The sequence below is a fragment of the Triticum urartu genome, chromosome 3 (assembly GCF_003073215.2).
Source record: "Triticum urartu cultivar G1812 chromosome 3, Tu2.1, whole genome shotgun sequence".
Lineage (NCBI taxonomy): Eukaryota > Viridiplantae > Streptophyta > Magnoliopsida > Poales > Poaceae > Triticum > Triticum urartu.
Genome location: NC_053024.1, coordinates 272,921,333 through 272,993,421, shown reverse-complemented (window position 1 = coordinate 272,993,421; position 72,089 = coordinate 272,921,333). Strand labels below are relative to the sequence as shown.

Below are 72,089 nucleotides of genomic sequence, written 5' to 3'. Positions count from 1 at the left end.
GTGTCCGGATGGGACTCCCCTTGGCGTGGAAGGCAAGCTAGGCAATACGGATATGTAGATCTCCTCCCTTGTAACAGACTCTGTGTAACCCTAGCACCCTCCGGTGTCTATATAAACCGGAGGGTTTAGTCCGTAGGAGGACATACAATCATACCATAGGCTAGATTCTAGGGTTTAGCCTCTACGATCTCGTGGTAGATCAACTCTTGTAATACTCATATCATCAAGAACAATCAAGCAGGACATAGGGTATTACCTCCTTCCAAAGGGCCCGAACCTGGGTAAACTTCGTGTCCCCTACCTCCTGTTACCATCCTCCTTAGACGCACAGTTCGGGACCCCCTACCCGAGATCCGCCGGTTTTGACACCGACATAGGCCCTCTACCGGGGTGGCCTCCACAACCCTTCCCCCGGCAGAGGACCCGTGGTCGCCGTGGGAATCGCTGGCGTCCCCTTTCCCTCCTTTGTGTCGTCCTGGTGACCGGTCGGCTCAAAGGAGGTCGAGGGTGGCGCAAGGCGGGGCCCTCGACTGGCGATATGAAGCAAGGCCAGTACCTATGAAGAAGGCCCGGTGCCTGTGAAGCTCGCCGCCCGTGACACTCTCACGTAATAATGAATTGGGGTTGTACACGCCCCGGAATCTCAGGAGCGCCAGCCTCAGGCCCTGGGGCTCCCTCCCACGCCTAGTGGCAGCACTTAGCTCCGCGCTGGTGAGAAGACTTGAAGACCCGAAGACTAGACTAGGTGTCGGACGCGGCCTTCCAGAGGACCCGAAGACTAGACTCAAGAGCCTACTCACAAGAACACCTCAACCTCAGGAGGCTCTTCTTCCCTTGTACTGTTCATCATCAGCCCTAGAGGCAATCCACCACCACCACACTGGAGTAGGGTATTACACCACAACGGTGGCCCAAACCAGTATAAATCTTGTGTCTTTCTTTGTTGCGAGTTCGTCGAGTTCGTCCGCGAGATCTTAGTGAGCTAGGGCGTTGATTGGTGGGAACAAAAGACTTCACGCGCACCCCAGTGTTCGAACCTTAAGGATTTGCCGGAACCCCACATCCGACAGTGAACTGTCAAGGGGTTCCCATACCACCCAACCACGTAAGGAACGCAAAATCAAGGAACATAACACCGGTATGACGGAAACTAGGGCGGCAAGAGTGGAACAAAACACCAGGCATAAGGCCGAGCCTTCCACCCTTTACCAAGTATATAGATGCATTAAAGTAAACAAGATATAATAATGATATCCCAACAATATCCATGTTCTAACATGGAACAAACTCCATCTTCACCTGCAACTAGCAACGCTATAAGAGGGGCTGAGCAAAGCGGTAACATAGCCAAACAACGGTTTGCTAGGTAAGGTGGGTTAGAGGCTTGACATGGCAATATGGGAGGCATGATAAAGCAAGTGGTAGGTATCGTGGCATAGCAATAGAGTGAACAACTAGCAAGCAAAGATAGAAGTGATTTCGAGGGTATGGTCATCTTGCCTGCAAAGTTCTCAGAGTTGACGAAAGCTTGGTCCTCGTTAGCGTACTCAACAGGTTCCTCGATCACGTACTCGTCTCCTGGCTCTACCCAAGGCAAGAACACAAGCAAAGGAACCAACAATCAATCACGGTGCAATGCACAAGCAACATGATGCAAAACATGCATGACATGCGGGATGTGATATGCAATGCATATGCGTGCTTCGAAAGGAAAAGATTGATCAAGGCATCAACTTGTCAAACCAAGTGTGCCACTGGAAAGATGAGATGATTTCGGTCGAAATCTATATAAAGATCACCGGAATCGGATGCACAGTTTGCAAATGGCAAGCAGAACAAGAATGCACGATTCTGCGATTAACAGCACAATGCCATCTAAAATGCAACAAGAAACTAAGCTACTGCACTCCAACATAGCAACAAAGCACATGGCAGTGATCTACTCAAGATGCTTGATAAAATATGAACACTGATCTGCGGCTAAATCACACAAGAGCAGGTTCAAACAAGCATGGCAAAAGTGCAAAAGATATCAGCATCACAGACTTAGTGAAAATACTAACATGCAAGAAATTAACATTAGGAAGCCATGTTTAGAGCAAGCTAACAACATACTACAGGAACATATCATAGCGGGGCACGGATGTTGAGGTACGCCGGATCTTCACCGGATTTGACAGGGGAGACGAAGGAGACGTCGCCGGCGGTCGGGGGAGCGCGAATTCGGCGGGTCGGCGCCGGATCTCGCTGGAGAGGAGGACACGCGGGGCGGCGCGTGTCCGAGAGTGGAGGTGGCGGCTCGCGGCGATCTCGGGCGGCCAGGTGACGGTGGCCTCGACAGCGGCCCGCGAAGGCGGTTGCAGCGGTGTGGTGAGGCTGACGTGGCGTCGGGCAGCGAGGAGGAGACACGGGCGCGCGGCGAGCGAGCGACCGGGCGGCGCGGGACGAACGGGCTGGGAGGGCCCCGCCTGGGCCCCGGTGGGCCGGCGCGGGCGGCGACACGGGGAAGTGTGCACGGCTGCCTTGGTGAATCGGGAGACAACACATGGCGGCGGAGAGGGAGCGGACACGTCCGGCCGGTGGGGAGAAACATCCTGCGGAGGCGGAGGGCGATCTTTAGGGTTTCATCTGCGCGAGGAAATATAGGGGAGCACCTATTTATAGGTAGGAGGAGGTAGGAGTGTCCAAATGAGGTGTAGTTTTAGGCCACGTGGTCGTGATCCGACGACGGAGGACATGGGAATGGTTTGGATGGGTTATTGGGCCGTTTTGGAGGGGTGTTGGGCTGCAACACACACGAGGCCTTTACGATTCCCCGGTTAACCGTTGGAGTATCAAACGGACTCTAAATGGCACGAAATTTGACAGGCGGTCTACCGGTGGTGTACCAAGGCCGCTTGGCAAATCTCGGTCCATTCCGAGAATGTTTAACACCCGCACATGAAAAGAGACAAAAGGGGGACGCCGATGCACGTAGGAGTGTCGGATTGTAAAACGGACAACGGGGAAAAAGCTCGGATGCATGAGATGAACACGTATGCAAATGAGATGCACATGATGACATGATATGAAATGCATGACATGGACAAAATGCAAAAGAAGACAAAACCCAACCACGAAGGGTAGCTCATAACTTAGAGCCGAAATGACAAGAGTCGGAGTACAAATATGGCAGGTTACATCCGGGGTGTTACAAGAAACCCCCAGAACATAACCTAGATCGGGAGTTCCGCCGCCGCAAGCCTCTGTAGCCACCGAAAACCAATCTAGACCCATTGCGGCACCCTCCCGGAGGGGGGAATCCCTCTCCAGTGGCCATCTTCATCATCCCGGCGCTCTCCATGATGAGGAGGGAGTAGTTCACCCTCGGGGCTGAGGGTATGTACCAGTAGCTATGTGTTTGATTTCTCTCTCTCTCTTGTGTTCTTGATTCGGCACGATCTGGATGTATCGCGAGCTTTGCTATTATAGTTGGATCTTATGATGTTTCTCCCCCTCTACTCTCTTGTGATGAATTGAGTTTTCCCTTTGAAGTTATCTTATCGGATTGAGTCTTTAAGGATTTGAGAACACTTGATGTATGTCTTGCACGTGCTTATTTGTGGTGACAATGGAATATCACGTGATCCACTTGATGTATGCTTTGGTGATCAACTTGCGAGTTCCATAACCTTGTGAACTTATGCATAGGGGTTGGCACACGTTTTCGCCTTGACTCTCCGGTAGAAACTTTGGGGCACTCTTTGAAGTTCTTTGTGTTGGTTGAATAGATGAATCTGAGATTGTGTGGTGCATATCATATAATCATACCCACGGATACTTGAGGTGACATTGGAGTATCTAGGTGACATTAGGGTTTTGGTTGATTTGCGTCTTAAGGTGTTATTCTAGTATGAACTCTAGGATAGATTGAACAGAAAGAATAGCTTCGTGTTATTTTACTACGGACTCTTGAATAGATCGATCAGAAAGGATAACTTTGAGGTGGTTTCATACCCTACAATAATCTCTTCGTTTGTTCTCCGCAATTAGTGACTTTGGAGTAACTCTTTGTTGCATGTTGAGGGATAGTTATATGATCCAATTATGTTATTATTGTTGAGATAACTTGCACTAGTGAAAGTATGAACCCTAGGCCTTGTTACCTAGCATTGCAATACCGTTTACGCTCACTTTTACCACTTGCTACCTTGCTGTTTTTATATATTCATATTACAAAAACCTATATCTACCATCCATATAGCACTTGTATTACCATCTCTTCACTGAACTAGTGCATCTATACAATTTGCCATTGTATTGGGTGTGTTGGGGACACAAGAGACTCTTTGTTATTTGGTTGCAGGGTTGTTTGAGAGAGACCATCTTCGTCCTACAAACCTCTGCACTTGGAGGCCCAACAATGTCTACAAGAAGAAGGTTGTGTAGTAGACATCAAGCTCTTTTCTTGCGCCGTTGCCGGGGAGGTTACCGCTTGAAGGTATATCTTTAGATCTTGCAATCGAATCTTTTTGTTTCTTATTTTATCACTAGTTTAGTTTATAAAAGAAAAATAAAAAAAAAAAAGGAATTGAGGTTACCTCATATGCTTCATCTTTTTAATACCTTTCATGGAAATAACGATTCCGATAATTGTGCTCAAGTGCTAGAAGAAGAATGCATTCGAATTTTTGGAACTAAATATTTGATTGGTGAGCATGATTGCAATGTTGTTAGTATGAATTCCTTGAGTATCCATGGTACTAATGATGATTGCACTAGTCATGATAAAAATGTCTCTCATAAGCATGTCAATTTTTGTGGAGTGCATAGAGCTTGCATGTACACATCAAATAGGGGAGATAGATTTTGCAAGAGGCATAAGTATTTAGAAACTAAATGGTTGCAAGAAAGGCTAGATGCTTGTGCTGAAGATTTAAAATTTCTTTGCCATCCTTGAGAACTTTGCAATGAACATGATCATTTAAATATCCAATGCAAATTGTTTCATGATCGCGTCGTATCCAAAAATTGTGATGACTTGATTTCCCTTGCACATCATAATGAACTTAGTTTGCTTCCGGGTTATGAAGAAATGAAACGTATAACTAAGGATATTCCAGAATTTTCCCTTGATAAAGTTCTTGATTTTGATCTAGAGGAAATTTATATTTATTTTGCAGTGAAATGCATTGAGAATCCTTATATTGCCAATTACACAAAGTCAAGAAAACAATTAGAAGATGAAGAGAATACTAATGAAAGGGAAGAGATTTCCCAATATCCTCCTATTTTTTCTTATGATGAATAAGGTAACTAGGAGGAGCCTTCTATCCAACCAATCTCATTAATAAGGAGCTCCAAAAGGAGGGTTAAACCCACACATGATGTGAAGAAAAAAAGAAAAGATGGAGGAGCAAAGGTGAAAAGGTATCCCTCCCGAATGATGTTGCTCCTATTACTCATTGTGATGATGATAATTGCTATACTATTGGTGATATCCATACTATTAATGATGAGAGTTATTATGCTTATGATATGAAAAGTCCCAAGCTTGGGGATGATGTGTTTGATGAGAATGACATGTTTGAGAATTTATTTGCTGCAATTAATGTTTGTCCCAAGCTTGGGGATGCTATGTTTAATGAACATGATATGTTTAACCTCCCAAGTTTTGATATGCAGATTTATTATGATGATAGCATGCCTCTTATTTATGATGCTTATATTGATGAAAGTGGGTTTGGAAGAGTGTCAACTTTAGGAAATAATGATTCCACTATCTTGGAAGAGGTTTCAATTGATTATGATGAGAACAAAGTTGCTACTTATGATGATTATTGTGATGCCACTTATGCTATAAACAGTAGTGATGATTATATTTATAAAACTTGTCATGATTATGATTACCCTTTTTCTGAACATTACTCTTTTAATGTGGAAACAATTTATAGTATTCGAGTTTCTTATGATACTCCCACTATTCCGAATGAGAAGAATTTTGCTTATGTAGAGAGTAGTAAATTTTCTATGCTTGTAGATCATGAAAAGAATGCTCTATGTGATGGTTATATTGTTGAATTCATTCATGATGCTACTGAAAATTATTATGAGGGGGGAATATATGCTTGTAGGAGTTGCAATAATATCAAGTTTCCTCTCTATGTGCTGAAAATCTTGAAGGTATCCTTGTTTTGCCTTCCTATGCTAGTTGATTATTGTTCCCATAAGTTGCTTGTTCACAAAATCCCTATGCATAGGAAGTGGGTTAGACTTAAATGTGCTAGTCATATTCTTCATGATTCTCTATTTATGTTTCAATTCTTATCTTTTATGTGAGCATCATTGAAATCATCATGCCTAGCTAGGGGCGTTAAACGATGGCGCTTGTTGGGAGGCAACCCAATTTTATTATTGTTCTTTGCTTTTTGCTCCTGTTTAGTAATAAATAATTCATATAGATTCTGTTTAGATTTGGTTTTATGTTTTTAATTAGTGTTTGTACCAAGTAGAACCTTTGTGAAGACTTGGGGGAAGTCTTTGCGATCTTGCTGTAAAAAACAGAAACTTTTGCGCTCACGAGATTTGCTGCCATTTTTTATTGGAGAGTTCTATTAAGTTGATTCTTTTTGAAGATGATTAATATACAAATTCCTCACGTCGACAAATTTATTTCAGAATTTTATGAGTTTCATAAGTATATGTTTGATACATATTACTACAGTCTGTTCTGTTTTTGACAGATTCTGTTTTCTATGTGTTGTTTTCTTATTTTGATGAATCTATGAGTAGTATCAGAGGGTATGAACCATAGAGAAGTTGGAACAAAGTATATATTAAACCAATATGAATTTATAATGAGTTCACAACAGTATCTAAGTGGTGATTTATTTTCTTATACTAACGGAGCTTACAAGTTTTCTGTTAAGTTTTGTGTTGTGAAGTTTTCAAGTTTTGGGTAAAGATTCGATGGGCTATGGAATAAGGAGTGGCAAGAGCCTAAGCTTGGGTATTCCCAAGGCACCCCAAGGTAATATTCGAGGACAACCATGAGCCTAAGCTTGGGGATGCCCCGGATGGCATCCCCTCTTTCGTCTTCATTCATCGGTAATTTTACTTGGAGCTATATTTTTATTCACCACATGGTATGTGTTTTGCTTGGAGCGTCCTTTTATTTTCTTTTGTTTTGCTTGATGTTTGAATAAAATACCAAGATCTGAAATTCTTAAATGTTAGAGAGCCTTCACATAGTTGCATAATTATTCAACTACTCATTGATCTTCACTTATATCTTTCGGAGTAGTTTGTCATTTGCTCTAGTGCTTCACTTATATCCTTTTAGAGCATGGCGATAGTTTTATTTTGAAGAAATAGATGAACTCTCATGATTCACTTATATTATTTTGAGAGTCTTTAGAACAGCATGGTAGTTTGCTTTGGTTATGAAATTAGTCCTAATATGATAGGCATCCCAGAGGGATATAACAAAAACTTTCATATAGAGTGCATTGAATACTATGAGAAGTTTGGTACTTGATGATTGTTTTGAGATATGAAGATGGTGATATTAGAGTCGTGCTAGTTGAGTAATTGTGAATTTGAGAAATACTTGTGTTGAGGTTTGCAAGTCCCGTAGCATGCACGTATGGTAACCGTTGTGTGACAAATTTGAAGCATGAGGTGTTTCTTTGATTGCCTTCCTTATGAGTGGCGGTCAGGGATGAGGGATGGTCTTTTCCTACCAATCTATCCCCCTAGGAGCATGTGCGTTATGCTTGGTTTTTGATGACTTGTAGATTTTTGCAATAAGTATGTGAGTTCTTTATGACTAATGTTGAGTCCATGGATTATACGCACTCTCACCCTTCCATCATTACTAGCCTCTTTGGTACCGTGCATTGCCCTTTCTCACCTCGAGAGTTGGTGCAAACTTCGCCGGTGCATCCAAATCCCATGATATGATATGCTCTGTCACACATAAACCTCCTTATATCTTCCTCAAAACAGCCACCATACCTACCTATTATGGCATTTCCATAGCCATTCCGAGATATATTGACATGCAACTTTCCACCGTTCCGTTTATTATGACACGCTTCATCATTGTCATATTGCCATGCATGATCATGTAGTTGACATCGTATTTGTGGCAAATCCACCATGCATAATTTATCATACATGTCACTCTTGATTCATTACCCATCCCGGTACACCGCCGGAGCCATGCATATAGAGTCATACTTTGTCCTAGTATCGAGTTGTAATCATTGAGTTGTAAATAAATAGAAGTGTGATGATCATCATTAATAGAGCATTGTCCAAAAAAAGGCCAAATAAAAAAGAAAATAAAGAAAATAAAAAGGGACAATCTACTATCCTTTTTCCACACTTGTTCTTCAAAGTAGCACCATGATCTTTATGATAGAGAGTCCCTTGTTTTGTCACTTTCATATACTAGTGGGAATTTTTCATTATAGGACTTGGCTTGTATATTCCAACAATGGGATTCCTCAAATGCCCTAGGTCTTCATGAGCAAGCAAGTTGGATGCACACCTACTTAGTTTCTTTTGTTGAGCTTTCATACATTTATAGCTCTAGTGCATCCGTTGCATGGCAATCCCTACTCCTTGCATTGACATCAATTGATGGGCATCTCCCTAGCCCGTTGATTAGCCGCGTCAATGTGAGACTTTCTCCTTTTTTGTCTTCTCCACACAACCCCCATCATTATATTCTATTCCACCCATAGTGCTATGTCCATGGCTCACGCTCATGTATTGCGTGAAAGTTGAAAAAAATTTGAGATTACTGAAGTATGAAACAATTGCTTGGCCTGTCATCGGGTTTGTACATGATGAGAGCATTTTTGTGTGACGAAAATGAAGCATAGCCAAACTATATGATTTTGTAGGGATAAGCTTTCTTTGGCCATGTTATTTTGAGAAGACATAATTGCTTAGTTAGTATGCTTGAAGTATTATTATTTTTATGTCAATATTAAACTTTTGTCTTGAATCTTTCGGAACTGAACATTCATGCCACAATAAAGAGAATTACATTGATAAATATGTTAGGTAGAATTTCACATCAAAAATTTTGTTTTTATCATTTACCTACTCGAGGACGAGCAGGAATTAAGCTTGGGGATGCTTGATACGTCTCCAACATATCTATAACTTTTGATTGTTCCATGCTACTATATTATCCATCTAGGATGCTTTATATGCATTTATATGCTATTTTATATGATTTTTGGGACTAATCTATTAACCTAGAGCCCAGTGCCATTTTCTGTTTTTCGTTGTTTTTGAGTATCGCAAAAAAGGAAAATCAAACGAAGTCCAATTGACCTAAAACTTCACGGAACTTACTTTTGGACCAAAAGAAGGCCATGGAGTAAAAGAGTTGGGCCAGAAGAGTCCCGGGCTGCCCACGAGGGTGGGGGCGCGCCCACCCCCCTGGGCGCGCCTCCCTACCTCGTGGATAGCCCGGAGCCCCCCCTGACGTGTTCTCGACGCCAAAACTTCTTATATATACAGAAACCCCTAGAACATAACCTAGACTGGGAGTTCCGCTGTCGCAAGCCTCTGTAGCCACCGAAAACCAATCTAGACCCGTTCCGGCACCCTGTCGGAGGGGGGAATCCCTCTCTGGTGGCCATCTTCATCATCTCGGCGCTCTCCATGACGAGGAGGGAGTAGTTCACCCTCGGGGCTGAGGGTATGTTGTCGGTGTCAAAACTGGCGGATCTCGGGTAGGGGGTCCCGAACTGTGCGTCTAAGGTTGATGGTAACAGGAGACAGGGGACACGATGTTTACCCAGGTTCGGGCCCTCTCTATGGAGGTAATACCCTACTTCATGCTTGATTGATCTTGATGAATATGAGTGTTACAAGAGTTGATCTACCACGAGATCGTAATAGCTAAACCCTAGAAGTCTAGCCTGTATGACTACGGTATTGAGTATCCCCTATCCGGACTAAGTCCTCCGGTTTATATAGACAACGGGAGGATCTAGGGTTACATATAGTCGGTTACATAATATGGAATCTTCATAGTTGTTCGCTAAGCTTGCCTTCCACGCCAAGGAGAGTCCCATCCGGACATGGGTATAGTCTTCGGTCTTCATATCTTCACAGCCGATCAGTCCGGCCCATAGATAACAGGACGGATGCCCGAGGACCCCTTAGTCCAGGACTCCCTCAGTAGCCCCCGAACCGGTCTTCAATAGCGAGGTGTTCGGCACACGGATTATCTTGGGTATTGCAAGGCGGGTTCCTCCCTTAAGTAGTGTATTCGTCCGTAGATTCGATGTCTCCCCTCAGCTTCTGTGCGCTTAATGTCCTCGTTTTCCATGTGTCGAGCGAATGCGGACAGTGAGGGTATTTTTTGCAAATAACACCACAGCCCTGTAAGGAAGAGTATCTATTTAAAGAGATTGGATCTTAGATCCTTTCGGCACCAAGCGGAGAAAATCCTCAGAGACCGTCAGGCAGGACCATTCCAACATGGCCAACAAACCCAGCTCCTCTTCCCATTCCAACCTAGAGAGAGGCGAGTGGGAAAGGTGCTCTGTGTCCCATAGCCGATTGGCAAAGCTGCAAACGCAGGGATTCCTCCCTCCAGCAGATTTGGTCCCCGTTCGAGCAGGGTTGGCCTCCTTCAACAGCAAAACCCAGGCAGAGGATTCTCCCAATCCGTTTATGGGAGAATGGGTATGCTTCGTCCCCTATCTGCTGAGGGGGGTGGGGTTTCCAATTCACCCATTCCTCCAAGGGCTGCTGGAGTACTACGGCCTCCAGCTGCACAATTTTACCCCCGGCACCATCCTCCACATTGCGGGTTATGTCGCCCTATGCGAACTATTCCTGGGTTGCGAGGCCCATTTTGATTTATGGAGAAGACTATTCTGCCTCGCCCCTCGCAGTCAAGGTGGATCAATCTTTGAAGTGGGAGGAGCCAAAGTGTGGCGCATTGTCGGGACCGGATATCTGTCCGGCACGCCGAAGAAAGCTCCCGAAGAGTGGTCTTCCGAATGGTTCTACATTGATGACGTCACTCTACCCGACCCCGTCCGCATAGGCCTCCCCGAGTTTTCAAATGCTCCGCTAAAGAAGCGCCACAGCTGGCGTCCTCGGAGCCTCGAGGAAGAGGATAGCGCGGAAATCAGCTTGTTACTGGGCAAGATTAAAACGCTTGCCCAGTCCAGATTGTCAATAGTCGAAGTGATGGCAATTTCCATAACGCGGGGGGTCCAGCCACTCCAATACCGAGGACTGCCCATGTGGCATTATAACGGAGAAGACGACGCCTCACGTTATGGCCGAAAAGGCCCGAAGACCCCCACCGCTCTAGTCAAGATCCTGGTCGAGTTGTATAAAGGGGAGAAGGAGGAGTTCAGCCGTCTCCAACATCGAGACGGACTTTCCATGTACAATCCTCCCAGCTGGGTAAGGTTCGGCTTCACTTAATTTATCTTGTCCTTGGATCATTCGTTGACAGCCAGCATCTTATCTGCTCATAATAGGAATGGCGAAAGGCTATCGAGGGGATCCATGACCCTGCCCCTCAGCCGGAGAATCGCAACCGGGATCTTGACCCCGGATATGAAGAAGACCCGGACACATTCGTGGAGCTTGAGGAGGGAACGTTCTATCAGATGAGCTACGACGGTACATATATACCTATTATCGTCGATTATCCCGGCCTCCTTCTAGATTCACACGTAAGTGATCCGAAGACACCCTATTCAAAATAAATCTCTCCTTCCTTCTTACCCACCGCACTATCATGTGCTCAAAAGGGGAAGGGTTCGGCACGCCGTACCGCTCCAAGGGTACCTCCGAAGAGGGAGTCCCCTACTCCAGGCGAGTCTTCCAAGAGGAAAGCAAATGAAGACACGATCGTACCTTCATCAAAGAGGTATGAATTCGCCAACATGCACCTGAGAAGTCACGTCCAACCGTGACCTTCCCGTTTTCCATGTGTCAGGAGAAAGGTGTGTAGGACTATATCCGGAGGTTCGAGCGGCCGTACTTCCCGCAACCAGGATTCAAATCCTGCCGGGAAGACGGGGGCTGATGCGGGGGCGACGCCGGACTGTCCTCCAGCCGAGGACTCGGACGACGTATCCGTCACCAACTCGGAAGTGGAGAGTGCCATGAATCATCGGCGTTGTCGAGCCATTTTACAAGACCCTGGCTTTTCAGAAGAGTCGTTTAACGCATTCAGCTCGGCTGATGCATACAGCTGAGCTGCTCGAGATGGAATTAACAGGGCCACAAAGAAACATTTGAAAGATGTGCACGTAAATTTGTTTTGTCTGACTATGATAACCATATGCCAGTAGCCCCCGAGACTTAAAGGAGTTGAAACAACCGATTTAAGGATCAATGTACAACCAGGTGCTTACGGAGAAGAACACCCAGCTAGCTCAGGAACTAGAAAAGTGTCAGCCCCAGCTGCTTGCTGACAATGTCGAACTAGAGAAATACAAGGCATCTCCTGGTAATATTTCCCTCTATCAAAAAATCATAATGATACGCCGATAGTGTGAATCTGGGTACTTATCTTTGTGTTGGGTCGTTAGACCAAGTACGGGAGCAGCTGGATGCCGCTCTAAGCGAAGAACACGAAGCCAAAAAGCTACTAGTAGCGAGCGAGCATGTATTGACAAAAGTCGTTCAGGAGAAAAAGGAACTCCAGGATTCGAACGCCAAACTGGGCGAAGAACTGAAAGATGTGCGAGCTCAGCTAGCGGACTCTGTGAAGGAGAACAAGAAGCTGCGAGGTGGCATATTCAATACGTGGCCGCTTTTATCTTATAACAGTTTGGTGGTAACGGTAGCTGATGTAGCTGTAATTGCAGGTGTATTGATGAACCGCCCCGAAGAGGAGGTGTCCGGATCATCAAGTGATCTTCTGCAAGGGTTGTCGCAGTTGCACGATCAAGATCGGCAGGCGATGCGGAGTGTAGCCAAGGCCTTATGGTCATCCGACTCCCCTCCAGGAAGCATGGAGAAGCTGGTAGAGCTGTTCAAGGGAGTGCGGCGGTGTGTCCGGCTGTGGAAGATATCGGCCAGCCGAGAGGGTGCGCGAGAGGCCTGGGCCATGGTGAAGACGCGATATACCAAGCTAGATCCTAATCACATGGCTTGTGTCGGACTGCTAGGGCCGAATGGGGAATAAATTCCCGTTAGTTTAGTATATGACCAAGTAGAGGTGGCCGCAAAATATTCCCAACAGGATTGTAAATTAGACCACCTTTTGGACGGTATAGAGGAGGAAGTGTTTGAGTCGTGAGCGACTATGTACTTTCCTTCTAGCTGGATAATAAAGACAATTGCCATCGCCGACCTTTTCGCTTCAACCTCTTGACCCGAAGGTTCGGAGTGTTTCCGAATACCGTAGCGGTAGAATATACCGGGGTATGCGTGGAAACCAGGCGTAGGGGTCATAATTGCTCAAACAGACAATGTGTATCCGGCTAGTTATGTTATATTACATTATATAAGAAACATCTTCCAGAGAGAATAGTCCTGTTAAGGGTTCCTTTCCCTGGGTGTGCATGCATGTTAATGTGCATGTCCGAACTGTGATTGATAAAATCGTACAGTAAGTAACATCTGGGGTTCACAATGGAGTGAATGCGGAAACACCTTTAATTCGCCGGCCGGATATTCCCTTAAGAACGCTAGCTTTCGGCTTCACCCAGTCTGAGGTACACATCTGGATGACCCGGCAGTAACAATCATAGAGGTGCTCCCTTTATGCCCTAGCCGAACTAACGGGAACGTAGGGCATAAGCACAGGAGCCAGGCAACCCAGCTTGGCCAAAACTTAAGTCATATCGATGCATATAGTGGCGAAGAGAAGGTACATATGGAAAAAAGGAACGCATATGTGCTGAGCTTGATGCTCGAAGAATAGTCGCAAGCTTCCGTACGAGAAGCCCCCAGGTATAATGAACATACATATTTAGAGATGTACGCGTCAGGTAGGGATGGTCTAGCCGCACTAAAGCCGTAAGGCTAAAGAGAAAACAAAAAAGGTAAAAGACGAAAAGAGAGAAAATAAATAATGGTAATAACAGGAGGGAGGAAACAAACACAGAGTTCGGCGTTAGGCATAAAATCGTCATAGTCTGGCCGCATTCTAGGGGTTCGGCTCCAGGTGATTATCTGACGCATCACATAGGCGGTACGGTCCTCCAGTGAGAACTTTGTCAATGATGAAGGGACCCTCCCACTTGGGCTTGAGTTTGTCCTTTTTCTTCTCCGACAAGCGTAGAACGAGTTCACCAACGTTATACGTCTTGGCCCGCACTTCTCTGCTTTGATACCTGCGAGCCTGCTGTTGATAAAATGCGGAACGGGCTTCGGCGACGTCGCCCTCCTCCTCCAAGGCATCTAAGTTGTCTTGCCGATCAAGCTCGGCTTCTCTCTCTTCATACATACGCACTCGAGGTGAGTCATGAATAATATCGCAGGGTAACACTACTTCCGCACCGTACGCCATGAAGAAGGGTGTATATCCAGTAGAGCGGTTGGGCGTGGTCCGCAGCCCCCAGAGTACGGAGTCAAGTTCCTCCACCCAGTGCTTGTCTGATTCCTTCAAAGACCGCACTAGTCTGGGTTTGATGCCACTCATGATAAGACCATTAGCCCGTTCGACTTGACCGTTTGTTTGCGGGTGATAGACAGAGGCGTAATCGAGCTTAATGCCTAGATTAGCGTGTTGGGGAATGTAGCGGAAATTCAAAATTTTCTACGCATCACCAAGATCAATCTATGGAGTAATCTAGCAATGAGGGGAAGGAGAGTGCATCTACACACCCTTGTAGATCGCTAAGCGGAAGCGTTCAAGAGAACCGAGTTGAAGGAGTCGTACTCGTCGTGATCCAAATCACGGGAGATCCTAGTGCCGAACGGACGGCACCTCCGTGTTCAACACACGTACAGCCCGGTGACGTCTCCTACGCCTTGATCCAGCAAGGGGAGAAGGAGAGGTTGGGGAAGACTCCATCCAGCAGCAGCACGACGGCGTGGTGGTGGTGGAGGAGCGTGGTACTCCAGCAGGGCTTCGCCAAGCACCGCAAGAGACGAGGAGGGAGAGGGATAGGGTTGCGCCAAGAAGGAGATTGAATCATGTCTCTGGCAGCCCAAAACCTCAAGTATATATAGGGGGAGGGGAGGGGCTGCGCCCCCACCTAGGTTTCCACCCCTAGGGGTGGCGGCCAGCCCTAGATCCCATCTAGGGGGGGCGGCCAAGGGGGGAGAGAGGGGGGCGCACCAGTAGGTGGGCCTTAGGCCCATCTGAGCCTAGGGTTTGCCCCCTTCCAGTCTCCCTTGCGCCTTGGGCCTTGGTGGGGGGCGCACCAGCCCACCTGGGGCTGGTCCCCTCCCACACTTGGCCCATGCAGCCCTCCGGGGCTGGTTGCCCCACTTGGTGGACCACTGGGACCCTCCCGGTGGTCCCGGTACATTACCGATAAAACCCGAAACTTTTCCGGCGACCAAAACAGGACTTCCCATATATAAATCTTTACCTCCGGACCATCCCGGAACTCCTCGTGGCGTCCGGGATCTCATCCGGGACTCCAAACAACATTCGGTAACCACGTATATCTATTCCCTATAACCCTACGTCATCGAACCTTAAGTGTGTAGACCCTACGGGTTCGGGAACCATGCAGACATGACCGAGATAACTCTCCGGTCAATAACCAACAGCGGGATCTGGATACCCATGTTGGCTCCCACATGTTCCACGATGATCTCATCGGATGAACCACGATGTCGAGGATTCGATCAATCCCGTATACAATTCCCTTTGTCTAGCGGTATTGTACTTGCCCTAGATTCGATCGTCGGTATCCCGATACCTTGTTCAATCTCATTACTGGCAAGTCTCTTTACTCGTTCCGTAACACATCATCCCGTGATCAACTCCTTGATCACATTGTGCACATTATGATGATGTCCTACCGAGTGGGCCCAGAGATACCTCTCCGTCACACGGAGTGACAAATCCCAGTCTCGATTCGTGCCAACCCAACAGACACTTTCGGAGATACCCGTAGTGCACCTTTATAGCCACCCAGTTACATTGTGACGTTTGGCACACCCAAAGTATTCCTACGGTATCCGGGAGTTGCACAATCTCATGGTCTAAGGAAATGATACTTGACATTAGAAAAGCTTTAGCATGCGAACTACACGATCTTGTGCTATGCTTAGGATTGGGTCTTGTCCATCACATCATTCTTCTAATGATGTGATCCCGTTATCAATGACATCCAATGTCCATGGTCAGGAAACCGTAACCATCTATTGATCAACGAGCTAGTCAACTAGAGGCTTACTAGGGACATGGTGTTGTCTATGTATCCACACATGTATCTGAGTTTCCTATCAATACAATTCTAGCATGGATAATAAACGATTATCATGAACAAGGAAATATAATAATAACTAATTTATTATTGCCTCTAGGGCATATTTCCAACAGTCTCCCACTTGCACTAGAGTCAATAATCCAGTTCACATGGATATGTGATTAACACTCAAGGTCACATCCCCATGTGACTAACACCCAAAGAGTTCTGGGTTTGATCATGTTATGCTTGTGAGAGAGGTTATAGTCAACGGGTCTAAACCTTTCAGATCTGTGTGTGCTTTACAAATCTCTATGTCATCTCCTAGATGCAGCTACCACGTTCTATTTGGAGCTATTCCAAATAACTGTTCTACTATACGAATCCAGTTTACTACTCAGAATAATCTGGATTAGTGTCAAAGTTTGCATCGGCGTAACCCTTGACGACGAACTCTTTTACCACCTCCATAATCGAGAAAATTCCTTAGTCCACTAGTTACTAAGGATAACTTTGACCGCTGTCCTGTGATCCATTCTTGGATCACTCTTGTACCCCTTGACTGACTCATGGCAAGGCACACTTCAGGTGCGGTACACAGCATAGCATACTGTAGAGCCTACGTCTAAAGCATAGGGGACGACCTTCGTCCTTTCTCTCTATTCTGCCGCGGTCAGGTTTCGAGTCTTACTCAATGTTCACACCTTATAACACAGCCAAGAACTCCTTCTTTGCCGATCCATTTTGAACTCCTTCAAAATCTTGTGACGGTATGTATTCATTTGAAAGTACTATTAAGCGTTTTGATCTATCCTTATAGATCTTAATGCTCAATACTCAAGTAGCCTAATCCAGGTTTTCAATTGAAAAACACTTTTCAAATAACTCTGCATGCTTTCCAGAAATTCTACATCATTTCCGATCAACAATATGTTAACAAAATATACTCATCGGAAATTCTATAGTGCTCCCACTCACTTCTTTGGAAATACAAGTTTCTCATAAACTTTGTATAAACCCAAAATCTTTGATCATCATCAAAGCGTATATTCCAACTCCGAGATGCTTACTCCAGTCCTTAGAAGGATTGCTAGAGCTTTGCATACTTGTTAGCATCTTTCAGGATTGTTAAAACCTTCTGGTTGTATCACATACAACCTTTCCTCAAAAAAAATCGTGAGGAAACAATGTTTTTGACATCCTATCTGCAAGATTTCATAAATAATGCAGTGACTGCTAATATAATTCCAACGGACTCTTAGCATCGCTAGGAGTGAGAAAGTCTCACCGTAGTCAACTCCTTGAACTTGTCGGGAAACATCTTAACGACAAGTTGAGCTTTCTTAATGGTGACATTTACCATCATTGTCCGTCTTCCTTTTAAAATCCATCTGTACTCAACAGCCTTACAACCATCGAGCCGTTCTGCCAAAGTCTACACTTTGTTTTCATACATGGATCCTCTCTCGGATTTTATGGCCTCGAGCCATTTATCGGAATCCGGGCCCACCATCGCTTCTCCATAGCTCGTAGGTTCATTGTTGTCTAGCAACATGACTTCCAAGACAGGATTACGTACCACTCTAAAGTAGTACGCATCCTTGTCATCCCACGAGGTTTGGTAGTGACTTGATCTAAAGTTTCATGATCACTATCATAAGCTTCCACTTCAATTGGTGTAGGTGCCACAGGAACAACTCCCTGTGCCCTGCCACACACTAGTTGAAGAGACGGTTCAATAACCTCATCAAGTCTCCACCATCCTCCCACTCAATTCTTTCGAGAGAAACTTTTCCTCGAGGAAGGACTCGATTCTAGAAACAATCCCTTATTGCTTTCGGATCTGAGACAGGAGGTATACCCAACTGTTTTGGGTGTCCTATGAAGATGCATTTATCCGCTTTGGGTTCAATCTTATCAGCCTGAAACTTTTTCACATAAGCGTCGCAGCCCCAAACTTTTAAGAAATGACAGCTTAGGTTTCTCTAAACCATAGTTCATACAGTGTCATCTCATCGGAATTACGTGTTGCCCTATTTAAAGTGAATGTGGTTGTCTCTAATGCCTAACCCATAAACTATCGTGGTAATTCGATAAGAGAGATCATGGTATGCATCATATCCAATAGGGTGCAGTTATGATGTTCGGACACACCATCACACTATGGTGTTCCAGGCTGTATTAGTTGTGAAACAATTTCCACAATGTCTTAATTCTGTGCCAAACTCGTAATTCAGATATTCATCTCTATGATCATATCATAGATCTTTTATCCTCTTGTCACGACGATCTTTCAACTTCACCCTGAAGTTACTTGAACCTTTCAATAATTCAGACTCGTGATTCATCAAGTAAATATACTCAACATCTACTCAAATCATCTGTGAAGTAAGAACATAACGATATCCACTACACGCCTCAGCACTCATTGGACTGCACACATCAAAATGTATTACTTCCAACAAGTTGCTTTCTAGTTCCATTTTACTGAAAATGAGGCTTTCAGTCATCTTGCCCATGTGGTATGATTTGCATGTCTCAAGTGATCCAAAATCAAGTGAGTCCAAACGGTCCATTTGCATGGAGTTTCTTCATGCATATACACCAATAGACATGGTTCGCATGTCTCAAACTTTTCAAAACGAGTGAGCCCAAAGATCCATCAACATGGAGCTTCTTCATGCGTTTTATACCGATATGACTTATGTGGCAGTGCCACAAGTAGGTGGTACTATCATTACTATCTTATATCTTTTGGCATGAACATGTGTATCACTACGATCGAGATTCAATAAACCATTCATTTTAGGTGCAAGACCATTGAAGGTATTATTCAAATAAACAGAGTAACCATTATTCTCCTTAAATGAATAACCATATTGCGATAGACATAATCCAATCATGTCTATGCTCAACACAAACACCAATCTCGATGGTAGAGGGAGTGTGCGATGCTTGATCACATCAAGCTTGGAAAAACTTCCAACACATATTGCCAGCTCACCTCTAGCTAGTCTCCGTTTACTCCGTAGCCTTTTATTTCGAGTTTACTAACATTTAGCAACCGAACCGGTATCTAATACCATGGTGCTACTAGGAGTACTAGTAAAGTACACATTAACACAATGTATATCCAATATACTTCTATCGACCTTGCCAGCCTTCTCATCTACCAAGTATCTAGGGTAATTCTGCTCCAGTGGCTGTTCCCCTTATTACAGAAGCACTTAGTCTCGGGTTTGGGTTCAACCTTGGGTTTCTTCACTAGAGCAGCAGCTGATTTGTCGTTTCATGAAGTATCCCGTTTTGCCCTTGCCCTTCTCGAAACTAGTGGTTTCACCAACCATCAACAATTGATGCTCCTTCTTGATTTCTACTTTTGTGGTGTCAAACATCGCGAATATCTCAAGGATCATCATATATGTCCCTGATATATTATAGTTCATCACGAAGCTCTAGCAGCTTGGTGGTAATGACTTCGGAGAAACATCACTATCTCATCTGGAAGATCAACTCCCACTCGATTCAAATGATTGTTGTACTCAGACAATCTGAGCACAAGCTCAACAATTGAGCTTTTCTCCCTTAGTTTGCGGGCTAAGAAAATCGTCGGAGGTCTTATACCTCTTGACGTGGGCACGAGCCTGAAATCCCAATTTCAGTCCTTGGAACATCTCATATGTTCTGCGATGTTTCAAAAACGTCTTTGGTGCCTCAATTCTAAACCATTTAGCATTACACACTGAACTATCATGTAGTCATCAAAACGTGTATGTCAGATGTTCGCAACATCCACAGATGACGTTCGAGGTTCAGCACACTGAGCGGTGCATTAAGGACATAAGCCTTCTACTGTCTGCATAATTGCTACTATCAACTTTCAACTAATTTTTCTCTAGGAACATATCTAAGCAGTAGAACTGAAGCGCGAGCTACGACATAATTTGCGAAGACCTTTTGACTATGTTCAGGATAATTAAGTTCATCTTATGAACTCCCACTCAGATAGACATCCCTCTAGTCATCTAAGTGATACATGATCCGAATCAACTAGGCCGTGTCCGATCATCACGTGAGACGGACTAGTCATCATCAGTGAACATCTCATGTTGATCGCATCTTCTATACGACTCATGTTCGACCTTTCGGTCCTCCGTGTTCCGAGGCCATGTCTGTACATGCTAGGCTCGTCAAGTTAACCTAAGTGTTTCGCATGTGTTCCGAGGCCATGTCTGTACATGCTAGGCTCGTCAACACCCGTTGTATTCGAACGTAAGAATCTATCACACCCGATCATCACGTGGTGCTTCGAAACGACGAACTTTCGCAATGGTGCACAGTTAGGGAGAACACTTCTCTTGAAATTTTAGTGAGGGATCATCTTATTTAAGCTACCGTCGTTCTAAGCAAATAAGATGTATAAACATGATAAACATCACATGCAATCAAATAGTGACATGATATGGCCAATATCATATTGCTCCTTTTGATCTCCATCTTCGGGGCGCCATGATCATCATCATCACCGGCATGACACCATGATCTCCATCATTGTGTCTCCATGAAGTTGTCTCGCCAACTTATTACTTCTACTACTATGGCTACCGGTTAGCAATAAAGTAAAGTAATTACATGGCGTTGTTCAATGACACGCAGGTCATACAATAAATAAAGACAACTCCTATGGCTCCTGCCGGTTGTCATACTCATCGACATGCAAGTCGTGATTCCTATTACAAGAACATGATCAATCTCATACATCACATATCATTCATCACATTCTTCTTGGCCATATCACATCACATAGCATACCCTACAAAAACAAGTTAGACGTCCTCTAATTGTTGTTTGCATGTTTTACGTGGCTGCTATGGGTTTCTAGCAAGAACGTTTATTACCTACGCAAAAACCACAACGTGATATGCCAATTTCTATTTACCCTTCATAAGGACCCTTTTCATCGAATCCGATCCGACTAAAGTGGGAGAGATAGACACCCGCTAGCCACCTTATGCAACTAGTGCATGTCAGTCGGTGGAACCAGTCTCACGTAAGAGTACGTGTAAGGTCGGTCCGGGCCGCTTCATCCCACAATGCCGCCGAATCAAGATTGGACTAGTAACAGTAAGCATATTGAACAAAATCAACGCCCACAACTACTTTGTGTTCTACTCGTGCATAGAAACTAAGCATAGACCTAGCTCATGATGCCACTGTTGGGGAACGTAGCAGAAATTCAAAATTTTCTACGCATCACCAAGATCAATCTATGGAGTAATCTAGCAATGAGGGGAAGGAGAGTGCATCTACATACCCTTGTAGATCGCTAAGCGGAAGCGTTCAAGAGAACCGGGTTGAAGGAGTCGTACTCGTCGTGATCCAAATCACCGGAGATCCTAGTGCCGAACGGACGGCACCTCGGTGTTCAACACACGTACAGCCCGGTGACGTCTCCTACGCCTTGATCCAGCAAGGGGAGAAGGAGAGGTTGGGGAAGACTCCATCCAGCAGCAGCACGACGGCGTGGTGGTGGTGGAGGAGCATGGTACTCCAGCAGGGCTTCGCCAAGCACCGCAAGAGACGAGGAGGGAGAGGGGTAGGGCTGCGCCAAGAAGGAGATTGAATCGTGTCTCTGGCAGCCCAAAACCTCAAGTATATATAGGGGGAGGGGAGGGGCTGCGCCCCCACCTAGGTTTCCACCCCTAGGGGTGGCAGCCAGCCCTAGATCCCATCTAGGGGGGCGGCCAAGGGGGGAGAGAGGGGGGCGCACCACTAGGTGGGCCTTAGGCCCATATGAGCCTAGGGTTTGCCCCCTTCCACTCTCCCTTGCTCCTTGGGCCTTGGTGGGGGGACGCACCAGCCCACCTGGGGCTGGTCCCCTCCCACACTTGGCCCATGCAGCCCTCCGGGGCTGGTTGCCCCACTTGGTGGACCACTGGGACCCTCCCGGTGGTCCCGGTACATTACCGATAAAACCCGAAACTTTTCCGGCGACCAAAACAGGACTTCCCATATATAAATCTTTACCTCCGGACCATTCTGGAACTCCTCGTGATGTCCAGGATCTCATCCGGGACTCCGAACAACATTTGGTAACCACGTATATCCATTCCCTATAACCCTAGCGTCATCGAACCTTAAGTGTGTAGACCCTACGGGTTCGGGAACCATGCAGACATGACCGAGATAACTCTCCGGTCAATAACCAACAGCGGGATCTGGATACCCATGTTGGCTCCCACATGTTCCATGATGATCTCATCGGATGAACCACGATGTCGAGGATTCGATCAATCCCGTATACAATTCCCTTTGTCTAGTGGTATTGTACTTGCCCTAGATTCGATCGTCGGTATCCCGATACCTTGTTCAATATCGTTACCGGCAGGTCTCTTTACTCATTCCGTAACACATCATCCCGTGATCAACTCCTTGATCACATTGTGCACATTATGATGATGTCCTACCGAGTGGGCCCAGAGATACCTCTCCGTCACACGGAGTGACAAATCCCAGTCTCGATTCGTGCCAACCCAACACACTTTCGGAGATACCCGTAGTGCACCTTTATAGCCACCCAGTTACGTTGTGACGTTTGGCACACCCAAAGTATTCCTACGGTATCCGGGAGTTGCACAATCTCATGGTCTAAGGAAATGATACTTGACATTAGAAAAGCTTTAGCATGCGAACTACACGATCTTGTGCTATGCTTAGGATTGGGTCTTGTCCATCACATCATTCTTCTAATGATGTGATCCTGTTATCAATGACATACAATGTCCATGTTCAGGAAACCGTAACCATCTATTGATCAACGAGCTAGTCAACTAGAGGCTTACTAGGGACATGGTGTTGTCTATGTATCCACACATGTATCTGAGTTTCCTATCAATACAATTCTAGCATGGATAATAAACGATTATCATGAACAAGGAAATATAATAATAACTAATTTATTATTGCCTCTAGGGCATATTTCCAACATAGCGCACCAGGTTTGACCTCATCGGTTGTAAAATTGGAGCCATTATCGGTGATTATACTGTGCGGGACACCGTAATGGTGTACCACGCCGGATATGAAATCTATTACTAGCCCCTCTTCGGCCATTTTAACTGGTTTGGCCTCTATCCACTTAGTGAATTTATCCACCATGACCAATAGATACTTTCTCTTATGGCTTCCTCCTTTAAGGGTCCAACCATATCGAGTCCCCAGACCGCAAAAGGCCAAGTGATGGGGATTATTTGTAAGGCAGTGGGGGCATATGACTTTGATTGGCAAAGAGTTGGCATCCGACGCAACGTTGGACAAGGTCATGTGCCTCTGCTCGGGTCGTCGGCCAATAAAACCCTGTACGGAAGGCCTTGCTAACAAGGGCCCCAGCTGCGGCGTGGTGACCGCCGAGTCCGGCATGAATTTCAGCCAAGAGCTGTTGCCCCTCTTCCTCGGATATACATTGTTGAAGGACTCCGGTGGCGCTTTTCTTATAGAGCTATCCATCATGGACCGTGTACACCGTTGAACGCCGGACAATGCAGTCTGGTCCTCTGGAAGCTCTTTCCTATTAAGGTAGGCCAGGAAGGGTTCGGTCCATGGGGCAATGACTGCCATGATGAGATGCGTCGACGGTGTTATTTCGGTGGCTGAGCCCCCAACGACGTCGGTGTTTTTGGGATCTGGGGTTATGTTTGGATCCGGACTAGTATTGTCGTTTTCCCCTGCCTCACCACAGATGGCTTAAAGAGCCTTTCCAGGAAAATATTAGATGGGACAGGGTCGCGCTTAGCGCCGATACGAGCAAGAACATCCGCCGCTTGATTACTTTCTCGAGCCACATGATGGAACTCGAGCCCTTCGAACCGATCCGACATTTTTATGACTGCGTTACGATACGCTGCCATCTTCGGATCTTTGGTGTCGAAATCTCCATTTATTTGAGATATTGCAAGGTTTGAGTCCCCGCGTACTTCTAGGCTTTGTATGCCCATGGAGACAGCCATCCGGAGACCATGCAATAAGGCCTCATATTCGGCTGCGTTATTGGGGTCTGTGTATAGTATTTGGAGAACGTACTGGACGGCGTCTCCAATAGGGGATGTTAAAACGACGCCCGCTCCTAACCCTGCATTTTGGAGCCATCGAAATACATGACCCAATTGGAGTACGTGTCGTACTCTTTAGGGAGTTCGGCCTCTGTCCATTCGGCGACAAAGTCGGCCAGTACTTGGGATTTGATAGCTCGACATGGCTTGTATGTAATGTCAAATGGGAGGAGCTCGATGGCCCATTTGGCAATCCGGACTATAGCATTGCGGTTGTTTATAATGTCATTGAGTGGTACTTCGGAGGCCACCGTGATCGAACACTCCTAGAAGTAGTGACAGAGCTTTCGGGATGCCATGAAGACCGCGTATGCTATCTTTTGATAATGAGGTACCGGGATTTGCATGGTGTAAGGACGGTAGATACGTAGTATACTGGCTTCTGAAGCGGAAGTTTATGTCCGTCCCGTTCTCGTTCAACGACAAGTACGGCGCTCACCACCTGATGTGTTGCCGATATGTATAATAACATCGGTTCATCGGCGTTTGGTGCGGCCAGGATTGGATTGCTCCCAAGAAGGGTTTTTATTTCCTCCAGTCCGGTTGTTGCCACGTCCGTCCACTCGAAGTGGTCCGTTCGTCGTAGAAGGCGATAGAGTGGCAGTGCCTTTTCTCCCAATCTAGAGATAAAGCGACTTAGAGCTGCTACGCAACCCGCGAGCTTTTGAACTTGTTTAAGGTCTGTTGGCTTAGCCAATTGTGACAAAGCTCGGATTTTGGCTGGGTTTGCTTCAATTCCTCTATTGGAAACGATGAAGCCCAGCAGTTTTCCAGCAGGGACGCGGAAAACGCACTTCTCTGGATTGAGCTTAATGTCATACACACGGAGGTTGTCGAATGTGAGACGTAAATCGTCTATTAGTGTTTCGACGTGCCTAGTTTTGATGACGACGTCGTCCGCATAAGCTTCAACTGTCTTGCCGGCCTGTTTCTCCAGGCATGTTTGAATCATGCATTGGTATGTGGCGCCGGCGTTCTTGAGCCCGAAGGGCATAGTGTTGAAGAAGAATGGCCCATATGGGGTGATGAATGTCGTTGCAGCTTGATCGGATTCCTTCATTTTGATTTGATGGTATCCGGAATATGCGTCAAGAAAACACAGTGAGTCGTGTCCTCCGGTGGCGTCAATGATTTGATCGATGCAGGGGAGGGGGAAGGGATCCTTGGGGCATGCCTTGTTGAGGTCTTTAAAATCGACACACAGGTGCCAGGATTTGTCCTTCTTTGATACCATCACCAAATTTGCCAGCCAGTCCGGATGTTTTATTTCTATAATGAATCCGGCCTCGATTAGCTTGGCTAGATCTTCCCCCATAGCTTGGCGTTTGGGTTCGGAGAAGCGCCGCAGTGTTTGCTTGACCGGTTTGTGTCCCTTCAATATATTGAGGCTGTGTTTGGCCAACTCGCGTGGGATTCCTGGCATATCAGAAGGGTGCCAGGCGAATATATCCCAATTCTCGCGCAGGAACTCTCGTAGAGCGGCGTCAACCGTTGGGTCTAGTTGTGCTCCTATGGATGCTGTCTTCTTGGGGTCCGTTGGGTGGACTTGGAATTTGACTACTTCTTTTGTCGACTTGAATGAGGTGGATTTGGGTCGTTTGTCTAGGACCACATCATCTCTTTCCACCGTGGAGCGCAGTGCGGTTAATTCTCCGGTCGTGAGGGCTTCAGATAATGCCTCAAGGGCCAGGGATGCGGTTTTATTCTCGACGCGGAGTGCTATGTCCGGATCACTAACTAGAGTGATTATGTCGTTGGGCCCGGGCATCTTAAGCTTCATGTACCCGTAATGGGGTATTGCGTGAAAGCGCGTGAATGCATCTCGCCCAAGAGGGCGTGATATCCGACGTTGAAGGGGGCCACCTGGAAGGTTATTTCTTCGGACCGATAATTCTCTGACGTGCCTAATACCACGTCGAGTGTGATTTTTCCCGCACACCGTGCCTCCCGACCGGGAATGATTCCTCGGAAGGTCGTGTTGCTTTGCTCAATGCGGCTCCTGTCTATTTCCATCTTTCGTATTGTATCCTCATAGATGAGGTTTAGTCTGCTGCCGTCATCCATGATAACCTTGGTGAGCCGAAAGCCGTCCACAATTGGCTGAGGACCAAGGCGGCTGGTGCTCGGGTTGTCATGTGTTTTGGTTCGTCGCCAGCGTTAAAGGTTATCGTTGTGTCGTTCCAGGGGTTTATTGTTGCGATCTGGCAGACTTCGGCGAGTTCACGGAGTGCCCTTTTTCTCCTATTGTTTGAACTGAATGTCTCAAAGACTGTCAGTACTTTGGGTTCGTCATCTTCTGGAGGGTGTTGCTCCGGGATGTCCTTGGTGAGGATGTCCTCGCCGTTTTTGGCTACCTGTCGAAGTATCCAATATGCTCTAAGGCTGTGGGTTGGTATAGTATCTGGTGTGGTGTGTATTTTGCAGGGGCCATCAAGCCATCCCTCCAGAACGGTTCCGCGCCGCGTAATGGGTTTGTATTTCTTGGCTATTGGTCTGGGCGCGTTACAGGGTGTACCCTTTTTGCCTGGACCGGTGGTTGAGTTGGGGCCGATAGCTCCCAAACCGTGTGATCTCTCCAGGCGCTCTCTGTTGCGCTGTACTTCTGTACAATAGTTGCCAAGTCAGTGAAGTGTAGTATGTGGCGGCGATTAATGGCGTTGAGGAGTCCTTTGTTCGTGCAGTTATTGCAGAACGCCGATAACGCGTCCTCGTCGCGGCAACCCTTGACCTTGTCCTTGACAAGGAGAAATCTGGCCCAGAAGTGGTGGACCATTTCTCGGGACTGCTGTTTTGTGCTCGTGAGAGCACTTATGTCTAGGTGGGTGGGTGGAATTGGATCTGAACCCTGACCCGATCGATGATCCGGAGTCTGAGGTTTTTCCAGACTGAACAGTCCGGGCTCCGGAGTGTCTTCTGATTTTTGAAGCCTACCGTCCGACTCTAAGTTCGGAGGGCAAGGCGTGTCCTTCTTCCGGTAGGTGTCCGGCTTCTCGAGGTCGGAGATCCGAACATAATTCGTCCTTGATATAGAGGAAGGGTTATCTTTCTCCTCGACTACCGCTATCTGGTGGGTGATCGGTGGAGAATTAATCTCTCTCTGGTCGGGTTTAAGCCCAATCCGATCGTAGTGTGTAGCGACTCCCAAGGTGGTAATGCGATCTAGGAGTTTGTTCAAAGACGATAACTCCATAGGATCCATTCGTTTGGCGTATTCAGAATCAACGCAGATGCGTTTTTCGATGACTCGAGAGGTCATCCTCGCTGGCTCAGAGGCCGAGCGGGCGATCATGGTAAAATCGCCCAGCCAGAGTGTTTGGCCCGAGGCCAGAGCTCCTCCGGAGGTAATATTTTCCTTGACGATAAGTCGAGCCATCAACCTCTACGACGACGGCACAGTGGAACTCTCAATGAAAGCACCAATGTCGGTGTCAAAACCGGCGGATCTCGGGTAGGGGGTCCCGAACTGTGCGTCTAAGGTTGATGGTAACAGGAGACAGGGGACACGATGTTTACCCAGGTTCGGGCCCTCTCTATGGAGGTAGTACCCTACTTCCTGCTTGATTGATCTTGATGAATATGAGTGTTACAAGAGTTGATCTACCATGAGATCGTAATAGCTAAACCCTAGAAGTCTAGCCTGTATGATTACGGTATTGAGTATCCCCTATCCGGACTAAGTCCTCCGGTTTATATAGACACCGGGGGGATCTAGGGTTACATAGAGTCGGTTACATAATATGGAATCTTCATAGTTGTTCACCAAGCTTGCCTTCCACGCCAAGGAGAGTCCCGTCCGAACACGGGTACAGTCTTCGGTCTTCATATCTTCACAGCCCATCAGTCCGGCCCATTTATAACAGGCCAGACGCCTGAGGACCCCTTAGTCTAGGACTCCCTCATATGTACCAGTAGCTATGTGTTTGATCTCTCTCTCTCTCTCTTGTGTTCTTGATTCGACACGATCTGGATGTATCGCGAACTTTGCTATTATAGTTGGATATTATGATGTTTCTCCCCCTCTACTCTCTTGTGATGAATTGAGTTTTCCCTTTGAAATTATCTTATCAGATTGAGTCTTTAAGGATTTGAGAACACTTGATGTATGTCTTGCACGTGCTTATCTGTGGTGACAATGGGATATCACGTGATCCACTTGATGTATGTTTTGGTGATCAACTTGCGACTTATGTAACCTTGTGAACTTATGCATAGGGGTTGGCACACATTTTCGTCTTGACTCTCCGGTAGAAACTTTGGGGCACTCTTTGAAGTTCTTTGTGTTGGTTGAATAGATGAATCTGAGATTGTGTGATGCATATCATATAATCATACCCACGGATACTTGATGTGACATTGGAGTATCTAAGTAACATTAGGGTTTTGGTTGATTTGCGTCTTAAGGTGTTATTCTAGTACGAACTCTAGGATAGATTGAACGGAAAGAATATCTTCATGTTATTTCACTACGGACTCTTGAATAGATCGATCAGAAAGGATAACTTTGAGGTGGTTTCGTACCCTACAATAATCTCTTCGTTTGTTCTCCGCAATTAGTGACTTTGGAGTAACTCTTTGTTGCATGTTGAGGGATAGTTATATGATCCAATTATGTTATTATTGTTGAGAGAACTTGCACTGGTGAAAGTATGAACCCTAGGCCTTGTTTCCTAGCATTGCAATACCGTTTACGCTCATTTTTACCACTTGCTACCTTGTTGTTTTTATATTTTCAGATTACAAAAACCTATATCTACCATCCATATTGCACTTGTATTACCATCTCTTCGCCGAACTAGTGCACCTATACAATTTACCATTGTGTTGGGTGTGTTGGAGACACAAGAGACTCTTTGTTATTTGGTTGCAGGGTTGTTTGATAGAGACCATCTTCATCCTACGCCTTCCACGGATTGATAAACCTTAGGTCATCCACTTGAGGGAAATTTGGTTGCATGGTTTTTATATTCCCAACTACCGATTCCTACTATACCCTATACTTATCCTAAGCAATTGTCTTATATACGTACACAACTCCCATGACTGAGTTAGGGTACGCTTTCCTCCTTTTGTTCTCGACCATGGCGGGCCCAAACGACCTTGTCACCGGCGGCCAGTCAGACTGCTCGACCACGGCAGCAGTTGGACTGCTCGACCACGGCGGCCGCACACCATGTTGCTGGCCGCGCAGACACCTCTTCGATGTTGGACGTGCGCCATGACATCAACGCGGGCGGCAGGACCAACTCCTCGTCTCGATGGCGGTGGGACGCCAAGACGCTTCGGACTGCTCCATTTCGTTGCATTCGCTAACATCAATGCCGGCGAACTCCATGAATATATGTGCATAGTCTAGTTTGGTCGATCGATTCCATTAGTCCCATGCTAATGCTAGCTCTTGATTAGAGTAGTCTGATACTTGGCCAAACTGTTATAGGATTAAAGTTATAGAATTAAACTTGAAGCAGTTTCAAGTTTCAACACATGAATTTCATACACACGGATAACTTGGCTACATCCCAGCGAACTCACGTATGCACGCAAGCAAGCAGTACTTGTACACCTGTACATGCCTACTACAGCGGTCCGTGGGCACTCATTAGGTTCTGAGATGGACAAGCAAAAGCACTCAAATCAAAGCCAAGGAGGCTCAGGTGCCCACAGCTATCCGGTGCCCGCACCGGTTGCAGCAGGGACACGAACATGTTCATGATGTTGAGGTAGAGCAGCAAGGAGCATTCGAAGTGTCTTGGGGCGCGGCCGCTGTCGACGAGCAGTTGGTCCCGCCCCCCGCAACAATGTCTACAATCGCCGTCAAAGAGGAGTCCGCCCGGCCGCCATGGTCGAGTAGTCCGACTGGCCGCCGGCGACGAGGTGGTACGGCGGGACCATGGACGAAAAACCATGGTAGCATGGTGCCGCGTAGCTGCCGGCGACGAGGTCGTTTGGCGCCGCCATGATAAAAAACAAAAGAAGGACAAGTTGCGTACGTATATAATACAACAGCTTAGGATACGTACATGGTACAGCAGGAATGCGTAGTTGGGAATTGAAACTGACGGGAGATGGGGTTCGTGCTTTAAGATTATGAAGGCAATATCACAGCCATCGAAATGGGTCTAACCGGCTGGTGAGAGACCTGGTCTCGTAGAATTTTTTCTGTGCGGACGGTTTTGCTTGCAGCGAGCGACCTAACCACCCAAGAGGCCAAGAGAGCGTCAGCCGCAGACGCTATTCGCCGGGGAATCCACGGTGCCGCTCGCCTCTTATCCCTCCAAAGTCCAAATCCAAACTCATGAGAGAGAGCGGGGGAGAGAGTCGAACGCGAGGAATATTTTCTCAATCGAATAAGTATATCTCGAGAAAGAAAATAAAAATATCACACCACTAGTATGGCGCTGCTGAGCCCGCGTGTTCCGCGGCTGCCGCTCGCCGCCCACTCCGCCGGCGCCGGCGTCGGATCCCTCCTGTGCTGCGGCCGGGTTGCTGCCTCCGCTGCGCGATGCCAAGTGACGGCGTCGGGAAGCGTGGCGGCGGGCTCCTCGTCGTCGTCGGAGCTGGAGGCCATCCGGTGGGGCAGCGCCAAGCTGCAGGGAGCTCGCGAGGAGATGGAGGACGAGGTCGTCCTCCGCCCCGACTCCCTCCTCCACGGCTTCTCCTTCGCCGCCGTCCTCGACGGCCACGCCGGTTTTTCCACCGTCCAGTTCCTGAGGCACGCACGCACCGATCATCTCTTTCTTGAGCTGCAGTGTCGCACGTTTCACGGTCACTTGACCCGATTTTTTTTTTGTGTGTTGCAGGGACGAGTTGTTCAAGGAATGCGCGGCCGCGTTGGACGGGGGCGCGGTGCTTAACACCAAGAATCTCGAGGCCATCACGGACTCGATCAGGCGTGCCTTTGCCACCATGGACGCCAACCTCTCCACCTGGTCAGGCTCTGTAGGATCATTTACCCATTTTAATGGATACAGTCCCCGCATGCCACTGACAGGAAGATCAGTTCACTATGTTTTTTTTTTCGGTAAAGAAAACATGCCACTGGATAATAGTTTTATGAGTAAAAGGTGCTTGAGTTTCCTACTTCCCTTCATGCCATTCCATAAACTGCCTGTTAGTACAGGCTCCATTATGTGTGAAAAGACCATTTTGCTCCTGCATTGCAGATTTGATGCAGTTCCCTCCATGATATGCTAAGCATACAATAGTTCTCTCTATACCACTTTTATCGTGCTATGCCATATTCATAGTGGACGTTTTCTTTTTTTCATTTCTTCGAGCAACGACTTCTCATCAAAGGTTTTTTTAATTATATGTTTTTGGGAAAACAGCAACTTTTATGTGACTTAACAGAGCTCTTCTAAATGGAGGATAACACAACAGCATGAAGGGGATTCAAAACTGTTATCCATTGGCATGTCTTTGTATGTGGTCTAGAGGGAATTGATCTACTTACAAGTGGCATGTAGGGAATTCTCTCATTTCCTTGCATAGCTGTGTTTCGGAGGCTTCCTTGTCCAGTTTCTTACATAGCTATGGAAGTTTTCAGTTCTGACATTTTACAAGCTTCGTTGTTCCTTCTTCATAGGCTTCAGCAAATGGATAAGGAAGACGACTCTGGTGCCACGGCCACGGCCTTGTTTCTGAGGAACGATGTCCTCGTTGTCTCGCACATTGGCGACTCCTGCTTGGTAGTAGCATTTTTAGCAATGTGACATTCAAACTTTATTCTAGATTGACGTTTAATTGTCTGAAAACTTTTTGTTGGTTGGTGATAATAAGATGGCCGACGATTTTGATTAGCAGGTCATATCGCGTGGTGGAAGACCTCAGTCTCTGACAAATTTTCATCGACCATACGGGAACAACAAAACATCCCTTGAAGAGGTCAAGCGGATTAGGGCAGCAGGTGGATGGGTGTGTTTCCTCTTCCATAGTTCTGCTGAATTGCCTTACCTGAACTACCTGGTTCTAATTTTACATAATGGAAGGGCAAGTCTCGTGGCCTCTGATGAACTACTGTAGTTGTACCCTTAAAAGTATCAGGATGCTCTGTGAATATGGGCCGCTTACCATGACATTATCTTAATTCTTTACTCCCACACACAAATAAACATGCTCCTTTTGTCATATAAATCGTTATCTGTTTACCGTATATGGGCAACAATCACACAAAAGTCCTGCTGAAAATCTAGCACATCTAGGAAACTCCTACATTTTGTTGGCAGCCGCATGTTTGTGGTTTAGGGGTACACTGCAAGTTTGAGAGATTTTTTCAAGAAGTTGTTTTTTTAGAGTAGCCTTTATCGAGAAGTTACGTCTACAATACATAGACCACATGGCTAACGAATGCTAGTTGCCACAGGCTTGGTCTCCGACAAATCATCCATTATTTTGCAGCATGATTTCTTCTACAACATTCTACTTTTTCCATTGGATAATACTTGCATATGCATGTCCTTGATATTCCAACGAAAATAGTCAATATTGCTATAGTTTTGCCCCTCTTGTAAATATTTGTGTATTGTTTGATTCATTTGGGGTCCTTGCATCTGTTTCCTGGTTGTGCCGCTGAGTGCCTTCGCATTCTAAGTTAATGATCATAGATTAAGTCATCCTGCTTCCGTAAGAACTAAATATTGCAATAACTGCCATGTTCTCTTTCACTTGGGTGTCATCTTTATGTTGCTTTACAGATAATCATTTTTTTAGTATTAAGCAGCCATACTGTGGTTAGTTTCATATGCTGAGCTCTCTCTAATCAGTGCCTAAAACCTTCAACATGCTAGTCTCACACTTGTGGTGAGTCTTGTTTTAACAAACTCGAACATTGTTTCGTAGATTCGTGATGGACGCGTATGTGGAGACATTTCTGTATCTCGTGCTTTTGGAGACATAAGATTTAAAACACGGAAGAATGAGTTCGTCTCTTCTACTCCCTGCTCTTTTTACACACAATTAAGCACTCCATTTGTCACATTATTCCCAAATAACATTCCTGCTATTTTTAACATCTCGTGGTGTTATGCAGGATGCTAGTAAAAGGAGTTAAAGAAGGAAGATGGACTGAAAAATTCGTTTCACGGTATAGCGCTGAATAAAGTTATGTTCTATGTTATTTTCTTAACTGCCCGTGTTTTCATTTCCTTGTTTTTGTATCAATAAATTAAATTCTCTCAAACAAACCAAGTCAGGCTTTTCTGAAACAATAAGGCTATTTGTTTTAGGAGTGTTTTTGCTTTCAATTATGTGCCAAAACTTTTTTGGGTGGAATATGTCCAAAAACACGCTCTTTAAGTAGTTTCTACTTTCATGCAAAACTGAAACCTTTGTATACTGGTTTCATCTCTAATGGGGGGGGGGGGGGGGGGGGGGGCTAGCAGTTGAATCCGTATCTATTAAGTGCACCTACTTTCAAACGACCTTCCATTTTTCTCCACTGTTGACAAATATAACTGTGCTCCCTTTTCGGCCTCCTTTGGTTCATAGGGTAGAACAATCATAGGAATAGGAAAGTCGTAGAAAATGAGATGGCATGCATCTCAAATCCTAGGAGTAGGAATATGAAAGGAGATGTCCTTTGATTCACATCATAGGATTTATTCCATTGAGTCTAGGCTAATGTTTATTTTCCTATGAAATGTGAAGGATAGGAAGAATTCCTTCATAGGAATAGGATTCTATTCCTACAAACCAAAGGGCTCTAAAGGAATTTTTCCTATAAGAATCATATCCTATGGAATTCCTACAAAAATCCTCTAAACCAAAGAAGACCTTCATTTTTTCCTGGTGGATGAATCTAGTGTTTCCATAATTGGGCAGATTTGCTTGGAATTTTTTTTGGCTTCTATCTTGAACATGTAATTGCTCATTATTCAAAACCTCTCTCTACCATGCTTGATAGTAGTTGCTAATTAGCAGTTGAATCCGTATCTATTAAGTGCAGCTACTTTCCAACGACCTTCCATTTTTCTCCACTGTTGACAAATATAACTGTGCTCTCTTTTCTTTTCCTGGTGGATGAAATGTAGTGTTTCCAAAATTTGGCAGGTTTGCTTGGGTTTTTTTGGCTTCTATACGGCTCATTGTTCACAACCTCTTTCTTAAAGTTTCAATAAAAAAACTCTTGCTTGAAGGTTTGCACGAGATTTTATAGTAGCTCATTGTTTGTTAGACCACAAATGATTTGCTTATCTGAGGAGAGTAAGCTTTCTGTTGAAACATTCTTTTTTCGATTTGATAAAATATTTTATCTGCACCTTGAGTTCTTGTTATAACTGGAATGATCATTTTATGATCAGGGATTTGATGAAAAATTTCCATTATTATGGTTAAAAACTATCCTGAATTATATAGTCTCAATAATTATCTGCTTATTCCCACACATTTAATGTTTATCCAACTTCTGTACATGCTTTTGGTTGCTGCTGCACAGCATGAGATGACTGGTATAATAAGAAACGACATGTCCAATTGTGTACCTTAATATCCTAGAACAAATTACACAGATGACATTACCATGTTAGATGATGAATATTATAGTTTCAACCATAACTCTTGTCATGAAATATCATGTTGCCAAAGTTGAGCCTACTGTGGTGTTGCGGGAAACCACGGCCACCTATGGGGCCAGAGGGCCCCTTGCTGGTTCGGCAGGGGGGACGTCGCGTTGCACAAAGAGCAGACGAGCGTGGGGCAGCGCGGCAGGGATCACACGAGCAATTTACCCAGGTTCGGGCCGCCGTGAGGCGTAAAACCCTACTCCTACTTTGATGGATTGATGGTGGAAGAGTGGTGGTGGAGCGTAGTACACTTGCCCGGCAGGGGCGACAGTGGCTAGGCGAGTATGGGGGTGTGATTTATCCAACCTTCTAACCTCCTCTATGGTTGCTATGGGCCTTTTATAGATTAAGGGGTTACCACAATGGCAAAGTAGTCATTATGCACTGATAAGATAGCAAACAGTGCTATCATACCTAATTCTGCAGGCTGACAGGGCGCATTAAATGCATCTCTCAATCGAATCGTCACGTCATTGGGAGCCCAGCAAGCCTTGCCGGGCTATCTCGCCAGCTCCATGCCTGCTTGATTGACACGTCGAAGGACGGGTGTTATCTGTAGGCATCCCCTGTAGAAAGAGGCTGCCATGTGGCGAATGGCTGTCACTTAGTCACTTTGCAGCTTGACACCGCACTGATTGATGACGTGGGTCGTGGCGGAGTAGTTGGTGAGGTGGTTCTGCCTTCGCAAGTCCGGGCAGGCCCTGCCGGGATGCCTTGGATGTCTTCTTCCGGGGGTGGCCCCGTCCTTGTCGAGCTCGCCTGCCCGGCAAGGGAGGCCTTTCTCCTGGTGGTATCTTGCTTCTCTGGCTTGATCTTGGTCCTTTTGATGTGCATGTTGGTCCTTCTAAGTTCTTGGTTCCTTGTACTCTGGTTTGGGTTGGAGCCTCGATCTTATTCCCGTGCCTGTGCACAGGGTTTGTTACACCGACAGAAGCCTCCGGGCCTGCCCATGCCGAGCGTCGTCAGGGTAGGGCCTAATAAGTGCACATGCGGGGGTGTTGAAGAGGCTGGTCTCTTGAGGTCTTCTTTACTTCTTTATTAATCTTGGGTCCAGGCCAGTTTCCGGTTTTCATGCGCGTCGTGTAAAGGCAATAGTGGTGGGGTCGCCTTGGTAATGGCCCGTGAATGACTTTAACGCATGGGGTAGAAACTGCCAATTCATTCTTCCTACCATGCCCTTATTCTTAGCCACGTATGCGGCATGCATCGCGCGGGGTAGGTAACGGAGACGCGTGGCGCGGAAGATCATCAAGGCGAGGACCCGACCTCTTTGAATTGGCGGAGGAGCACGACGGTCGCCCGTTGAGGGAGCGGCTCCCCTTCCTGACCTGCCTATAAAAGAAGGGGCGAAGGGAGGGCGGAGTCATCCATCCTTGTGCTCCCCTTCCTTTGCTTCCTGCTTCTTGTTGGTCATGCTGAAGAGAAGAGCCTGGGGCCAGCCTTCGGGCTCTTGGTCGAGGCTGGTGTTGCCAAATGCTGGTGCTGGTGCTCAGGGAGTGAGCCTGGTCCTTGCTGAGGAGGATCTCTTGGCTTCTTCGGGGCTCGCCCGGGAGGTAGGGCTGGAGATCATTGTTAATCCAGCACTGCCCCTCCCGGAGGTCTTGGAGCTAATGTTGACGAGAGGCGCGCCTTCCTGCCTGTCAAGGTGGGAAGCGGCGCACCTCGAGCCTCTGGCCGTCTCGGTCGCTCGTCGTCTCCCCGGAGAAGGTGCCGGACCGTTAGGTCGGCACTCCCCAGGGGTGGTGTTGACGAATACAAAGCCAGGGGAGAAGTAGAAGACTGGAGGCAGGCCGTCCAGTCGGAGTACGATAGCACCGACGCGTTCATTTCGTATTGGCGACCTGCTGCCCGTCTGTCTGACTCTTCCCCTCTTTTCCCGGCGCCGTCATCATTGTTTTCCCGGCTGCCGGGGAAAGGCTTGCCCCTCTGGCGCTTCCGCTTCCTCCAGCGGTCTTCAACTGGGCTCCGACATCTTCGTCCGCCGGAGCTTGTGCTGGAGTCTTTCGACCGGTCCCGGACGTGGTGACCAGGGGGTTGCTGTGGCTCCTTCCGTCCTCCTCCTTCGTAGCCTCGCCACTCCCGATCTTGTCAGGCTGCAATCGCAGGCCTTGACAGGATTGGGGTGGCGTTGTGCTTGCGCGCGTCCGACCTCTTTCTCTTCCCACCGCACTACCTGGGACAAGAGGGATAGGGAGAGGAGTTTACAGAGCACTTATCTTTTTTAATCTTAAACTTGTAAGCATTTGCTAAATTTTAATTCAAATAATGTAATCCTTCGAGTCCATGTTTGTGTTCTGTAATGCTTGTACTTGTACTCCGCATGTTAATGAAAAAGATAAACCTTGCCGGGAACTCGTGCATGTATACGTCCATGCAGAGGTGAGATTCCTCTTTAATATAAATAAATGAGTTTCCCCGGTAGGTTTATCCTGCCGGTACCCTTTTGTCTGCCGGAGAACTGTGCCTACCGGGCAAAATACAAAGGGACCAGCCCCTCCTCAGCTTCCTTTGACCAGATGCCATTGCGACCATTTCGACTATCTATATGCATATGCAGGATGCGATCCTATCTATATGCATATGCAAATGAGAATGAATGCAGGATGCGATCCTATCTATATGCATATGCAAATGCTCATGAAATGTTTATGCAGTGCTTTTGAAATGCTCATGCATGCATGCAACTTGGTCGGAGGTCCCACAACGCTTTGTTTATTTTCTCTTGTACAGGGTCATCGCCCTGTACATGGTGTTACATGCAGCTGAGGCAAGACCTGTACAAAAGGGTGGCTGTCGGGCAGGTCCCGACAGCCGCGCCTTACAGGTAGAACTTGCGGAGATGCTCAACATTTCATGAGTTTTGCAACTAAGTGCCATTTCCGGTCTCCAGACGGACTGCGTCAGGTCTGGTGACTCGTATTACCCGGTAAGGGCCTTCCCACTTCGGCGATAACTTGTTTGTACCCTTGGCGGACTGAACGCGCATAAGGACAAGGTCACCTTCCTCAAAACACCGGGCATGAACCCTGCGGCTGTGATAGCGACGCAGAGCTTGCTGGTAGCGTGCAACACACGTAGCAGCCCGGAGACGGTTCTCCTCGAGTAGCACAACGTCGTCACGCCGGTTCTGATCTTGCGCTACTTCATTGTAGGCAAGCACTTGGGCGACCCGTAAATGAGTTTCCTGGGGATAACTGCTTCTGCCCCGTAGACCAGGGAGAAGGGAGTCTGCTCGGTAGTTTGGTTTGGTGTCGTTCTGAGGGGCCAGAGAACTACCGGCAGCTCCTTGATCCACCGCCTGTCGTGCTTCTGCAGCGTATCAAAGGTTCTTGTCTTGAGTCCCCGCAGCACTTCAGCGTTCGCCTTCTCAGCTTGTCCATTGCTTCGGGGGTGTGCCACAGAGGCAAATGAGATCTTGCATCCGAGGGCATGAACATATTGCATGAAGACGCGACTCGTGAATTGGGTACCGTTGTCGGTAATGATCCTTGCCGGAATTCCAGAACGACACATTAATTCTTTTAAGAACTTAATAGCTGACTGGGCAGTCACCTTTCTCACGCCAGTCATTTCTGCCTACTTTGTAAACTTGTCGATAGCAATGAACAAGAATTCAAAGCCTTCGATTGCTCAGGGAAAGGGGCCAAGGATATCGAGCCCCAGACCGAAAATGGTCATGATAGAGGGATTGTCTGAAGAGCTTGGGTCGGCAGGTGGGTTTTCTTGAAATGGAACTGGCAGGCTTCACACTTGGTGACTAGCTCGACCGCATCTTGGAGGGCTGTGGGCCAATAGAATCCTTGCCGGAATGGTTTCCCAACTAATGCCCTTGATTCAATCTGGGAGTCGCACATGCCTTTGTGTATCCCAGCCAGCAATTTCTTTCCTTCTTCTCGGCAAACGCACTTCAATTTCACATCGTTGGGCCTCATTCTGTACAGTGTTATCGACAAACTGGTACATACTGGCCTTTCGGGCTACTCTTTCAGCTTCATCTTGGTCGCCAGGAAGCTCTCCGGTTTGGAGGAAGTGGATAATGTGCCTTCTCCAAGTTGGAGCCTGGGGCTCGACAACAAGGACTAGCGGCACCTCCTCTGCTGCGGGAGCTCATGCCTCATTCGCGGGGTCCATGGGCCCAGCTGAGGGTGCGGTCCGGCAGGCTACGAGGAGTTGTTTCCGGCAGGGTCTCTGCTAGAAGCGAACGGCTCTACCGAGAGAAGCTTATCGGTGTCCAACTTTCTCCTTTTCCGGGCCATTATTGCTGCGGATACGAAGGGCTGAGTGAGATGGAGAACAAAATTCCCTGGTTTCACAGGAAGCTTATGCGTAGCACACTTTGATAGATGATCAGCTATGCTATTTTCCGCACGGGGTACGTGCTCTGTTTGCCATCCGTCAAAGTGCTCCCCCAATCTCCTCACTTCCTCGATGTATGCCTCCATCAAAGAACTTTGGCAATCCTTGTTGACTTGTGTCACCACAAGCTGTGAATCTCCTTGAATGATCAGCTTCTCAATTCTCTATTCTGCGGCAATCCTAAGCCTGGCAAGGAGCTCTTCATACTCTGCTGTATTGTTGGTTGCCTCTTTCGGGCAAAATGCATCTGGACGATGTACTTCAAGTGCTCTTCGGAGGGGGCGACAAGAAGCACGCCAGCCCTTGTCGGTGTACAAAAGTAAGGGTCCCTTTTATACCCCTTTACTTCTGCGCGGACAGTTGCAGCCACGCGCCTGCGGCCACGCTTGGCGAAGAAGAGGAAGTAAAGGCCCAAGACTACCAGAGCAGCGCCAAGCCGAAGGCACGAGAAGCAGAGGGGCGAGGTGAAACTCCCCCGGCAAGGCCCTTGCCGGGGTGGCCTTCACGGCCCCGACAAGTCTTGCCAAGGTGACTTGCCCCACACGAACAAGGCCGCCACCCTCGAGTCTAAGAGTCCCGACGCCATCAACCACATCGGAACCAAGGCTTGGGAGACGTCTCCATGGTGGCATGCAGATCTTTGTGAAGACAAAGGGCCTACAAGGCCTAGATAGGAACCAAGAAACAAGACAACAACAAGACTCCTTGCCGAGGATGCCCACGAGACCCCGGCAAGGCTCCTGCCAAAGATACCCACGAGACCCCCCGGAAAGACCCTTGTCGGGGACGCCCACGACGCCGCGGCAAGACCCTTGCCGGGGCCCCGGCAAGACTCGCGCCAAAGACATCCGCGGGGCCACAGCCAGGCCCCACCTGCCAAGGCTCCACCGCTGTTCCTACACAGCTGCCAGCCCACCAACTAGGCAGGCACCTGTGTGGCGACGTGTGGCTTCCAGGCCAACTCAGCAAGCACCTGCGTGGTGGCATGCATATCTTCGTGAAGACTCTGCCACCGCACCAACTCAGCAGCCAGCCAGTCAGCGTGGCACTACACGCCTCGTCGGCTCGGACGCGCGTTGAAGCCAGGCGAGGCGACGACAGCTGGGACGAGCTTCCTTGTCGTCCCCGATAAAGCAAGAAGGGCACTCGGCAGCGCATTAAATGCGTTTGTCCTACGGTGCAAGGAGATAGACTCGACTACTGTACAACTTCCCACCTCCTGTGTGCCACTGTGGCAGCCCCTTTTGACTATAAAAGGCCCGTGGCGTACTGAGGAGGGATTTGGACTTTTTGGACCCTATGCGCTTTGTAGCTAGTCCAAGAACACCAGATAAACATAAACCAGCAGGAGTAGGGTATTACGCATCACTTGCGGCCCGGACCTGGATAATCCTCCCGTGTTGATCCCTCAAACCCGCTCTTTCCACAACCCCGCACCCGCCAACCGTAGCAAAAGGGATTCTTCGTGATCCCGTAGGTGTCATTTCCTCCGACATTTTTGACGTGCTAGGTAGGGAGAGTAAGCTGTGAAAATCCGGTTTGAAGGTTAGCACACTGACTTCATCATCACCATGGCCCCCAAGAGAAAGGGGATCACAACGATCGGCTTGTCCGGGGCCGGTCCGTCCGCGCCAGCGCGGGCAGGCGGTCGGGTGGCCACGGATGGGCCAGAGGCGTGGCCCGCGAGCATCCACGACATTCTAGCGATCGGAGCCAGGCGAGCGGCGTCGTCCGAATCCGGGACGACGAGCCACACGCCGCTGGGTCCGGGGGTGGGGCCGTGCTGCCCATGGGAGGCGTGGCAGCCTGTACGGCACCCCAGCTGGCACCCGCGCCACGCCCTTCCCAGGCCGCGCGCGATGAGCAACACCGCGATGCCGGATCCCTCGGGCATCACCGCGGAAAGAGCCCTGTGCGCCATTCGCAGGACGAACCAGGCCGGCGTGCGCGCTCAGACGTCGGTGCAGGCGGCGTGCGACCGCGAGACCGCGACAGAGCCCCTTCTAACCCGGTTAGAAGTCGGAGCACGTCACGGTCTACGCAGATCTCGCCGCCGCCTACGCCAGCAGAAGCGCTGGCGCGCGTGCAACTGCTCCTCAACTTCCCCCCTACCGTGGAGAAGCTCGACGAGTGGAGGGCCACCATACGAAGCCTTGTCAGCTTCGCCAACAAAGACAAGCCGCTCCCAACGGGACCCTCACACCGGCGTCCAGACGAACCGGTGCATGCCGACGGTGGGGGACCAGAGACGCTGCGACCATGGTGCACTCTACCCTCCCCCACCCCCACCCCCCCGTGGCCGCAGCAATAGCCACTAGCCCATCGAGCCGACGTCTGTGACAACGTTTCCACAACGTCGTCCGACCCACGAACCCGCCGTGACCAACGTCAAGTCCTTCGGGAATGGGCCCAGGAAGACGCTCGAACTACCATCGAACGACGACGGGAGACGCGCCATCAGTTAGATCGGCGTGCGGGGCCTACTATGGACCACCCGGCGCCGGGGGGCCCTGGCGACCTGCCTTACGAGGTGGGTTGTCCAGCCTTTACCCGAGAGCTGCGGCAGTTTCAGTGGCCCTCCCACCGCACGTTCAAGCCCGATGTTGGCAAGAAGTACAACGGCAAAACCCACCCGTCAGAGTTCCTCAGCATCTACACCATCGCGATGCAAGCTGCTGGAGCTTGCGACGACAAGGTGCTTGCCAATTACTTCCCGTTGGCACTCGAACCCAACGTCATGTCGTGGTTGATGCACTTGCCGGTGGATTTCATTTCTTCTTGGTCGGATTTGTGTCATGAGTTTGTTGGCGCCTTCACTGGAGGCCACCAAGCTCATGGCCAGGCAAGCGATTTGCATATCATCCCCCAGAAGAAAGGTGAAAACCTGCGCAAGTACATACAGAGGTTCAGCCAGGTGCAGTACAACATCCCAGATGTTCATCCCGCCGCTGTCATCAGCGCATTCCATCAGAATGTGCGCAACCGCAAGATGCGTGAAGAGTTGGCGATGAACAAGGTCAAGGATATGGCCGAACTTTATGTTCTGACCGATAGATGTGCTCGAGCTGAAGAGGGGAGGAAGTACCCCGGCGAAGACGCCGGTGGGGAAACCGACTCCACAGATGAAGACACCGCCGCCCCGACAAAGAAGGGCCGGCGCCGCAACAGGAACTGTGCTTGCCGTTGAGGGATCCGGCGAGCCCGGCGCCGCCAAAAAGGCCAAGGCTGACGACCCCGACAAGGAGGTTGCCGGGTGTGCCGCCTGTTTGGCCCTGGCGGCCGCCGGCAAGCCAGGAGGCTCCGACAAGCAGTACTGCAAGATCCACCGCACCAAGGGCCATGACCTCCAGAACTGCCGACAGGTTGAGCTGCTGGTAGGAAAGCAGAAGGCTGAATATGAAAGGCGAGACAAGGAGAAAGGTCAGGATGGTGACGAGGGGTCCGGCAAGAAGCGTGGCGGCCAAGGGGGTCGCCGCGACAAAGATAACCAACAAGAGAGGCCCGCTCGGGGCCGCGACAAGAAAGAGGAAGATGATGATCACGATGAGGACGACGAGTCCGGCGAGCACAAGTTCCAGAAGGCTACAGAGGCCATGTGCGTCGACGGTGGCGCCTCGTTGCACACCTCACATCGCCAGCTGAAGCAGTGGGCGCGTGAGGTCACTGCGGCGGAGCCGTCGTTCGATGCCCAGAAGCCATTGAAGTGGTCCCACATGCCCATCGTTTTTTACACCGAGGATCACCCTGATCGCACAACTGTGGTTGGGTGTTTGTTGTTGTTGGTTTTACCAACAATACGCAACCTCAAGGTGACCAAAGTGCTGGTTGACGGTGGGGCTGGTCTGAATTTGATCTCGCTCGCTGTGATGAAGAAGCTGCAGATTCCTGATGGAGATTTCGAGGAGACGGGCACGTTCCAAGGGGTCAACCCGGGACAACCAAAAGGTAAAATCACGTTGCCCGTTATGTTCGGGGGCGAGCTGAACTACAGGACGGAGAAGATCATTTTTTATGTTGCCGAGATCCCCCTGCCGTACAACGGGATCTTTGGCCGCCTGGCGCTGACCAAGTTCGTGGCGGCGTCACACTACGCCTACAACACATTGAAGATGCTGGGGCCGCTGACCATCATCACCGTCACCTCTGACAAGAAAGACGCGTTCATCTACGCCGACCAACTCTACCGAGAGGCAGTTGCAGCAACTGCCGCCAGGGCACTCGCTCCTGCCGCTGAAGCCCCGGGAAGGAAGAAGGCCGGCAAGACCTCTTGCACCCACTCCGGCAAGCGCACCTCTTCGGAGTGCTTTGCTTCGGTTGAGGACGTGCCGGAGAGCTCCACCGGCAAGAGCAAGAAGTCCAAGGCTGCACCACCAGAAACCAAGAAGGTGTCCGTCAAGGAGGACGGCACGGGCGAGGCTTTCACTATAAGCTCCACCCTCGACAGCAAATAGGAAAACGCGCTCGTCGTCTTCCTGCGGGCGAATGTCGATGTATTTGCATGGCAAGCATCTGACATCCCCGACGTTCCCAGGGAGGTGATTGAGCACCATCTTGCTGTCTGTCCTCACGCGCGGCCCGTCAAGCAGAAGGTCAGGAAGCAAGCTTTGGAGCGACAAGAGTCCATTATTGAAGAAATCAGCAAGTTGGAGGCGGCAGGCCTGGTAAGAGGAGTACTCCATCCCACGTGGTTGGCCAATCCGGTAGTGGTGCGTAAGGCGAATGGGAAGTGGAGGATGTGTATTGACTATACAGACATCAATAAGGCCTGTCCAAAGGATCCTTTCCCTCTGCCACGCATCGACCAGAAGACTCCACTGCCGGGTGTGACCTGCTGTCATTCCTCGATGCCTATTCAGAATACCACCAGATCTTCCTGATGAAGGAAGACGAAGAGAAGACCGCGTTCATCACCCCATGTGGTACGTACTGTTTTGTACGAATGCCTTTCGGGTTGAAGAGCGCTGGTTTAACATTTGCCCGAGCGGTCCAGATTGATTTTGAGCCCCAGCTACATAGAAATATGGAAGCTTATATGGATGACATAGTGGTCAAAACCAAGGATAGGGCCACGCTCGTGCAAGATTTAGAAGAAACATTTGTAAATCTGCGCAAGATCAACCTCAAGCTCAACCCAGAGAACGGTGTGAGGCTGAAGTGCATTCCTCAAGAGGACGGACTAAAGCTGTTGGCGGAGATACATGAAGGTGTATGTGGCTCCCACATAGGGTCAAGGGCCCTTGCCGACAAGGCATTCCGGCAAGGTTTCTTCTGGCCCACAGCCCTCCAGGATGCAGCTGCGCTAGTAACCAAGTGTGAAGCATGTCAGTTCCACTCGAAGAAGCTTCATCAACCAGCTCAAGCCCTTCAAACAATCCCTCTCTTCTGGCCATTCTCGGTCTGGGGGCTCGACATACTGGGCCCTTTTCCCCATGCTGTCGGGGGCTTTGAGTACTTATACGTCGTGATCGACAAGTTCACAAAGTGGCCCGAAGTGGAAGCAATGAGGAAGGTGACAGCACAGTCGGCCGTCAAGTTCTTCAAGGGGCTAGTTTGCCGTTTTGGTGTGCCAAACAGGGTCATCACCAACAATGGCACGTAGTTCACAAGCCGCACCTTCATGCAATACATTTAGGACCTCGGTAGCAAGGTCTGTTTCGCTTCAGTGGCACACCAACGGAGCAACGGCTAGGCGGAGAGGGCGAGTGCTGAAGTACTGCGAGGCCTGAGGACAAAGACTTTTGACAGGGTACACAAGTGTGGAAGGCACTGGATTGATGAGTTGTTGGCAGTTCTTTGGTCGATCAGAACGATGCCAAATCGAGCCACCGGCCAGACACCCTTTGCCCTGGTATACGGGGCAGAAGCAGTTCTCCCCACGGAACTCACATATGGGTCACCTCGAGTGCTCGCTTATGTCGAGCTTGAGTAAGAGCAGTTGCGGCAAGATGACGCGACGCTCCTTGAGGAAGATCGTCTTCGGGCGGTGTGCGAGCTGCACGCTACCAGCAAGCCTTGTGCCGCTACCATAGCCGCAAGGTTCATGCCCGAAGTCTTGAGGAATGCAACCTTGTTCTTCGGCGCGTTTAGTCGGTCAAGAATTCTAACAAGTTGACGCCAAAATGGGAAGGCCCTTATCGGATAATACGAGTCACCAGGCCTGACGCAGTCCGCCTGGAGACCGAAGATGGTATCCTAGTGAGCAACTCCTGAAATATCGAACATCTTCAGAAGTTTTACCCATAAGGCGTGGTTGCCAGGCCTTCCGGCAAACCACCTCTTGTACGAGCCTTGCCGACAAGGCATGTAACTCTTTGTACAGAGCCAGGCGCAGACCCTGAGCATAAACAAATGAAGTGCTGGCGCCCTAAGTTTTAGCATGCATGCTAGTTTAAGTCTCCCTTTTTGGTAGGGTTGATAGTGCTTAGCGGCAACTAACCCCTAGCATAGAGGTCGGGTGTGTGTCTTTTCGTCTTCTCCAGTCCTTTCTTTGGTTCGCAGGCTGCACAGGTGTTTCTGCCAAGCCATTTAAGGGCAGGGAGACGGATCGACAGTCCTTTCTTTGGTTCGCAGGCTGCACAGGCGTTTCTGCCAAGCCATTTAAGGGCAGGGAGACGGATCGACATCCTCGACCATGGCGAGCCATTGCCACGGGGGCTGCAGATTCAAGTATTCAACCACGGCAAGCCAAGGTTGCCGGGGGCTGCGATTCAGATAAGTCTTTTATCCCCTGTTATGCATTTCCGTATGGAACTGGGACGTATGAAGCCTCGTTTATTCCTAGGCTACCATGCTCCTAGGCACAAGTTCACAACCCCTCATATGCGGCCTCAAAGCCTGTGGCGGGTCGAGCTCCATCTCCCAAGTGAACGGAGTAGGGAGACGAAGACGACGGTGCACTGGCCTGTGCAGCCTGATGACAAACTCGCGGGGCTGGTCTCCGACGTGGCCCTCCATTAGGGGAGGGGCTGCTGGCGGAGGCGAGGCCGGTGCGCCACCCCGTCCTCCTCTTTCCCGAGCGCCACGGCGGCCTCGGCCTCGCCCCCTCCCCCTTCCTCTAACGGCCGGCTCCGTCGCCACGAGCTCTTGGGAAGGAGGGGCATGCTATCGAGCAGAGACATTTGTCGCCGTCATCGAAGTGCCGGCGCGCCCTCTCGCCATAGCAAAAGGAAGGAAGGAGCCAAGGTGGAAGGAGTTGAATGATGAAGGATTGAGGTGTGCCATCCCCCTCCCGTTCTTATAAAGGGGCGTGGCCGGGGCTCGGCCGCCCCACTTAACCAACCGGGCCACTTGGGGCGCAGGGAATCGAGACCGACCCGCTGCTCCAGTCAACGACGACCCGGTTTCCCGCCTCGCCATTTAAGGCCCGTGCCCCCCCCCTTCAACCCATGGGGACACATGACGAGCAAGCCAAAATCGAGAAGACAAGTGAAGCGACTGTTTTCCACCCCGTGATCGTGGGGCACGGACGCCTTGAAGGCCACGACTCGAGTCCATTTAGTAAATGAGCCGCGCCCCTGCGTTTTCCTGTTTTTATGAAGAAGGCGTGAGCCGCCTCTTTACCACGATGTGACGCAGGCGTGCAGCAACCGCCCCACGCACGACCCCCACGTCACGCATTCAACGCGGGTCGTGAGGAAGCACAGCGGGCGAGGGAGTTACTGCGGTAAAACTCCGCCGCACGCGAGCCCGCGCACCATTCTGGGCCTGGCCCAATAACGCTCCGCGCTTGTATGTGGCCCAGGCCCGGGGGCTCCTGTCGGTGTACAAAAGTAGGGGTCCCTTTTGTATCCCTTTACTTGTGCGCGGGCAGTCGCAGCCACGCGCCTACGACCACGCTTGGCGAAGAAAAGGAAGCAAAGGCCCAAGACTACCAGAGCAGCGTCAAGCCGAAGGCACGAGAAGCAGAGGGGCGAGGTGAAACTCCCCCGGCAAGGCCCTTGCCGGGGTGGCCTTCACGGCCCTGACAAGAGTCTTGTCGGGGCGACTTGCCCCACATCAACAAGGCCGCCACCCTCAAGTCTAAGAGTCCCGACGCCATCAACAACATCGGAACCAAGGCTCGGGAGGCGCCTCCATGGTGACATGCAAACCTTTGTGAAGACAAAGGGCCTACGAGGTCTAGATAGGAAGCAAGAAACAAGACAACAGCAAGGCTCCTTGCCGAGGATGCCCACGAGGCCCCGGCAAGGCTCCTGCCAAAGATACCCACGAAACCCGGTCTTGCCGGGGACGCCCATGACGCCGCGGCAAGATCCTTGCCGTGTTGGATAAGTCTGTGTACTAGGGTCGTTGTGGGGCTGCAGCACATGGTCCTTGTGGGGCTGCAGCACATGGTCCTTGTGGCAGTTAGGATAGAGTTCCTGACCATCAAGGACTGGCAGTTACGATAGCATCTTAGACTGGCATCTTAGACTAGCATCTTAGACTGGCATCTTAGTAGCATCTCAGCATATGCTTGGCTGGCTAGCAGCCTATAAGTATGTAACCCCAACCCCTCAGGTTGGTATGGCATTGTGTGAGAAATAAACCAACGAAAATTGTCCCAAACTCTCCTAGTGTCATCCACAACTATCAATGCTCAGGCAACGAAAATTGTCCCAAACAAGTGGTATCAGAGCCTCGTTATCTTGTACCTTGAGCATTTTTTGTGAGCAGCCCAAGTCGGTAGCAGCAGCTGCTCCGTCTGCCTCTGGTTACTTTCCTCCCTCCGGACCGTCGAGCAGTAGTTCGTCTTCAACAGCCTCCTCTTCACGCAACAGCCCCCCTGCAGCGAGCCATGTCTGCAGGTCGCTCTCAGCACACGGCCACCTCGAGCATGCGGCGCCGGCAGGAGGCCGAGCGCGCCGTGGCAGAGGAGCGTGAGCGAGCAGCTGTAGCAGCAAGGGTGTCGAGGCTGGCTGTAGCGGAGCTGGCAGCAGCCAAAGCGGAGGTAGAAGCAGCCAGGGCGGAGTTAGAAGCAGCAGCAGCAGCAGGCGCAGCACGTGAGGCTACGGCGGATGCCAAAGCACTCCGCGGCGGCTCTGGCAGCTCCAACAGCTCCGCGCCTGCGGACGACGGCGCTGAGCAGACCGCGCCAAAGTGGCGCAAGAGCGGACGGCGCAGTGGGAAGCCGAGCACGCCCGCGCTCCAGGTGCAGGTGCGCACCGCGACGGCGGCTGCAACGACCAGGACCGCGGCCTCTACGAGGTCCGGACTGTGGTCAGGGATGTTGGTCCCAGTGCTGGGTGGCCTACCCTCACTAAAACCAACTACGTCGAGTGGGCCGGGATCATGAAGGTCAGGCTCCAGGTGCGGCGCATGTGGGAGGCAGTCCAGGACAGCAACGGCGACCACCAAGAGGACCGACGGGCGCTGGACGCCCTCATCGCCGCAGTCCCGCCCGAGATGCAGTTCTCGCTTTCCAGCAAGCGGACTGCCAAGGAAGCTTGGGACGCCATCGCCGCGGCACGCATCGGCAGCGACTGTGCTCGCAAGTCCACTTTGCAGGCACTTCGTAAGGAGTGGGAGAGCCTGGCTTTCAAGCCAGGTGAGGATGTTGATGACTTTGCTCTCCGTCTCAACACTGCTGCAGAAGTAGGTGAAGTTTGGTGATGCCACCTACACTGAGGAGAGAGCTGTCGAGAAGCTCTTTCGGTGCATCCCTGAGAAGTACAAGCAGATGGCTCGGTCGATCGAGTCCTTGCTGGACCTCTCCACGATGACAATCGAGGAGGCGATAGGTCGCCTCAAGGTCGTCGACACCGACGAGCCACAACCTTCCTCGGGGCCCATCACCACCGGCGGGAAGCTGCTCCTAACTCGGGAGCCGTGGGATGCCAGCCCCGGTGACAGGAAGAAGGGGGAGCCTTCTTCCACGACGGGCGGCCGCAAGCGTGGCAAGCAGCGTAAGACGCGAAGAGGCCCCCCGGGCAGGGCACAAGGACGTGCCGAAGGGGACGCCCGCGGAGGCGCCAAGGACGGCGCCGCTGGCAAGCCCAAGCCAGCACAAGACAACAGCTGCCACAACTGTGGCCGGTTTGGCCATTGGGCCAATGAGTGTCGGCAACCACGACAAGGCCAGGCTCACGTCGCACAGGCGAAGGAGGAGGAGACGGCTCTGTTCATGGCAAATGCAAGCATTGAGCTATCGTCAGCGACACCAGTCGCAAAAGCTCTCATCCACCTCGACGAGCCAAAGGCGCACGCTCTTCTCGGCGATGCCTCCGGGAAGGACAAGACTACGGGGTGGTGCCTCGACATCGGCGCCACCCACCACATGACCGGTCAAAGGGAATTCTTTGCCGAGCTCGATTCCGATGCGCGAGGCTCCGTCAAGTTTGGGGATGCCTCCGCTGTGGAAATTAAGGGCGTCGGCTCCGTCATCTTCACCACCAAGACGGGAGAGCACCGGCTGCTCACCGGTGTCTACTACATCCCCGCGCTAAGGAACTCCATCATCAGCTTGGGACAGCTGGATGAGAACGGCTCACGCGTGCTGATTAAGCATGGGGTCCTACGCATCTGGGATCGCCAGGGTCGCCTTCTAGCCAAGGTACCCAGAGGTGGAAATCGACTCTACGTCCTTGATGTGCAGGTGGCACAACCGGTCTGTCTCGCTGTCCGTCGGGACGACGAGGCGTGGCAATGGCATGAGCGCTTTGGGCATCTTCACTTCGAGGCCCTGAAGCGTCTAAGTGCCAAGGAGATGGTACGAGGCCTGCCATGCCTCGACCATGTGGAGCAGTTCTGCGACATCTGCGTACTGACGAAGCAGAGACGACTCCCCTTTCCCCAACAGGCGAGTTTTCGGGCCAAGGAGAAGCTGGAGCTCGTGCACGGAGACTTGTGCGGCCCGGTGACGCCAGCCACACCAGGAGGTCGACGCTACTTCCTGCTGCTCGTCGACGATCTCTCTCGCTACATGTGGGCGATGATTCTCGGCAGCAAGGGAGAAGCGGCGGACGCCATCAGGCGCGCGCAGGCTGGTGTGGAGGCGGAGAGCGGCCGCAAATTGCGCGTGTTGCGCACTGACAACGGCGGTGAATTCACGGCGGCTGAATTTGCGTCGTACTGCGCCGATGAGGGCATCCAGTGCCACTACGCACCGTACAGCCCGCAGCAAAACGGAGTCGTCGAGCGGCGCAACCAGACGGTTGTGGGGATGGCTCGGGCTCTCCTCAAGCAGCGAGGGATGCCGACTGTTTTCTGGGGAGAGGCGGTGCTGACAGCCGTCTACATCCTCAACCGCTCGCCTACTAAGGCACTCGACGGCAGGACACCGTATGAGGCCTGGCATGGGCGGAAGCCGGCGGTCTCCCATTTGCGGGTCTTTGGCTGTCTTGTGTTCGCTAAGGAGCTTGGCCACATCGGTAAGCTCGACGACAGGAGCACTCCGGGAGTCTTCATTGGCTACGCGGAGGGCTCAAAGGCCTACCGCATCCTCGACCCAAAGACACAGCGTGTGCGCACGGCACGAGACGTCGTGTTCAATGAAGGGCGAGGGTGGCAATGGGACAAGGCGGTGGACGACGGCGCAACACCGACGTATGATGACTTCATTGTCGAGTACGCTCACTTCAAGGAAGCCGAGGGAGCAAGTAGCTCCTCATCGCCGGGCACGTCTACCCCGGCCCCCAAAACTACATCGACTCCGGTGCCCGCTACGCCGACGGCACCACAACTGGCGACTCCGCATACTCCAGCCCCGGCGGTCACCACTCCGGGTTCGTCTTCATCAGCACCAGCTCACGCTGAGCACAACCCGATGAAGTTCGCTTTCCCGCTCACTCACGACGAGGAGCGGGTCGACGCGTGGTATGGAGGCGAACAGCTGCGGTATCGCATGATGGATGACCTACTCGGCGACCAACCGGTGCCGGGACTGATGCCACGTGACCTGGAGGCGCAGCTACAACTTGCGTGTGAGGACGGCGAACCACGGTCCTTTGCAGAGGCCGAGAGAGATGCGGCATGGCGCGCTGCGATGCAGTTGGAGATGGATGCGGTCGAGCAAAACCGCACCTGGGAGCTCACTGACCTCCCTCGTGGTCACCACGCAATCACCCTTAAGTGGGTGTTCAAGCTGAAGAGGGATGGAGCCGGCGCCATCATCAAGCACAAGGCTCGCCTGGTGGCCCGAGGCTTCTTGCAGCAGGAAGGAGTCGACTTCGACGACGCCTTCGCTCCAGTGACACGGATGGAGTCCGTGCGACTTCTCCTTGCGCTAGCTGCCCAGGAGGGCTGGCGTGTCCATCACATGGATGTCAAGTCGGCATTCCTCAACGGTGACTTGAAGGAGGAAGTCTACGTGCATCAGCCACCGGGTTTTGCGATTCCCGGCCAGGAGGGCAAGGTACTCCGCCTGTGCAAGGCCCTCTATGGCCTACGGCAGGCACCTAGGGCGTGGAACGCCAAGCTGGACTCCACGCTGAAGAAGATGGGCTTCGAGCAAAGCCCGCATGAGGCCGCTGTCTACCGACGGGGCAGTGGAGGAAATGCCCTGTTGGTGGGCGTCTATGTTGACGACTTGGTGATCACCGGCACCAAAGATGCAGAGGTGGCGGCATTCAAGGAAGACATGAAGGCCACCTTCCAGATGAGTGATCTGGGGCTCCTCTCCTTCTATCTAGGGATTGAGGTGCACCAGGATCACTCCGGGATCGCGCTTCGACAGTCCGCCCACGCCAAGCGCATCGTTGAGCTAGCTGGGCTCACCGGCTGCCATCCAGCTCTCGCTCCGATGGAGGAGAGGCTGAAACTGAGCCGCGACAGCACGACGGAGGAAGTGGATGCTACGCAGTACCGACGCCTTGTGGGGAGCCTTCGCTACCTCACCCACACACGGCCGGACCTAGCATTCTCCGTTGGCTATGTTAGTCGGTTCATGGAGCGACCGACGTCGGAACACCAGCAGGCAGTGAAGAGGATCATCCGCTACATAGCAGGGACCCTCGACCACGGCCTCCACTACCCTAGGTGTCCGGGGGCAGCACACTTCGTCGGGTACAGCGACAGCGACCACGCCGGCGACATCGACACCAGCAAGAGCACGAGCGGGATCCTCCTCTTCCTCGGCAAGTGTCTCGTGAGCTGGCAATCAGTCAAGCAGCAGGTGGTGGCCCTGTCTAGCTGTGAGGCTGAGTACATAGCGGCCTCCACCGCCTGCACTCAGGCGCTTTGGCTTGCTCGACTGCTTGGTGATCTTCTTGTTCAAGACACCAGAACGGTGCAGCTCCTGGTGGACAGCAAGTCCGCCCTGGCCCTGGCAAAGAACCCCGTGTTCCACGAACGGAGCAAGCACATCCGGCTGAGGTACCACTTCATCCGCAGCTGTGTGGAAGAAGGGAGCATCGAGGCGAGCTACATCAACACCAAGGATCAGCTCGCAGACCTGCTCACCAAGCCTCTTGGGAGGGTCAAGTTCCTCGAGCTTTGCTCCAGGATCGGGATGATTCGACACTCCCACAAGACGACGTACAAGACTTAGGGGGAGAATGTTGGATAAGTCTGTGTACTAGGGTCGTTGTGGGGCTGCAGCACATGGTCCTTGTGGGGCTGCAGCACATGGTCCTTGTGGCAGTTAGGATAGAGTTCCTGACCATCAAGGACTGGCAGTTAGGATAGCATCTTAGACTGGCATCTTAGTAGCATCTCAGCATATGCTTGGCTGGCTAGCAGCCTATAAGTATGTAACCCCAACCCCTCAGGTTGGTATGGCATTGTGTGAGAAATAAACCAACGAAAATTGTCCCAAACTCTCCTAGTGTCATCCACAACTATCAATACTCAGGTTCAAAGGTCTAACATGCCGGGGCCCCGGTAAGACTCTCGCCAAAGACATCTGCGGAGCCACAGCCAGGCCCCCACCTGCCAAGGCTCGACCGCCGTTCTCACACAACTGTCAGCTCACCAACTAGGCAGACACCTGTGTGTGTGGCTTTCAGGCCAACTCAGCAAGCACTTGTGTGGTGACATGCAGATCTTCGTGAAGATTCTGTCACCGCACCAACTCAGCAGCCAGCCAGCGTGGCACTACACGCCTCATCGGCTCGAATGCGCGTCGAAGCCAGGTGAGGCGGCGACAGCTGGGAGGAGCTTCCTTGCCGTCCCCGATAAAGTAAGAAGGGCACGTCGGCAACGCATTAAATGCGTTTGTCCTACGGTGCCATGAGATAGACTCGACTACTGTACAACTTTCCACCTCCTGTGTGCCACTGTAGCAGCCCCTTTTGACTATAAAAGGAGGTCCGCGGCGTACTGAGGAGGGATTCGGACTTTTTGGACCCTACATGCTTTGCAGCTAGTCCAAGAACATCAGATAAACATAAACCAGCAGGAGTAGGGTATTACGCATCACTTGCGGCCCGAACCTGGATAATCCCCGCGTGTTGATCCCTCAAACCCGCTCTTTTCAAGCCCCGCGCCCGCCAATCGTAGCAAAAGGGATTCTTCGTGATCCCGTAGGTGTCGTTTCCCCCGACAGCCCCTGCACCTTGCGGGGAAAAGGCACCATCGGAATACATAATTCATTCATGGGGCGATTCCTTGCCGGGGATAACTGTCTCTGGCGCTTCCTTATCAGGGGTTGGCGTCCATTCTGCAATAAACTCTGCCAATGCCCTACTCTGAATTGTTGACGTGCACTCAAACTTCAAACCAAAACTGGATAACTCCAAAGCCCACTCCACTATTCTGTCAGTAGCCTCTGGGTTTCGGAGTATCCTTTGCAACGGGAAGCGAGTGACAACCGTGATCTCATGGGCTTGAAGGTAGTGGCGCAGTTTCCTTGAGGCCATGATGAGACCAAAGATCAACTTTTGCACGCCAGAGTAACTCGATCTAGCCCCCTGTAACAAGGAGCTGACGAAGTACACTGGACGCTGCACCACTTTCTTCTTTGCCGTGTCCTTGGGGTTGCTCTCGCTGCCGTGCTCATTTCTGTCTTGTTCCTTCTCTGACTTTGTCAGTCCTTGCTCATTCTCTGCTTCATCCACTTCCCGTTGTGCTACTAAGGCTGTGCTAACCACTTGGTTGGTTGCCGCTAAGTACAACAGCAACGACTCTTGCGGTTTGGGAGCAACCAAGGTAGGCACTGAGGACAAGTAGGTCTTCAACTCTTGCAAAGCCGCATCTGCTTTCATAGTCCACTTCATGGGCCTTGCCTTCTTCAAGATTTTGAAGAACATCAGGGCACGCTCGGTAGACTTGAAAATGAATCTGCTTAGCGCGGCAACGCATCCTGTCAGGCGCCTCACATCCTTGACTGTCCTTGGCACTTGGATCAGCTCGATAGCTTTAATCTTGTCGGGGTTGGTTTCGATCCCCCGGTGGGGCATAAAGAACCCAAGCAGCTTGCCGGAGGGAACGCCAAACACACACTTCTCTGGGTTGAGCTTCAAGTTGATCTTGCGCAAATTAGCAAATGTCTCTTCCAAATCCTGAATAAGTGTGGTTCTATCCTTGGTTTTGACCACAATATCATCCATATACGTCTCAATGTTTCTGTGCAGTTGTGGCTCAAAAACAATTTGGAGTGCTCTTGCAAGAATGGACCCGACACTGTTTAATCCGAATGGCATGCGGACAAAACAGTATGTACCACATGGAGTGATGAACGACGTCTTCTCTTCGTCTTCCTTGGACATGAAGATCTGGTGATACCTAGAATATGCATCCAAAAAGGAGAGCAAATCGCAACCTGAAGTTGAATCCACAATCTGATCAATGCGCGGCAAGGAAAATGGGTCCTTCGGGCAAGCTTTGTTGAGACTTGTGAAATCTATGCAAAGCCTCCACTTCCCTTAGCCTTTCGGACTACCACTGGATTTGTCAACCACGTGGGGTGTAGCACAATTCCGACTAAACCAGCTGCTTCAAGTTTTTTGATTTCTTCTGCAATAAACTGCTGCCTTTTCAAGGCATGCCTCTGGACTTTCTGCTTGACAGGTCGGGCATGACAACATGGTGATGCTCGATTATCTCCCTGGGAACACCGGGGATATCAGATGGTTGCCAGACAAACACATCAATATTCACCCACAGGAAGGCAACAAGCGCGCTTTCCTATTTGACATCGAGGGTGGCGCTGATAGTGAAAGTACCATCAACGCCAGCCAGCCCTGCCGGGATCTTCACTTGGGGAGTAGTGACCTTGGATCTCTTGCTGTTGGAACACTCCGGCACGTCGTCAACGGGTGCCGTGCTCTCGGTGGGGGCACGCTTTCCGGACTCTTTGCTGGAGTCCCTACAACCCTTCTTTTCTCTCTCCTCTTTGGTGGGAACTGCCGTTGCCGCTGCCTCTGCCGCTACTGCGTCCTGGTACATCTTGTCTACGCAAATGATTGCATCTTTCTCATCTGATGGGATGGTAAGGACTTCCATTGGCCCAGGCATCTTCAAGGTGTTGTAGGCATAGTGGGATGCCGTCATGAATTTGGTCAGGGCTGGGCGTCCAAGAATCCTATTGTACGGTAGGGGAGGTCAACCACATCAAACACAATTTTTTCAGTCCGATAGTTCAGCTCTTCCCCAAACGTCGCCGGCAACGTGATCTTTTCGTTAGGATGACTCCTGCCGGGATTAACTCCTTGAAACGTGCCGGTAACTTCTAGTTATTCTTCTGCTATCTGAAGTCTTTTGATGACTGCTGGGGAGATCAGATTCAACCCGGCCCCGCCGTCCACCAACATTTTTGTGACCTTGAGGTTGCGGATTGTCGGAGAGACCAACAAAGACAAACATCCTGCTGCTGTGGTGTGGCTAGGATGGTCCTCTTCCTCAAAGATGACAGGCGTGCGTGACCATTTGAGCGGCTTCCGGACCCCCGACGCTAGTTCCACGACATTGACTTCCTGTGCCCACCGCTTGAGCTGGCGGTGGAAGGTGTGCAAAGATGCACCCTCGTCAACGCACAGGGCGTCAGTGGCCTTTTGAAATTCCTGTTCACTGGTTTCCTCTTCACCCCCTCCATCACTCTCATCATCACAAACTTCCTTCTCTCGACCTCTGGCGGATTTTCTTTGGTTTCAAACGGGTTTGCCGAGGCGATTTACTTCACCGCCTCGGCCTTTACCGCCAGCAACATTTTGTCCCTTTTCCTTGGCACGCTTCTCATACTCTGCTCTCTGTCTATTGACTAGCTGCTCAACTTGATAACACTCTTGAAGGTCGTGGCCTTTGGTCCGATGAATCTTGCAATACGACCCATCACCTTTCCCAGCTTTCTCGGCAGCCGCGGCCTCCCGGCAGTCAGCGCACACGATAGCTTTCTTGATGGGGGCCTCAGCTTTGGCCTTCTTCCCGGTATTAGGTGTACCCGATCCTTTAACAGTCATCACTACCTTATCCTTCCGCTTCTTACTGCGCTTCTTGCTCTTCCTCTTACTGGTTGATTCATCATCATCCTCTGAATCAATATTGGTGCAATCTTCCTCTCCGGGCAACTTCCTTCCCTCCTCCATCCGAGCACACTTATCCATCAATGTGTATAGCTCCTTCACAGTCTTGGGCAACCACACGTTCATCTTGGAACGAATCCGGCGGTTGCGCACATTGGATTGGAAGGCAACTATCACGGTTGCCGGATGGATATTTGGGATGTTCCTATGAACTTTGCTGAATCTTTGTAAATACTTACGGAGGGTTTCTCCTTTCTTCTGTTGGAGAAGCTGCAGGTCGCTGGGTCGGCCTGGCTCTTGATGGCTGCCGGTGAAGGCGCCAATGAACTCATGACACATGTCGGCCCACGATGAAATGGAGTTATCCGGTAGGTGCATCATCCAAGACCTCACATTGGACTTGAGAGCCAAAGGGAAGTAATTGGCGAACACCTTCTCATCTCTTCCCCCGGCAGCCTGAACAGGGATGGTGTAGATGCTCAGGAACTCTGCCGGGTTCAGCCTCCCATCGTACTTAGGTATCTCGGGCTTGAACATGCGAACGGACGGCGAACAGACTCGCCGCAACTCACGAGTGATGGCAGGGCACCTGTGATGGCCTGCCTTATTAGGGATGATAGACTACTCATATTAATAAGGAATTCCTTCTTTTCTGGTAGCCCATTCGGACAGAACTCCAAAGTTAAGCGTGCTCAGCTTGGAGTAGTGTCAGGATAGGTGACCGACCGGGAAGTTGCTCCCGGGTGCGCACGAGTGAGGACAAAGTGCGCAGAAAAGACTAGTATTGATCTGTGGGGCCAGTCTAGATCCCGCCAGGAGTAACGACCACCGGCGGGTGTGTCCGGGGCGTTACAAGTTGGTATCAGAGCCGGCCCTCGCGGTTACACGGATGTTTGCGGACAGGTGCGCGGTCATGTTGTTCATGACGTTTGTGACCCGTCGTGGCACACGGCATGATACATGTACCGGACTGGATGCATAGACGTATGTGCCAAGAGGGAACGTTCCTGTGGCCCGACGAGGACGTCGGTTCCTCTGAGTGGGGGTGTATGTGATGGCCTAGCTTATTAGGGATGATAGACTACTCATATCAATAAGGAATTCCTTTTTTTCTGGGAGCCCATTCGGACAGAACTCCAAAGTTAAGCGTGCTCAGCTTGGAGTAGTGTCAGGATGGGTGACCGACCGGGAAGTTGCTCCCGGGTGCGCACGAGTGAGGACAAAGTGCGCAGAAAAGACTAGTATTGATCTGTGGGGCCAGTCTAGATCCCGCCAGGAGTAACGACCACCGGCAGGTGTGTCCGGGGCGTTACAGCACCCAACCTCGAAAGGTAGGCACCCGCCAACCCCGAGCGCGGGTTCGTCGACGTCGGGGCCGTCGCACCCATCAGTCCGGCGGGGGTCGTCGCGGCGTTGTTCAACAACGACGCGCGTGTCTCCCCTCCGCCTGTCCTTTGGGGCTCGTCGTTGGCCTGGACGTGCTCGAGGGTCAGAAGAGGCCATCGAGACGTCGTCGGGGTCTTGATTCTGCTGTGCTCGCGCTGGCTGCCATTGCGGGGATTGCACCGTGGGGGTGGCCCCTTCCGTACGGCCAGCAGCTCGAGCCGTCGTCATCGCTTGGGGAGGCCGTGGCGGGCCAGCTCGCTGCGAGCCCCAACCTTCGGCGAAATCGAGCAGACTTTGGATGGTGGCACGCCATTCGTCCATCTGCTCGGCCGCTGGCGGAAACCTCAGCAGCAACTGAGCCCGCGCCATGGCCTCTGCGGCTGTGCTTGGCATGGGTGATGATGAAGTAGATCGCATCGTCACTCGGCTCTTGACGGTTGCAATGGCGGCAGCACCGCGTCTCCGCTGCTGTGGAGCGGTCACCTGGATGGCGTGGGGGGTGCGGCGAAGGCGCTCGAGGGCCAGCGGCTCTGTTGGGCGCAACAACTTGGTCGACCCGTCCCGGGGGAGGTGCGTGCGGCGGTCACTGTCGTGGTGGGTGCGGCCGGAGGGCGGCGATTCGCCCCGGATCGAGCGCCGTCGCTACAACTGTGCCTGTCGGCGAGAGAAGGGGGCGCGGGCGGAGTAACCCCCTCACCCGTATCTTGCGGAGCGTAGCCATCGGGGCGTTGCTGGTGCTGTTCTCCTCCGATGCCTTCTGCTCCTGCGTCGGCCGCGGGAGAAGTGGTGACGATGCCTCCTGCTCCGACCACGTCCCCAGCAGCGTCCATGCCCTCGCGCGCCTCCGCGGCCCCCGTGGCACCAGAAGCTACGGGCAGCGTAGCCTTCGAGGTGGATGGATGAGCTGAATCATCGGATTTCTTCTTGGGCGCCATTGTCGATGGCGCCGCCGGAGGTGAAGATGGTGATGAAGATGACGGGCTGCACACATCTTCAGGTTCGCGCAAGTGGCCCCCCTACCTGGCGCGTCAAAGATGTGGCGGAAAACCACGGCCTCCTATGGGGCCAGAGCCCCTTGCTGGTTCGGCAGGGGGGACATCGCGTTGCACAAAGAGCAGACGAGCGTGGGGCAGCGCGGCAGGGATCACACGAGCAATTTACCTAGGTTCAGGCTGCCGTGAGGCGTAAAACCCTACTCTTGCTTTGGTGGATTGATGGTGGAAGAGTGGTGGTGGTGGTGGAGCATAGTACACTTGCCTGGCAAGGGCGGCAGTGGCTACGCGCGTATGGGGGTGTGAGTTATCCAACCTTCTAACCTCCTCTACGGTTGCTATGGGTCTTCTTTTATAGATTAAGGGGCTACCACAATGTCAAGGTAGTCATTATGCACTGATAAGATAGCAAACAGTGCTATCATACCTAACTCTGCAGACTGACAAGGCGCATTAAATGCATATTCAATCGAATCGTCACGTTATTGGAAGCCCGGCAAGCCTTGTCGGGCTATCTCGCCAGCTCCATGCCTGCTTGATTGACACGTCGCAGGACGGGTGTCATCTGTAGGCATCATGTGTAGAACGAGGCTGCCATGTGACGGATGGCTGCCACTTAGTCATTTTACGGCTTGACACCGCACTGATTGACGATGTGGGTCATGGCGGAGTAGTTGGTGAGGTGGTTCTGCTTTCGCAAGTCCCGGTAGGCCCTGCCGGGATGCCTTGGACGTCTTCTTTTGGAGGTGGTTCCGTCCTTGTCGAACTCGCCTGCCCGGCAAAGGAGGCATTTTCTTGATGGTATCTTGATTCTCTGGCTTGATCTTGGTCCTCTTGATCTGCATGTTGGTCCTTCTAAGTTTTTGGTTCCTTGTACTCTGGCTTGGGTTGAAGCCTTGATCTTGTTCCCGTGCCTGTGTACTGTTTAGGCAACAAATTCAGGGTTTGTTTTACCGACATATGGTTTACAGCACTTTTGGTAGATGGTGTACTGTACGTTAACTTTTTATGATTATGCAACCTCTTATGTGCAGAATAAAATTTAAAGGGGATCTAATAATCTCTTCACCTGACGTATCTCTGGTGGAGCTTGGACCAGATGCGGAATTTGTTTTGGTAGCAACCGATGGCCTTTGGGATTACATTAAAAGGTAAATCCACGTCATTTTTTGTTCTCCATGTTTTTAGTTGTACAGCCTTGAGTTTGTCATTTTTTTCGACCTCGTAAAGAGCTTTAGTTATCTGTTTAACATAATGACCAATATAGCTGACTGTATTCTACAGCACTGAAGCTGTAGCTTTTGTCAGAGATCAACTATGTCAACATGGAGATGTCCAGGTATGCAGTCTCTCTCTGCTTAAATAAATGATACTCACCATATGCCTTTTACAGTACAGTACATTTTTGTATGCTTGCTTATTTCTCATCTGTTTGTAGCGGGCCTGTGAGGCGCTTGGGGAGAAAGCTCTGGTATTGTTGTTTGCCACCTTCATATCTTCCATTCATTGTTTCCTTTCCACCTTTATATTCAGCGTTTATTAAACCTCCTGAGAATAAACCATGTTCTGATTTTCCTTTAAAAAAATGATTACAGGATCGGCGGTCACAAGACAATATTAGCATAGTCATAGCTGACTTGGGGTACTGGTTCTTAAACCTTTTGACATGAAATTTGTTTATACCATTTTGTTATTCGTGGTCTTTCATGCCTAGCCTAATTGACCATCTCTTGGCTTATATTCCTATAATTTGTTTTTTTTTTCCTGGCAGGAGGACAAACTGGCAGGAGTTGCCCGTTCCAAGGCCAAACGTGTTGTTGGAGCTAAGTCAAGCAGTTGCGACTGTAGGGGCTGTATCAGTAGGAATTTGGATTTCATCGCTTCTCACTTTGCAATAGGCCTAGTTAAGGTCGGGGGTGTACATTTTCACATCTTCGGCTCCAGCTGCAAATATGTATGTACATCCTTATAGGTAATTAGTTTCCTGATTAAACTGTTTAGAGGTATCTGGACTGATGAAAAGAAGAAGAGAAACTTGTGCTCCAGCTGCTATCTGGCAGCGTACTACAATAGGGATCTGTGAGACGCCCGTCTAAACTTTCCTTTTCTCTTTCCCGTTTTATTGGGGATATAAAACCTTAAAATTTGGCACGCGTAAATAACATTTGATACCATCACTCCTTTCTAAAATGCGACACTTCTAAATTTTTGCCGCATGATAATTTATTTTGTGATAGCATGAACATGGTTGTATGCACTGTCTCTGTAAGTGGCCGATGCTGCACCAAACGGAATATCAACCTCTGTTCAAGCAACATGTATACAATTGGAATAGGTGGCCATGGAGTTCTTTTACTGAACATGGGTGGCAGCACAATCTCTGGATCAGTCCATCTTCTTTGATATAGGCATAGTGTCTTCTTTGATATAGGCATAGTGTCGAATATAACTTTACTAATTACGTTGTTTTATTTTCTTTTTATGTTTGACTTGTTGTGATGAGGACATCAATATCATTGTTACACCCACAACCCCTGTTGCTATACATACTGAACCAATTACTAGAGCTCCCGTACGCCAATTGAATTATCAGGTATTTTCGTTTCTTGGTAATGATTCTAATGTTCATGAGAATATGATGCTGCCTAAATTGGATACATTTGTCTTGCTTACAAATGAAGGGCCTAGTTTGGACAAGAAAGATGAACCTTGGAACAAGTTCAAGCGTGGAGATGATGGCATGCGCAAGGGGATCCAAGGATCCAAAACGGAGTTACAAATGATGATTTCAGGACTTTGAAGCTACCATAAGTAGTGCATGATGCCTTGGACGAAATATACAAGATGCCACTTCATAAATTTCATCTAGAGGCTATTTTAGGTGCTGCGTCACCTTAGTATTGGGTCAGGCCCATGTATTTTCGAAATACTTAAGTATAGGTTGTTTTTAGAATTCGTATGTGTGGGAAACAAGAGTTAGAGTTTTGTTTAGATTAAAAGTTCGTCATAGCTGCAACTTCGCGTACTTCGTTTGTGTCCAACGACCAGACCAAGACGTCACAGAACCCCACCTTGATCAATAAAGCTTTCATCTTATATTCACAATATCCAGATTGCAATCTCAGTTTCTTGCTTGTTCTTCGTTTGCTCGCAGGAAACAGGCCCTCGTGGTCAGGTTGATCGTGCTCCGGCGTGGTCAATAACCCCTCGGAGTTGGTTTAGCGATTGCTAAGGCGCGACGTCCTCGCACGTTCGTAGTCGGATCGTCAAAGTCGACTTCCTCTATAACGATAGCCACCATCTCATTGAAAGACGGGACACCTTTGCCTCTATCATGTTGCCTACGGCTATGTGCATCCTAGCTATGCAGAGGCTAGGTGTCGCTTAATTCGATTTGTATCCTCTTAATGCTACTTGTTGAGTTAATAATAGTGCCCTTTATAAAAAATGAGCATGTTTGAAATCCGCACTAGATCTAGTACATTCATGGTTGTAGTAGCTGAGCATGAAGTGAATCTCAATGGGGAAAGAACAAGCGAAGAAAACGTACCTGAGGCTTAGAGGTTTGTAGGAGAAAGCAAAGGTGTCATGTCCCAGGATATGATTGGGTTGAGAACACAACAATACACCCGAAATATAAAAAGAGAACGTGGATGAGTAATAGAAGAATCAAAGTTTGGGATAGGAACAACAAAACACGAGATGGCAAATTAAAGAACTAGAGGAAGGAGAAGGCATCGGCCTAATGCATTTTTTATCGACGGCCTCCCTCTTGTATGTTTCGTCCATCTAAAATGTGACATCACATATTGTTGCATTTTAGGGGGCGAGAATGTCATGGGAGTGCATTTTAGAATTGAAAAACGCATATTGTGGCTTCTAATGTATATCAGTTGTCCAACTCTGAATTTGCCAAAAGAAAGTTGTCCAATTTTGAAGGTTGAAACATAAGTTTTCTTCTTATAGTGTCCAGTAGGTGAACATCTCCCTGACAGTTAAAAGTGTTTCTTCAACAACATGAGCAATGGAGTCTGTCTCAAGCACATGCCTACACTAAAATTGTTTGACCTTGTCAGAACAACTGTTGTAACCAACCTCCAAGTATGCATGTTGAACCAGATATACTGGTTGCATTGTTAGATTTGTTCTCAACACTGAAATTGGCAGAACTAGTCCATATGTGTGAATCCCAATCAAGTTCGTATTACCAAGTCCCACATGAAAAGTTAGCCAATGGTTCGCTCATTTGTGCAAAAAATATTTCAAGTGGGTGGCAACCAACTTGAACTGCCACGCAAAAAATATCTTATAGACTATTGGCCATTGGGCGTTGCTAGTGACTTTAGTCCTACCTCGGTTACAGGTGGATGTTTGGACCATCTTATAAGGGAGAGTTCCACACTCCCTTTAGGCTAGTCTTTTAGGATGTATTGGGCTATCTACTAGTAGTAGTGGTGTGTCTAATGCACATAAAAAATGTCTGAACAATGACCGGATGTTGGGAGCTGGGCATGAGACCGAACAATTGGTATCAGAGCTAGAGTCGCGGGCCCACTTGATGGGCTTCCCAGGGCAAATGGAGTGCTAGAGCCGCGTGGCCACCTTTTGGAGTCACAGAAGTATTGCGTTTGTTCAGATCAATACAGATTATTCTGTTTTTGATCCATTCTATTTTTGTTGCATAGTTTGCTTGCTTTAATGATGCTATGGATTATATCGGGGGGTATAAGTCATGGAAAAGTTAGAATACAGTAGGTATTATGCAATAATACAATATGAATGAGTTTATAACAGTACCTAAAGTTTATGATTTCCTTGTTATACTAACGGATCCCATGAGGTTTCTGTTGAGTTTTGTGTGCTGAAGTTTTCAAGTTTTGGGTGAGATTACGATGGATGAAGGAATAAGGAGCGGCAAGACCCTAAGATTGGGGATGCCAAAGGAACCCCAAGGTAATATTCAAGGAGAACCAAGCATCCATCGGTATATTACTTGATCTATATTTTTATTCATCACATGATATGAGTTTTGCTTGGAGCGTCTTGTATTATAGTGGTATTTGCTTTGTTTTATTTTAGTTTTCCACAATCATTGTTTGCTGCACACACCTTTTGAGAAGGACACACATTTATTCGCGATTTGTTACAACACTCTATGTGCTTCACTTATATCTTTTGAGCTAGGGAGTTGCTCTAGTGCTTCACTTATATCTTTTAGAGCACAAAATGGTTATATTTTAAAGAAATAGTTGCACTCTCATAAATAATAATGGCAATATGCATGTGTTATGAAACTGGTCCTAATATGATAGGTATTCAAGAGGGATATAATAAAAACTTTCATGTAGACCACTGAATATGATAAGTTTCATTTCTTGCAATAGTTTTGCGATATTGAGATGGTAATATGTGGGAGGTACCAGTGAATAATTGTGGTTTAGCTAGAATATTGGTGTTAAGGTTTGTGATTCCCGAAGGATGCACGTATAGTCTCTAGTTATGCTAAGAACTTGGAGCACGATTTATTATTGGGTGTCTTCCTTTGCGTGAGGGTTGGGGGTGCGCGATGGTTAACTCCTACCAACCTCCCCCTAGGGGCATGCATAGTTGTACTTTGCTTCGAGGGCTAATAAACTTTCGCAATAAGTATGTGAGTTCTTTATGACTAGTATGAGTCCATGGATTATACACACTCTCACCTTTACACAATTTGCTAGCCTCTTCGATAACGTGCATTGCCCTTTCTCACCTCGAGAGTCGGTGCAAACTTCGTCGGTGCATCCAAACCCCGTGATATGATACACTCTATCACGCATAAGCCTCCTTATATCTTCCTCAAAACAGCCAGCGTACCTACCTATCATGGCATTTCCATAGAAATTCCAAGATATATTGTCATGCAACTTCCATCGTTCTGTTATTACGACATGCACCTTCATTGTCATATTGCTTTGCATGGTCATATAGCTAACATAGTATTTGTGGCTCAGCCACCATTCATCATTATCATACATGTTACGCTAGTATCATTGCACATCATGGTACACTACTAGAGGCATTCATATAGATTCATATGTTTCAGTTTTATCAAGTTGTAAGTAAATAGAAGTGTGATGATCAACATTATTAGAGCATTGTCCCAGTGAGGAAATAAAAGAAAAAGAAAAAAGACAAGCCAAAAAGAGCCCAACAAAAAATGAGAGAAAAAGAGAGAAGGGACAATGTTACTATCCTTTCCATACTCGTGCTTCAAAGTAGCACCATGTTTTTCATATAGAAAGTCTCCTATGTTGTCACTTTCATATACTAGGGGAAATTTTCATTATAAAACTTGGCTTGTATATCAGATGATGGGCTTCCTCAAATGCCCGAGGTCTTCATGAGCAAGCAAGTTGGATGCACACCCACTTAGTTTTCAGTTTAAGCTTTCATACACTTATATCTCTTAGTGCATACGTTGCATGGCAATCCCTACTCCTCGCATTGCCATCAATTGATGGGCATCTCCATAGCCTGTTGATTAGCCGCATCAATGTGAGAATATCTTTCTTTTTTGTCTTCCCCTTATTAATCTCTATCAACACATTCTATTCCACCCATAGTGATATATCCATGGCTCACGCTCATGTATTGCGTGGGGGTTGAAAAAGCCGAAGCACATTAAAAAGTATGAACCAATTGCTTGGCTTGTCATCAGGGTTGTACATGATTTGTATTTTATGTTAAGAAGATGGAGCATGACAAGGCTATATGATTTTGTAGGGATAGCATTCTTTAGCATTTTTATTTTGAAAGGCATGATTGTTTGTTGGTATGCCTAAGTATTGATGTCTTTATATCAAACTATAGATTATTGCTTTGAATCATTCAGATCTTAATATTTATACCCTAAAATAAAGATTACATTATGAACATGTTAGGTAGCATCCCACATCAAAAATTCTGTTTTTTTATCATTTACCTACTCGAGGAGGAGCAGGAATTAAGCTTGGGGATGCTTGATATGTCTCTAACATATCTATAATTTTTTATTGTTCCATGCTATTATAGTATCAATCTTGGATGTTTTATATAACTTTTGTGCTATTTTATATCATTTTCTGGGACTAACCTATTAACCCAGTGCCTAGTGCTAGTTGCTGTTTTTTTTGCCTATTTTTGGTTTTCCAGGAAATTAGTACCAAACAGAGTCCAAACTTTGCGAGACTTTTTGATGATTTCTTTCTGGACAAGAGAGACCCTAGAAGCTTTGGGAGGAGACTAGAAGGCAAACGAGGAGGCGACAAGGGAAGAGGGCACACCCTATTCCCTTATGGGCCCCTCGTGGCTCCGTCTGACCTAATTACACCTCTATAAATTCTCTAAAATCGGGAAACCAACAGAGAGCCACCCAAAACACTTTTTCCACCGCCGCAAGTTTACGTTCTTCTGGAATCCCATATGGAGGCCTTTTCCGGTACTCTATCGAATGGGGGATCGATCATGGAGGGCTTCTACATCATCCGGGCTGCCCACAAATGATGCGTTAGTAGTTCACCACAGACCTATGGTTCCATAGCTAGTAGCTAGATGGCTTCTCTCTCTTTGATCTTCAATACAGTGTTCTCCTCAATGTTCTTGGAGTTCTATTCAATGTAATCTTCTTTTGAGGTGTGTTTGTTGGAATCCGATGAATTGTTGGTTCATGATCTGAATATTTATGAATATCAATGGAGTATTTTCTGAAATTTATTATGCATGATTATTATAGCTTTGTATTGCTCTCTGATCTATCTGTTTGGTTTGACCAACTAGATTGATTTATCTTCACTAGGAGAGGTGCTTTGTAATGGGTTCAATCTTGCCCTGCTCTATATTCCAGTGACAGAAAGAGACAAGTCACTTATTTGTATTGTTGCCATTAAGGGTAAAATGACTGGATTTATACATATTGACTGGGTTTACTTTTTCTACATCATGTCATCTTGCTTAAGGCGTTACTCTGTTTTATACTTAATACCCTAGATGCATGCTGGATATCGGTCGATGGGTGGAGTATTAGTAGTAGATGCAAGCAGGAGTCGGTCTACTTGTCTCGGACGTGATGCCTATATACATGATCATTGCCTTGAATATCGTCATAACCATGCGCTTTTTTATCAATTGCCCAACAGTAATTTGTCTACCCACTGTATGCTATGTGTTCGAGAGAGAAGCGCCCTCTAGTGAAAACTATGGCCCTGGATCTACTTTTATCATATATAGAAACACAAAATTACCTTGTTGCAATTTTTATTTTATTTTATCTTTGCAAATTATCTATCTACCACTACAAGATCTATCCTTGCAAGCAACCGCCAAGGGGATTGCCAACCCTGTTGTTTGCCTTGGGTGCAAATATTTGCTTTTGTGTGTGCAAGTGTTGTTCACGAGGCTTTGTGTGATTCTCCTACTAGATTGATAACCTTGGTTCTTAACTGAAGGAAATACTTATCTCTACTGCATTGCATCTCCTCTCCTCTTCAGGGAAATCCCAATGCAGCTCACAAGTAGCAAACCACACTTGGATAGATAACTTGCTTGCAACAATTTATTAATAGCACGAAAATACGATAGCAATAACAGTAACATGATTGCAAAGTAGTAGCAGAGTGCAACTATAGTAGTAGAAAGTATAGGCATGGAAGTAGATAGTGGGTTTTGTTCAGATGAGATTCAATATGTAACGGTCACAACACAGAGTGACAAAAAACTAGCTCCATTTCATCAATCTAATGTAGGCATGCATTTCATATATAGTTGTACGTGTTTGCGGTAAGAACTTGCACAACATCTTTTGTCCTGCCCTACCATGGTAGCAAGATCCTAATGGAAATTGAGGGTAATTAAGATGCTCCTTTTAATAGAGAACCGGAACAAAGCATTAACACACGGTAAATACATGTGATCCTCAAGGTAAAGTCATCCCCGTCGATATCCCAATTGTTGTCACTTTGGGGTCTAGGGTTCAGAATGATAATAGGTGCATACAACTTGTAGATAGGATCAAGAACACAAATATATTCATGAAAAAATAGAGTGTTCAGATATGAAATCATGGCGCTCGAGCCCTGGTGACAAGCATTAAGCATAGAAAAGTCATAGAAACATCAATCTCAAAACATAGTGGATACTAGGGATCAAGCCCTAACAAATTAGCTCGGTTACATGAGGAATCTCATCAATCTCCATCTACCTCCAGTATTCCTACGATGAAATAAGGAGGCATTTTAATAGCATTGGTCAAAATAACATGAAGGAAAAGTGGTCTATGTAATTCACCAAATTGATTAAATGCCTCTTCATCTCTAGATTTTTTGCGTCTTAATAGGAAAAGGCATAGGTTTTTGTACCCATGGTTCCCTCTCTCTACCATGTTTCCTAGCAACATAATCTCTTTTATCATATCTCTTATTTCTAGGAGGTGGGTGATGGTAGCTGGAACTACGTCAGTATTTCCCTGGAGAGGGAGGGATGATGTAGCACATCGACGGTAGGTATTTCCCTCAGTTATGAAACCAAGGTATCGAACCAGTAAGAGAACCAAGCAACACAATGTAAGCAGCACCTGCACACAAATAACAACAACTCACAACCCGACGTGTTAAAGGGGTTATCAATCCCTTCCGGGGTACGACGCCTCAAGATAGGAAAACGGACATGAGGTAAATTGTAGTAGATTGATAGATCGAACGCCAAATAAAATAAATAAAGATAAAACAAAGCAAGGTATTTTTGTATTTTTTGGTTTAATAGATCTGAATAAAAATGCAAAGGAAAAGTAGATCGCAAGGAAAATATATGAGAAAGAAGACCTGGGGGCCGTAGGTTTCACTAGTGGCTTCTCTCGAGAAAAATAGCAAACGGTGGGTAAACAAATGACTGTTGGACAATTAATAGAACTTAAATAAATATGACAATATCCACGCAATGATCATTACATAGGCATCACATCCAAGATTAGTAGACTGACTCCTGCCTGCATCTACTACTATTACTCCACACATCGACCGCTATCCAGCATGCATCTAGTGTATTAAGTTCATGGAAAAACAGAGTAATGCAATAAGAACGATGACATGATGTAGACAAGATCTGTTTATCTATATGGCGGTAGATATAGATCTCGTCTTTTTATCCTTAGTAGCAATGATACATACGTGTTGGTTCCCTTTCTGTCACTGGGATCAAGCACCATAAGATCGAACCCACTACCGGGCACCTCTTCCCATTGCAAGATAAATAGATCAAGTTGGCCAAACAAAACCCAAATATCGGAGAAGAAATACGAGGCTATAAGAGATCATGCATACTAGAGATCAAAGAAACTCAAACAACTTTCATGGATATAAAAAGATATGACTGATCATAAACTCGAAGTTCATCAGAGCCCAACAAACACACCGCAAAAAGAGTTACATCGTATGGATCTCCAAGAGACCATTGTATTGAGAATTATGCGAGAGAGAGAAAGCCATCTAGCTACTAACTACGGACCCGAAGGTCTACAAAGAACTACTCACGCATCATCAGAGAGGCACCAATGGAGGTGGTGAAGCCCATCCGAGATGGTGTCTAGATTGGATCTGGTGGTTCTGCACTGCTGCAGCTGGATGAATATTTCGTCGACGCTTTTAGGGTTTCTGGAATATTGTGGTATTTATAGAGCAAAGAGGCGGTCCGGGAGGCACCCGAGGTGGGCAGAACCCACCAGGGCGTGCCTGGGCCTCCTGGCGCGCCCTGGTGGTTCGTGCCCCCTCAGGGCACCCTCAAGGTGCAACCAGGGCCCATTGCCTTTCTTCTGGCCCATAAAAAATCATCATAAAGTTTCGTGGCATTTGGACTCCGTTTGATATTGATTTTCTGCGATGTAAAAAACATGGAAAAAACAACAACTGGCACTTGGCACTATGTCAATAGGTTAGTACCAAAAAATGATATAAAATGACTATAAAATGAGTATAAAACATCCAAGATTGATAATAAAATAGCATGGAACAATCAAAAATTATAGATACATTGGAGACGTATCAGCATCCCCAAGTTTAACTCCTACTCGTCCTCGAGTAGGTAAGTGATAAAAACAGAATTTTTGATGTGGAGTGCTGTTCATCAAGTCATATCATATTCTTTTCTTTATGGCATGGACATTTGGACTTTTACGTGATTCAAAGCAATAGTCTAGTTTTGACATAATAATTTAGATACTCAAGCATATCAACAAGTAACCATGTCTTTCAAAATATCAATGCTAAAATAAGTTACCCGTAGCCCATCATGCTCAAACATTGATCCATTCATGAAACATGCTCGAATATTAACTACACTCAATACTTGAGCACGATCATATTGCCTCCTAGTTGGTGCTTTTATGAGAGAATATGGAGACTCAAATTTAAAAAAAAATTGCATAAAGTAAAAGAAAGGCCCTCCGCAGAGGGAAGTAGGGATTTGTAGAGGTGCCAGATCTCAAAGCGAAAAAATAGAGATAAAAACATTTTGGGAGGTGTATCCATCCCACCAACGAAAACGACTTAGAGTTCCCAACACTTTCCATGCTAGATATGCCATAGGTGGTTCCCAAACAGAAAATAAAGTTTATTCCTTTTTCCACCATAACTTTCACTTTCGAAGGCTAACCATATCCACGGATGCCCTCCATACCAACACTTTCCAAGGAATTTATTATTTGACAACATAAAGTAAATTCAATTTTTTTCATTTCGGGGCTGGGCATCCCTAATACCTTTGCCTTACTCTCGTGCAATGACAAGTGAATAAACACTCATCTTGAGAATAACACATCTAGCATGGAAAATATTAGCCACCCTTCACCACTCCGCGAGCGAAACAAACACACAAAAGAGAAGTTTATTTTGAAAATTAGAGATGGCACATGCAAATTTGCTTAGAACGGCAAGAGAATACACTATATAGGTAGATATAGTGGACTCATATGGCAAAACTGGTTTAAAGGAATTTGGATGCACAAGTAGTGATCATACTTAGTGCAAAATGAAGGCTAGAAAAAGAGTGGGAAGCGCCAACCAAGAAACGAATAATGTCATAAGCAAGCATTAAGCATAATTAACACCGAATTGCACCACAAGTAGGATATAGTTTTCATTGCATGATTATTGACTTTCATGCATGCATAGGGAATCACAAACCTTAACACCAATATTCTTACTAAAGCATAATTACTCATCAAGATGACTCACATATCACATCATCATATATCAAAACTATTACTAAGAATCAAGTTTATTTTGTCCAATGATCTTCATGACATTTTCTTTTCTTTATCCTTCTTGGATATCTATCACTTTGGCACTAATTTTCATGTGTTGCTTTTCATAAGCTCGAACAAATATAAGTGAAGATCATGAGCATAAATTTTTTTATTTCTCTCAAAATAATTTAAGTGAAGCAAAAGAGAATTTCTTCAAGAATAACAAAGCACACCGTGCTCAAAAAGATATAAGTGAAGCACTAGAGCAAGTCCTAGCTCATAAAAGATTTAAGTGAAGCATAGAGAGCATTTCTAACAAGTCATGATATAATTTTGGCTCTCTCAAATAGGTGTGTCCAGCAAGGATTGATGACTTAAAACACAAAATAAAACAAGCAAAGACACATATCATACAAGACTCTCCCAGCAAAACACATATCATGTGACGAATAAAAATATAGTCTCGAGTAAAATATCGATAGTTGTTGGAAGAAAGCGGGGATGCCACTCGGGGGCATCCCCAAGATTAGTTGGTTGCTCATTCTTGGATAATAGAATGGGATTCTGGGGCATCCCCAAGCTTAGGATCTTACATCCTTCCTTCATCCATCGTAAGGTAACCCAAAACTTGAAAACTTCAATCACACAAAACTCAACAAAAACTTCGTGAGATCTGTTAGTATAAGAATAATAAACCACTACTATAAGTGC

General features: G+C 48.4%; 1 protein-coding gene across 2 annotated transcripts; it reads left to right on the top strand.

The window, feature by feature from the left end:
* The first annotated feature begins 30,721 nt into the window (after positions 1 to 30,721).
* LOC125543801 (probable protein phosphatase 2C 5) lies at positions 30,722 to 61,287 on the top strand. 2 transcript variants are annotated; one of them, XM_048707270.1, is made up of 11 exons: positions 30,722 to 31,172; positions 31,261 to 31,389; positions 32,046 to 32,148; positions 32,261 to 32,374; positions 33,299 to 33,378; positions 33,489 to 33,542; positions 60,163 to 60,279; positions 60,413 to 60,467; positions 60,567 to 60,599; positions 60,724 to 60,770; positions 60,900 to 61,287. In XM_048707270.1, the coding sequence occupies exons 1-11, from the start codon at positions 30,853 to 30,855 to the stop codon at positions 61,024 to 61,026; spliced, it is 1,179 nt and encodes a 392-aa protein (XP_048563227.1). In that variant the 5' UTR covers positions 30,722 to 30,852; the 3' UTR covers positions 61,027 to 61,287. The 2 variants fall into 2 exon arrangements, with proteins under 2 accessions (XP_048563227.1, XP_048563228.1); XM_048707271.1 differs by having other exon boundaries at positions 30,725 to 31,172; positions 32,264 to 32,374.
* The last annotated feature ends 10,802 nt before the right edge of the window (positions 61,288 to 72,089 follow it).

Excerpts from the sequence above, each read along its gene's own strand:
- LOC125543801 (XM_048707270.1), top strand. The coding sequence starts at position 30,853 with ATGGCGCTGCTGAGCCCGCGTGTTCCGCGGCTGCCGCTCGCCGCCCAC. Across the intron at positions 60,280-60,412 it reads CTTTGGGATTACATTAAAAG|CACTGAAGCTGTAGCTTTTG; the intron begins GTAAATCCACGT and ends TGTATTCTACAG. Across the intron at positions 60,600-60,723 it reads CGCTTGGGGAGAAAGCTCTG|GATCGGCGGTCACAAGACAA; the intron begins GTATTGTTGTTT and ends AAATGATTACAG.